The sequence below is a fragment of the Nicotiana tabacum genome, chromosome 10 (genome assembly GCF_000715075.1).
Source record: "Nicotiana tabacum cultivar K326 chromosome 10, ASM71507v2, whole genome shotgun sequence".
NCBI classification, from domain to species: domain Eukaryota; kingdom Viridiplantae; phylum Streptophyta; class Magnoliopsida; order Solanales; family Solanaceae; genus Nicotiana; species Nicotiana tabacum.
Genome location: NC_134089.1, coordinates 158,109,235 through 158,181,323, shown reverse-complemented (window position 1 = coordinate 158,181,323; position 72,089 = coordinate 158,109,235). Strand labels below are relative to the sequence as shown.

Genomic DNA, 72,089 nt, shown 5'->3' with positions numbered 1-72,089 from the left:
GTTTTCTTATTTCATTGACTGGTTGCTTCATACTGTTCTGAGCCTGAGAGGCTGATACTGTTATGAGATACTGAGCCCGAGGGGAAAATTTCTACTTATTATTTTGATACTGAGCCCGAGGGGCAGATTTCTACTTATTATTTTGATACTGAGCCCGAGGGGCAGATTTCTAATTATTATTTTGATACTGAGTCCGAGGGGCAGATTTCTACTTGTCATTTTACTGCCAAATTACTTGTTTTACTGATTTAAAAGAAATTTCACATGATATTTCACTGAATTGTTATTTTAAATGATTTCACTGCTTCTGTATAGAATGTTGTGTGCCTTAACGTGTTTTCTTACCTTCAGTCATTATTTATATTATTACTCACTGGGTCGGAGTACTCACATTACTCCCTGCACCATGTGTGCAGGTACAGGTATTCCTGAGGCATAGAGCGAGTTTTCTGCTGTTCAGTTTTCATTGGAGTTATCGAGGTAGCTGCATGGCGTTCGCAGACCCATTTTCTCCCTTATCTTCTGTTATTTATGATATCTTCAGACTTTGTTCCTAATTCCATACTTTGTAGAATTTTAGTAAACTCTGTAGTAGCTCATGACTTGTGACACCCCCGTTAGGGCTGAGTTGGGTTGGATTTCCGTATTTTATCTATACTTTCCACTATTGGATATTATTAAACCATGTTTATACTATAATTATGTTAATTAATTGTCTTAAAAGGATGAATTGGGTTGAATGATTGGCCTTGTCTTCATGAGAGGCGCCATCACGACCAGGTTCGGGAATTGGGTCGTGACATTCGATCACACTCCTAAGTCCCAAATCACCCAACGGAGCTAACCAAATCATAAAATTTCCGATCCGAGATCATATACATCAAGTCAAATCTTGGTCAAACCTTTCAAATTTCAAGCTACAAACTGAGAATTGTTCTTCCAAATTCGTTCAAATTAACCTGAAAACCAAGACCAATGATTTACATAAGGCATAATACATCACACGGGGCAAGTCATGCCCGAGAACTGGCGAGCAAAGTGCAAAAGCTCAAAACGACCGGTCAGGTCATTACAGTAATACATATAGCGAATGCATATGATCTAATTATGAAGCAAAAAGCCTTCATTTTATATCAACTTGATGAACTTTACAATATTCAAATTCATCAGGAAATCATACTAATTGTTTTAAGAACTGATGATGTACTTCTAGAAAATGAATAAATTAAACATTAAGAACAATAATGGTTACAAATTTTTTTCAAAGTTTCATAAATAGGAAAGCAAGGAGAATTCAACATACCACCACTTCAACGGAAAGTGAATATATTAGAGATTGCACAACTTTTAGATGGATTTGCCTTGCTTTCTCATTCCCCAAAAAAAGAGTATATATACATGAGTTTAAGCTCATACTCCCTAAAATTTCTCCTAAAAATATTCTAAGAATATTATATTCATATAATATCAACAAATATAGATACACAATATATAATTACTATATTTACACACTTACAGATCATGTTTCATAAAAGAAATGGAAAAGGACCAAAACTGCCCCTAACCTATTCACTTAAGTTTAAAAATACCCTCCGTCCACCTATTTTGTAAAAATTGCCCTCACCGTTAAAAATTTGGCCCATTCATGCCCCTAACGTCAACTTTTCGGCCCACTCATACCCTAAAAACTAACGCCCCTATTTTAATTAAGAAAAAACTTTATTATTTATTATGTGTTAATTTCCTATTGGCTTAAATTAAAACCTCACCCCATATCCACTTATTAGCCTACTCCGTCTCAGATTTTCACCCTTCAATACCCACAGATCTCCCTCTCCGTCTCAGATTTTTCGGCCATAGTTTAATTTTTAAATTAACATTTTTTGTTAAATCAATTTTTTGAGTGAAATCGGGTATACTTTGAAATTAAATTAATAATTATAAGATTTTATGGTTTAATAAGTTATCTTTCTGCCAACGTTATATTTGTTGTGCCACCATGTTGGTTGGGAAAGTGTAGGCGATGATTAAGCCGGGGAAGATGAACAGGGAAAGGGACCAAATAATAAATTAATAAAAAGAAAAACATGAAATTTAACTAATGAAACCTAAATAACAATTGGATCATGAGTTGGGTATAGAATCGAGTGGTTGAGGGACAAAAGGAGTTTAATGGGTTGGAACGACTAAGATGGATCGTTGTTGGGTTATATATAGATAAGATATGGGTTAGAATTAGATTTTTAATTTTGACCAATACGCAATTGCCATGTCATATATAATAAAATAATATTTTTATTTCAGCAAATGTCCTTCTGAAATAAGGGCATGAATGAGCCAGATTTTTAATGGTGAGGGCAATTTTTACAAAATAGGTGGACGGAAAGTATTTTTAAACTTAAGTGAATACATTAGGGTCAGTTTTGGCCCTTTTCCGTAAAAGAAAATCCAGCTCTCTGCGGATTCAACAATGAAGCATGAAGGAAAATCAATAAGATCCGCTAATTTTTTTTATAGTATCATAATGCTTCTTTCAATTAAAACTTGATTTTTTAATCTCAATTCAAAAAATAAATTATCTTTCGATTCAAGATTTAAGTTTTCAATTTAAAAACTTTTATCCTTCAAGTTAAATTCAAATTAATTTTTTTTATCTTAATTAAATATATTTTTATCTCAATTCAATATTTTTATTATATTGTTTAATTATTTATTAATTTTTACAGTACTTTAACTTTTTCTTTTGTTACCACTTGACGTGGTTGATTACCTTGTTATATTTAATTAATTACCTGAATGATTTATTTAATTCTCTTTTTTATTAAGAATAATAGTCTAAAAGATACATAAGAGATATGGTAGTTTAGGAGTCATTTTTTTTTCTTCTTAAAAAGCATTTTCCAAAACATTTGCAAGATTCATCTCAATAAATTTAAACTTTATCAGATAAAGTTTGCATTAACAAACATTTGGCATTCAATAATTTAACTAAACCATATGTTTATAAAAAATTATTTAGATCTAAAGTAAAATTCAAAATAAAGATTATTTTAATAGCAAGGGATCGTTGGATATGAACTATCGGTTCTGTCTAGGTTTAATACTATTTTGTTATATTATTTTCTCTAGTTAATGCTTATTTTATTTCCTCTCTTTAAAAGAAACCATGAATATTCATTTCCTTATGTGCTTTTCTCTAATTAATGCTTACTTTATTTTCCCACTTTAAAGGAAACCACGGATATTATTTTTCACATAATATTACTCCAAATATGGTAATGTAAGTCACGTACAGCTCTAACATGCAATTTTTAATAGATATTTTTTTCAATTATTAATTAGATACAAAAGAATATTAATTAATGTTATTTTCCAATGTTATACAAATAGAATCCAACAAATAAATTCCATAAAAGTGTTAAGTGGCTTGTTCTCATTATGCCACTTGACATAACCACATGCTTTGCTACCCTCCTTTTAATCTATACTAGTATCCGTACCCACGCGTTGTATGGAGAATAATAAATATAATTCTTCTTAAGAAAATATATCCTGGAAAAGACGATAGATACAAAAAGCGTGAAAATGCTATTATTTTTTGGAATGTGTTAATGTAATGAATATTCGTATAATAAAGTAGTAAGTAAACACAATAAAGAAACATACAGTTATTTCTTGAAGCCAATAATGTTCTTTATAGCCTTAATAAAGCAAGTCAAGTATTCACAGAGGCGGATCCAGGATTTAAACCCTATAGGTTCAACTTTTAAATATTTTAGTATTGAACCCATTATATTTTTAAAAGTTGTGGGTTCATATTTACTATTTTTGCAATTTTAATGAATTTTTACATATAAACTTTACTTTGCGTCCAAAGTTATGGGTTCAATTGAACCCGTCGAGTATACCCTACATCCGTCCCTATGTATACCAGCTAGATTGCCACAAACAAAGGTCTCCAACGCCTTGCAAATTCAAAAATATGACAAAGTTATAGTATTTCAAGATAGAAAAATCAGACCTCATAACATACAGTTACGGTAAAAGAATTACTCCCATTTGCACAACCTTGACATCTACAATGTACGCACTCTATTACAATAACTTCAATTCTAGTAATACTCATCTTATTGTTTGTTGTGCTAAGTTATGGCCTTACGTTTATTTAATGATTTAAAAGTTAAGGCCAAAGGCAAAATGTTTCATCATTCATACACACAGCAAAATTCTAATTATTCTTATTATTCTAATTTAAAAAAGTTTTGGTACAATAAAATTTTAGTTATTTGGAACTCATTGATATGGAGAGACTCATTCTTCATTTTCTAGCATCGGCGATTATTAGCTCCTTTGTTTTGCATAGAGCTTCGAGATCATTTATTTTCAAATATCATTATACATGTGTGCGTGTGTGGATTTATTTAGCCCAAAGAAAAATAAGTTAGAATGTTGGGAGCTAAATGGTTATGCCATATTTTCCGGTATGGAAAAATAGGGCACTCGATAAGATTTGAACCTGAACCTCCGACACAAATATGAATTTGGTATAATTACCTATTACTCGACTCGACTCGTCTACCTTACTTTACCCACGAGTGTAGTTGCACTTTCAATTGAATTGTAAATATTATTAATTTTATAAAATCCACCATCATGGTTGATTTATAATATTGTTCAAGTTAGAACTCAATAGTTATGCTATATTTTCCCCTGAGAAAACAGGGCACTCTTATGAGGTTTGAACCTGAGCCACCGACATAAAATTTTAAGGATTAAGTTTTTCGCTGACATAACAATATTAATGTGGTATAATTACCTATTACTCGACTCGTCTATATTACTTTAGAACCCATGAGTGTGGTTTTCTTTCTATTGAATTGTAAATGTTGTTAAAGTAATAAAATTCACCATCAAGGTTGATTTATAATGTTGTTAAAGTTACGAAATCCACATAGGGCCACTATATATTCCAATATTTTATGTGCAAATCAGAAATAATAGATTCTAACTAAACAATCAAATTTCTGGTAATTGAGAGAGACTATTTTCTTTATCTTTCGAATTAGCCATCTTTATGGATTTCATATTTACCTATCATTGAAGGTTTTATTGATACTTATAATCAATAATGTGTACATCTCAGATTGGTTAACGTATTAAAAAAATTCGGCGAATATCAGGTATCGGCCAGAAAAAGTTTGTAGTTCAAGCAATGAATTTAAAAGTTTGAATTTAATGTATTTCAAGCTCATTGATATAGAGACGGTCGTTCTTGAATTTTTATCACCAACCTTTATTAATTCCTTATTTTTTGCACAGATCTTCGACATCATATGGCCTTCCAGGGAAATGGTTATAGCTTGGGACTAACTATTCTTCAATCTCTGCTCAAATCACATACAAAATGAAAAATGTAAACTGTCAGGCAGATAATGTCTGACGAACTATCTCAAGAAATAACTAAATTAATCGAGCTAGATGAAAAGATAATAAGTTATGATGCCAGTAATAAACCTGTTATTTCAAGTTGATGGTTAATGATATCGGCATCCTTGGCAAAGGTTTTTAACTTTCCTCTTTAGATGTGATTTCCTATTTATATGTACTTGGCATCATTTCAACAGTATATGTCAATGCCCAATTCAAAGACGAAAAAATTATCTCTTGAATATCCGTATTTTGAAGCGCGAAAGACATTAAATTTCTTATAAGTGGATGGATTTTCATAGTTTAATGGCACATAATTGAGTGTTTGGTGATATCATCAAATTCCAAATAGCTTGATATACTCTTTATGAATAACAGAAGGTAATATCTATAGCTCAAGATGTTGATATTTTACATACAATAGGCTGGAAAAAATAAAATATGTAAAAGACTGAAAGCATGAGTCCAAAGATTGAAACTTTTTCCCTTACTATCATATGCATTAACATTGAAACTTGTCTTTAATATTTGAACGAAATATGTATGTTGTTTACACCAGAGATATTTAGCTCTTTATATAAACTACATTTTTGTGACTTCTTTAGCAGTTGCTCACTTATTTAAAAGTATGTCTTTTACGACCATTCCTTAATATCTTTTGGGTTCTCGAGTGAATTCACAAAATTAATGTAACTGAATTAGAATGGTCAGTATCAACATTCTGACACAATTCATTAGCTGAAAGCCTGAAATAGCTAGGTCAATAACAATACTTTGACACAATTAATAAGCTACCAGCTATAGTATTTCTTCATCATCTGTGTATAGGTCCGGTATTCTTATATGTGAGTTCTTGACTACAGAACAATCTAGTTTATCTGGTTTAATAAGAATTACCCAAAAACAGATGTGATTATGATTTGTAGCAGAGATTATTGATAAAGAAAACTCATAACAACACTCAAAATCAAGTCAAATTCCAACTTTCCCCTGTAAAAGTTAGTGCCTTGATGAATTTCCTTAAAAAGAACCTATTACTATAGTTTTTGTTGATTAATTGAGAGAGTGTTGCCTATTACGATATAGTTGAAAGCCCCTCCCGTAGTTACAGGCATTGGGCCTGATGCGTCCCAAAATTCGAAGTCATTCTACTTAAAATATTTTTTTTTCTTATTAAGTCTTTAACAATACAAATTCTATTTGTTCCTAGTCAAGCCTTTACCATACAATGATACAGTCTTCAAAGCACCATTTTCCTTCTTGCATTGTGAACGACTTATACTTCTGTAAATTTGATTCAAAATAAACTGTAATACTTTTTCAAGCTACCATGGTGCACTTCAAGATCAGAAAATGTCATATACATACCTTTAGATTGCGGGTCTTAGAAAGGATCCAAATGCTAAAGTTATTTGAATGAGCGTTAATTCTCTAGTGACTGGTGCTTTCTCGCTAATGAGGCAGTCCCTTGACTCTTCGCTTCACCTTTCAGAATGCTTAACGAATGAGGCATTGAATGTTCTCGAAAGTTTTTGGGACAAAGCAGGAAAAATGATGAGATTTAGATGAGCAGGAAATAATCAAAATTATCTAATTTTTTTTCTACTAAAAAGAGATATATGGTCAATTAAGAAGAATCCTTATCAAGTCAATATCTATATTTTTTTACTCTACAATTAGTATAATTGATATGCTATTTATATTCAGGTAGCAGTAAAGTTTACATTGCACCCTGTAATCGATGTCCTTAAGTTTTATATTTTTTGAGAATTCATATACAATGTCTTATATTTGAACAACAATTTATTTGTCTGATTCCTTTCAAACTTTTGATGAGAGGTTCCATAGTTTGAAAACAGATATCTAAGGTTCTATGCTTAATTACTTTTTGTATTAAGAAACATGAGTGCATGGTTACAAAATTACTGAAAGTTTTTTAAATTCAAGCTATCAGTTAGTGTTGTATTGTTGAAAGTGAAATGATCCCACATCAATTATCCATTCTACTGCTCTTGCACTGCTCTTCTACATACGCGACATTTTGAACTTCTTACCGATAGAAAGATATGAAGTGAAATCCATGTTCATAAGAATTTGATTTAATCACAGAATTGAATCGGGTCTCATCCCTTCGATTCCTCGCTGCATACTTCAATGAGAAAGGAAAAGAGCTTTGTTGCGTGCTTCTTCGGGTGTGGTTGCAAAGTTTGAAAATTGCATGACAGTGTAAGGGTCGGAGCCATTGTATAGATAAGGTTCAAACTTTTCTTCAAATTCTTTCCCACAAAGTTATTTTTGATTTTGCAAAACAGCCCTGGAAAAAAGATGAAACATAATCTAGTTGAGTAAAAATCTATATGATTCATCCAAAATGTCATATAAAGATATGTGCTTAAACAACTTGAAAACAGAATTAAGGTTAGAATTAATCCCTTTTTTAGGAAGATAACAAACAAAGCATACTTAAAAAGAGATGAGATGCTTACTAATCAGTAACAACTTCGATGTCCCTTTTTTTCACTTATTTCCAACACTCTCCATGTCAGCAATGGCACATAGACAACCAACCACATCGATAATATGAACTGAAAAAAAGTAGTCATTTCATAATTACATTTGAATTAAACAAAATGTAGCAGCAAAGATTGATAATATTTGTAGTAATATTACTTTTCAATAGTAGAGCTGAAAAAATTAATAAGTGAAAGAAATAGAGAAAGAACTTCAGATTTGCAACTTAATCACATTAAAAAACAGAGAAGGTATAATGAATCAGTAACACAGAAAATCCAGATTAACTAATACTAATTTATATTATTGAATACTTGAATTTATAATAATACTACTTATCAATAATAGAGTTTAACGAATTAGTAAGACAAACAAACAGAGCAACAACTCCAAATATTTCATTTTCAATATAGAGTTGAACGAATTAATAAGTCACATAAGCAATTACTCCGTATTTGAAACTTAATTTATACTAATAGTACTTTTATCGAGTAGATTTTTCATTTTCAACATAGAGTTGAACGAATTAATAAGTCATATAAACAGAGCAACTACTCCAGATTTTACTTTTATTGAGTAAACTTGAATGAGTTAGTAACTCAAATACACAAAGCAACAAACTCAAATTTGCAACTTAAGAAACATAAAGATTGTAGCCTTAAATATAAAGACTATAGATATGCAATTTAATTATGTGAAGATGTATATTTACACAAACACAAAATACAAAAATGGATAGAGAGTGAACATTGCTAGCACCATACATAACTTTAATACACAACTGTCTCAAAATCCTTTCTTTTGGTAGTCAAAACACTACCAAAAGACTTACTTAAATATATTAATTTGAAAGAATCTGACAGAAGCTTTGAATGTCTAGCAAAAACAAAACCTCAACAGTTAAAGTTGTCATGTATTGCTTATAGCTTTCGCATAACAGAAAAGTGTAGTGTAACATGAAAATTTATCATTTGATGGTTAATCAGTAAATAAAGATTGATTTAAAAAAGCAAACAGAGATATGTTGGGGTGAAGTTATTGCAGAGAATCATCTGTAATCCTAATTATCTTTCATTTTAAGGAAGAAAAATCAGCGGTCTTTTCCAACCAAATCATGATATTTGTCATTCTTCTTGGCTCTTATTCTCAAGAAAATATTTTACCATACAATATAAAAGGACAATAAATTTGCCAAAAGAAAAGAAAGAATAAGGGTATAATCACAAAGGAAAATTGATACTTCTCAAATCCTTTCAAAGAGTTGCTTCTGAAAGATACAAACGTTCAACAACCACTAAGAGAAAATACTTATGTAGCAAGCTCAACTTCAAGCAAAACCATACCTCTCTCCCCGCCTTTAATAGGGCAATTAAGCCATGTTGTGCAGAGAGGAAAAGAAATAATAATCTCACGATGAAAAAAAAATGTCTACTTGATGAAACTTTAAAATTCAAGATTTATTGGCAAAGATGAAAATCACAAAATTAAAGGTGGTCAAATGAAATGAACATGGCCATACAGATGAAAGTATAAAAAGTTGTTCAGTCATGAAGTAAGTTGTACATTCCTCAAGATGACTGACATAATCACTATTTCTTGCATAAACTATAGCCGCATCATGAGGTTTTGTTATCATATCCTCATCCTCTTCAGAGTCATTGTCCTGAAAGAAGAAGTCCAGCAATGAGCCAAAAAAGAAGAAACGGGGAAAAAGAAAGTGCAAATAACATAGAAGAGGTGTGATTCTGCACATTAAATTAATTGAATTTAGTCAGTACATGCTACAGATACTTTCCTTTTGCTTAAATGATGACTATTATTTTCAACTATCTACAATCTTTAGAACCCAAAGGCAAGTAAAAATCAAGAAAGAAGAAGAACTTTAATCTATGAGAAAGTGATACACTTTAGGAATTGAATAGCACTACTAACGTCACAAATTCTTTTGGAAACTAAATTTCAGGATTGTGGAAAATTAATGCATAAACACAATAGAGAAGAAGAACATTAAAAATAAGTGAAATTAAAGAACGAATATGTTACCCTTGCATCTTGTAAGATCAATTCTATGAAATATGGTATTTTAGGCTTGAAGCAATCCGGAATTTCCCATAACTTTCAAATTTCATTGCCTCGAGTTGCTTGAAATTGTCGGATTTCATGAACTGGTGTAGCCACCTTTACAAACTCAAAATAAGAGAAACCACATACTATTGTTGAATCAACTTGGGAATACTATTGTTAGCAGAAAACATGGAATAGAAAGGGAAAGAAGAAACCACATAAAGCATTAATTACCGTAGATTCAAAGCAGTTATGGTTGCTGTAGATAAAAAACAGTTAGGTTAGGATTGTTGATGAAGCCGACGTTTGGGATCGTGGGTTTTTCTTTTCTTCTTTTTTTCTTTTTTTATTGTACAAATTTAAAAAATCTAACTATTTAGGTATATATTAATAACTTTAAAAAAAGGCCTAATCTAACGTGAAGATAAATAGAAGGCCTAATCCCAACGTGAGAGGAATTAATTATTATTTTTATTACCCAAATTTAATAAATAAATTCAAAAATACCAAACAGATGTACGTGGAGGGAACTATAATTTTGTTTGTTTGTTTTAACTGGCAGATTTTTAAAATAATTTAAATTCCAACAAAGTTGGAGAATTGTCCTAAATTTAGACACTTGTCAATTTAATGTTATGCCGCTTGTCATCATAACCTTTCTTTGCCTCTCCTTTTATATATAAATATATTTTCCCTTTTTATTGTACAAATTAAAAAATCTAACTATTTAGGTATATATTAATAACTTTAAAAAAAGGCCTATTCTAACGTGAAGATAAATAGAAGGGCTAATCCCAACGTGAGAGGAATTAATTATTATTTTTATTACCCAAATTTAATAAATAAATTCAAAAATACCAAACAGATGTACGTGGAGGGAACTATAATTTTTTTGTTTGTTTTAACTGGCAGATTTTTAAAATAATTTAAATTCCAACAAAGTTGGAGAATTGTCCTAAATTTAGATACTTGTCAATTTAATGTTATGCCACTTGTCATCATAACCTTTCTTTGCCTCTCCTTTTATATATAAATATATTTTTCCCTTTTTATTGTACAAATTAAAAAATTTAACTATTTAGGTATATATTAATAACTTTAAAAAAAGGCCTAATCTAACGTGAAGATAAATAGAAGGCCAAATCCCAACGTGAGAGGAATTAATTATTATTTTTATTACCCAAATTTAATAAATAAATTCAGAAATACCAAACAAATGTACGTGGAGGGAACTATAATTTTTTTGTTTGTTTTAACTGGCAAATTTTTAAAATAATTTAAATTCCAACAAAGTTGGAGAATTGTCCTAAATTTAGATACTTGTCAATTTAATGTTATGCCACTTGTCATCATAACCTTTCTTTGCCTCTCCTTTTATATATAAATAGATTATATTAAAAGGAGAGTAGTATGCATTGTAGTTAAGCCAAGTGACAAGCTAAAATGAAGCCACTTGGCAATTGTAGGACAACATTAATTATTAGAAATTATAAATGGAAACATAATTAAAGGAAGTAGTTTAATGAATCTTATACATAATCTAAATATATCTTAGACAAATCTAATCTCTCTCTCTCTTTATATATATATTATATCTTTATACATACATACATATATATATTGATCCACTCATAGATTTTCTTCTAAATTAGCTAGAAATATGGAGGTAAAAAATTAATTAAAAAACTAAAATAGAAAAAAATAAAAAATATAGAAAGACGTAAATTGAGATAACCTATGACTATTTATACTTTGAAGTAAGTTAAAATATAAAATAAAACTTACTTAAGATATTAAAGATTTATTGACTTCAAAAATAAAAAAAAATTCAAGCAGTAAAATAAGATCTTACATAAATTATAAAGTTATTTATAAGATAAGAAAAAACTTAAATATTATATATATATATATTAAAAGGAATGTGGTGAGGCATGACATTAAGCCAATTGGCATATTCAGAAAATGTCACTTAGAAATAGTACATGGAGAAATAATCTAAATAGAAATATTTCTACTTAGTATTTTTAAGACATAATCTAAATAGATTTTTAAACAAATTTAATAAGGATTAAAACAACTTAGATTTGATCAAATTTAATTTATGGTAGAAATCAATTAAAATTGACTCACATTCTTATACTAAATAAATTTTGATAGCTTTCCAAATATAATTATTAACTAACCACTTGATATGCTTTCTTTCATTTCATAGTTTTATTATTTTTAGAAATAGTACATGGAGAAATAAAATGATAGTGAAAATATTATCATTAGATGTAATGTGTTCAAACAAATAAAAAATTAATTTTTATGATTAATAATAAAATGAGTATGGTAGAAATAGACATTAAATTAAACAAGCTAATGAAACCACATAACAATGTAATAATATTATGTATTGAATAATAGAATAGAAAAAATAAGGAATAAATAGAGAGACATTTATCAAAACTTTCATCATAAGAAAAATGATAAAACTTATTTAAATTTGGGATGAGAAAGTTGTTATTTATCTATTATGATAAGAAAGATGATATTGTGGATAATACCACACAACTTATGTCTAACAGATAAAATAAATTAAAAATAGTGTGAGAATATTTATGCTAAGAATTAGTTTAGAAAATAAAATAAAGTAAAATAAAATACTTAAAAATACTATTGATAAATTTAAAAAACTTAAGAATTCAAGCAATATTTTAAAAATAAAATAGATATTTATTTTAAGATTAAAATATTTCTAAATTTATCTATATTATATTAAAGGATAGTAATTGATAATAATACTAAATAAAGTGGCAAATTAATTAAAAGTCGTATAAAACTGTGATAATATCATATATTTGATAACATAATAGCAAAAGTAAAAAAATAATTAAAAATTAAATATTAGAAATGAAAGGAAAAGACTATTTTGCTTAATATTAGAAAGTTCTTAAATTTATGATGAGAATGCTCAAACTATGGATATGGCCACCAAAAATTAAAGTCTTACTAGATGAGAATTAAAATTTAAAAAATATAAAATAAATATCTAATGTAAGTAATTTTATTAACTAAAATTAAAATTCAAATTTTGTATCTTGAAACTAAAAGAGATTTTTTTATTGCATGTAATACAAAAAATAAATATAAAAAAACTTAATAGATTTGGAATATAATAATCAATGAACTTATATATTAATATTTTATACTAATCAAAGTTACAACTTAAAGTCAAATATGATATTATTTTGATTACAGGTAAAATATTAATTAAAAATTTCTTAGTAGGGAAGAGACTGTATAAAGAAAAAAAATAGATATAATGTGAGAATATATTAAATAATTTAAAATAAAATAAAATAAATAATTGAATAATATTCCAAAATATTATTTTTAGATTTAAATAGTAAAATAGTTTTGAGTAAGAGGATAAAAGCGTAAAATATATTAAATTTCAAGAATAAAAAAATAATATTTATCGATAATTATTAAAAGGATAATAAGCAAAATATTAAGTCAATTAGTAAGCTGAAAAACTCACATGAAAGTATAATAATATTAAATAATAAATAATTTAATAATTATAAGCAAGGAATAAAAAAATTGTGTAAAATTTAAAAGAATAAGACTTATTTAAGCTTTAGACAAAAAAAAAACTAATATTGAGAATTTTATTAAAGTAATATAATTTAATATGTTTAAACGAGATAAATCACCACATGACATAGTTAATAATTTTTAATATTGATAACAAAACGAAATTCAAGTACTAAAATTAACCTATTGGATTATATAAATATAAAAAAAGAAAACAGGTTATCCAATATGAGATTTGCGAAATGGTTTCATGTCTTGCTTCTTAATTAATATCTAATGATTATCTATAAATTTTATCTGGAAGGTTTATATTTTAAAGTTATTTATACATAATTTAAATAATCCAAATCACAATCCGACATGATTTGTGTCCGCGCATCGCACGAGTACTAATACTAGTATAATATAGATAGATATATAGATATAGATTTAACTGGAATAGTCAAATATAGAATAAAGTTATCATATACTATTGACATTTATTAGCTTGCCATTTGGCTTAACCATAATGTCAATTATATATAGTAACTTTCCTACTTATATATATATAGATATAGATATAGATATATATGGGGGACATCGAGAACAAATTTAAACCATCAGCTACTGATTAGTATTTGTGGTAGCAGGTCAGCAATCATTTTTAACAAATTATCAATTAATGGTTGTTAAGAGATTTACCTTTATATATTGTGCATAGAGCTTAAACTCGATACTAACATGTGAGGGCATTCTGAAAATGAGAAGTTAAAGTACCAAAAGGCCGAAATGCTGGTACATCTATCACCAAGACTTTTCAAAGTAGTATAGATGAAGTTGACTTCTCAATTTATAACATGTACCGATTATGAGGGTGTTTGTGAATACTGTTTAACTATAAAAGAAACTAAAATAAACATGAAATTGAAAATTACCATCTCAAGAATACATGTGACAAGGTTTATATAAAGCAAGGGTGGTAAAAAAGAACTAAGAAGAAAAAGAAAAAGACAGAGCAACAAGTCTTGGAATTTCCAGCAGAAATGGTCTTCAGTTCAACTGCTGTTGCTGAACTATTTACATTACAAATAGCAGAGGGAAGTTTTTGCGCTGCTAGTTTAGATATGTTTCACCTGTCGGTTTGTTTTTGCTCAATGTCCCACGCTATTCAAATCCTGCTGTAAGTGATTTAGATCATTTTTCTTCAGCCGAAGCTGGGCTTGATGAAACTGGTACCGTTGGAATAGATGGACGTTGGAGAAGGTATAGTGCTGGACCCAGTAAAGGAATCACCGATAGGGGGAGAAGCCAAAATCCTTTGTCATACCTTGAGATATAACCACATGTTATCGATCAATATCATTTTGCATAGGATGGGAAGTGGGAACTACATTTGTGTGAGTATGAGCTTACCACTTTCGAGCAGTCATGTCATTGTAAATCCAGAAGGGTGCAAATGCTGACAGTAGACAGAAATCAATTGACATGGCATGGATCTGCAGATCAATCAAGAATATGTCAGGTTTATATAGGTTTAACACAATGTATTATAAATAAATAAAAAGGGCAGCCCGGTGCACTAAGCTCCCGCTATGCACAGGTCCGGAAAAGTATAATTGACAGAAATCTCTCATTAGCATAAAAATCCAGAAGGTTGTGATCCGGATTTTAAAAAATGTTTTTGCCGTAGTAGGAGCTAGTTAGATTCTTGATCACCTTTTCGCAAGATGAGATTAATATCATATTCATGTACAAGGACAGAATGGGAACTCTAACTTCCACCTTAATATAATTATCAAGAAGTAGACCTCTACTGTTATTTTAACGACTGGCTGAACATATTACTAGCTTTATTTCTTTCAACATATGGTGAAATGCTGAAGCAGATTTCTTAGTTATCACACGGACCAGGTAATGCTCATTTAAATATCAAACCCGCTAACCAGTTTTTGCAGGAAACTAAGATTGTCAACGAAGTAAGATCATTAGTCAACCTTATAGGAAAAAGAAAAAAACTAAGATGAGATCATTACTCCATCAGACAATGAAATATGACCCTAATCCAATAACTAAAATTATGGTAACATGAAAAACTAGTTATACACAGCATATCAAATATAGACAATAAAGTAGAAACTTACGAATCTGCTTTCTCTGAAGTATTGATAGAATTCCTTCCAAACATCTCCATTTGATAAGCCTGCATAAAATATTATCCCTAGCCCTGCAGCCATGGTTACCTGATTTCGCATTAGTTAGAAGACAGAAAAGTAGATCATCTCTCAAGGTATAAAGCACTTGACGATCAACAACAGCAAACCCAGTGTAATTTCCACAAGTGGGGTCTGAGGAGTGTGTACGCAGACCTTACCCCTACCTTGTGAAGGTAGAGAGGTTGTTTCGGATAGAACCTTAGCTAAAGAAACACTGAACAAGAAGCGACCAACAATAACAGCACAAGAAAAAAAAACAAAGACACTATGTAAAACAAAGATCTAAAAATAAGAAATACAAGAATACTACTAAAAATGCTGGTAAGAATGACACAATAATACTAATATTACTGGTACGATTAGGAGAAACTCTCGACTACCTATCAACCTACAATCCTAATTCTCGACCTCCACACCTTCCCATCGAGGGTCATGTTCTCGGTAAGCTGAAGCCTATAAAGCACTTTACGATCAGTTTCCTAAATTTTTTAATCTTCTATTCTTGATCAAAAAGCATACAGAAAAGTGCTACCACTTAAGGTGTCCGATATTACTCCCCTTTCTACTTACTTCAGATACGATGTGGTGCAACAAGATCTTTTACACGCTTATATATAACACAGAATTTCTGTTCCATATTCTTGGTTTAGTGCTAGAAAGAGTCCACTGTAGTCAGACAAAACTATTCCTTACCCCAGCAGTCAATTTCGATTCGAGAAAATTCAGAGGCCACCTTTGAACCTCAGTTTCTTCAACAGGTGGAGGAGGTGGTTTCCAGAGAGCAAAATAAGGAATAAGAGCATATGCACCACCAAAGAATGAAAGTACGAGAAATGGCCAAACAGGAATGCTGTTTTTTGAACTGCAGAAACAAAAATTTAATATCAGATAACTGAATCTTTTGTCTGTCCAAACCAAAAATTTTAGACAAATTTGAAATGTCGTACTTTCAGTTCCTAATTGCTAGTCACAACAGTTATTCCAGAATGTTTGAATTACAATTGATCATTCCAAGCAACTTAATCTCATATTATATATAGAGCTAAAGGAAGGGGAGCGTTGGAGCAACGGTAAAGTTGTCTCCGTGTGACCTATAGGTCACGGATTCGAGCCGTGGAATCAGCCACTGATACTTGCATTAGAGTAGGCTTCCCATATTACACCCCAATGGGGTGCGGTCCTTCCCCGGATCCTGCGAAAACGCAAGATGCTTCGTGCATCGAGTTACCCTTTCTATATATAGAGCTAAACTAGAACATCAAGAACTGTACAACAGAACAGAAAGAGGAAAATGAACTGAAGCAAGACAGCCGAGAAGTTACCTTCTAGCGGTAGGAAGGAGGAGCATACTGTAAACTAATGGCCACAAACCCATGAGGTACCAAAGACTCACCAACACTTGATTCATTTGGAAGCCATCATCTCCTTTCAAATTAAGGAGCTTCTTTAAGAAATACGTGTCTGTCAACTGCAATTTTAAGGTAAAAAAAGGACTAAGAAAAACACAATATAAAGCAGAGAGCTATAGAGTAAAGAGTGAAGCAAATAAGTATCATAAAGGAATACTTGTTGACAAAGCATCTTCTCATACTTCGATATTTCAATTATTTTTAGCACACTCAAGAACTGCTCTCTCCACTTTATTCAACGTGAACATGTTTGATTGAGCACGAAGTTTAACCATTAAAATAGCTAGGGCTTGCCAGTTCTCAGATTGAAAAATAGCCAGCATTTACAAAGTCATTGAAAAATAGCCACTATTTTGCTGAAACACGGAAAGTTCCAGCATAATATGCTGGATTATGGAGCTCCCGCGCATAAACTTGCAGCATATTATGTTGGAACTCCAACACATTATGCTGAAATCTATATGTAAAAAATTTCGAGCTGGAACTTTTTCGGATTTTTAAGGGTGTTTTTGTTCAGATTTTATCTTTACGTGAAAACGAGGTTAAATTTTGATCACTTTTGAAATTGCGACTATTTTCAAGTAAAATTTGGCTATTTCTGAATTTTCCCCCCCCAGTTTAAGAAAGAAAATGATGACTTTTGAAACTTTTAGTCTTAATATCAGTTTGACTATATTACTTTTAAAACTTGTGTATTATTTCTATATTTAAAAAAGTCATTCTTTTTTTAAACGGACTAAAAAGAAATATGATCACATAATTACAGGGGCGACTCAACATTGTTGGTGGCCTAAAGCAAAATTTAATGAGAGGCCTTAATTTTTATTTTTTTAAAAAATTATATATTTTTATTTGAAGTACATTTTTTTAACATTTTTAGATGCAAAATTATTAATAATTTTCTTATAATCGAGTTATCCTAATAATTCTTTTTTCAACTGATAATGCTGCTAATCTAATCCAGTTAGCTTCTCGTGAGACATTGTTGATCCAATACAAGATTTTATCAATTTTAATTTGGAAAAGCTTCTTTCCCCGATGCAATTGTTATAGTATATTTTATTCTATAAGGAATAACATTGAAAAAAAATCAAGTCTTGTTATCTTATTAAGTATGTCGATTAGAGTTTTATCTTCTACTTGTAATATTTTCTTTAATGCTATATAATTTGAAAAATAAGCCTAAACTATCATGCCAGAGTGGCTATTATGTTTTAATCAAGGCTAAGTCAATATTTTTTTCAGATTTTTATCAACTACTAATCTCAGTTTTTACCCACTAAACAAAAAATTAAAAATATTTGCGTATGCTTCAGATTATTCAAACTGAAGGGTCAATATCAATAACAAATTAATATTTTCTTTTCCTGTTTGTAATTTTTTTTTATTTTAACTTTAAGATAATAAATTTTTTATATAAAAAATTAATTTATAAAATATTGTCAATTGGAAATGGCGCCCCCAGAATTTGGGGGCCTAAAGCCACTGCTTGGGTTGCTTTACCCTTCAGCCGGCGTTGCACATAAACTATGACCGCATAATTGTTTATGCACAAATATGCCAAAACGACTTTAAGCTGGAAGAAACAAGAAAAGAGAATATTCTTAGCAGAAAAATAAGATGTGATACCGGGGTCTGGTTAGGTGCAAGGAAGAAGACATAGTACATGAGTCCACCCCACAATCCAAAGAGCAAAAACGACGTGGTCCAATCCCATTGGTCTCCTCCACTTCCTCCATTATTGCTTCCGCCACTTATCTCAGTAGAAACATCTGTATCTTTTTTCATAATTGGGTCTTCTTGATTTTGAAAGTTTAGTGAACTATGGCATATATACAGACGACCCTTTTTCCCGAATACTGAAATTTTGGTATTTATGTAGTTGTTACTGTAGATTGAGTTCTTGAAAAATTGGGTCTTTGGATTCTTGAATTTTGCACTCTTTGGAAATGAAGGTTTAGTGTTGACTTTCTTATTTTTAAGAAATAGTAATGAAGAAAAGTTAGAGGAGATGAGGCTGCTATTGGCTAACATGTTTAGAAAATGCAGCAGATCAGCTAACTACTCGGAAGGACCAAAATAGTCGAGACTATCTCGCCATGTGTGTTCAAAGAAAAAGGAATATTTTTAACTCCCTCAACCTACCCCCCTCCCCAAAACCCCCAAACCCCACCCCGAAAAGATAAAAGGAACAGCGCAAACGGCGTCGTTCGACGGTATATTTAATTAGTTGTCATTTTCACTTTGGACGGCAAATAAGGAGTTTTTTTTCTCCAATTATATATGGAGTCAATACCCTAAAATCCCCTTAAACTATCACGTTTTTGTCAGTTTTATGCTTAGATTCTTCGTGTCCCCAAAACCTCCTAAACTATATTGTCCTTCATATTTAAACCACCTTGTTGCTTACATAGCATAACAACAATAATAATAACCCATTGAAAATCCCACGAGTGGGTCTGGGACGGTAGTATGTACGCAACCTTACCTCTGCCCTTCTAGGGCAGAGATTGTTTCCAATAGACGCTCGGCTAAGTGTGTGTAATAACTCAATTGGGAGCGCGTGATAGCTAAAAAAACCATCAAAATAGCCTAATTGACAAAATATAGTGGCTAATTAACCGAACCCTCTTTCAAATTTTTGTGTTAATATTCTCCTTATTTTCTTTATATTCACCTTTTTTCCTCATTTTTTCTATCATTCTTCCTTATTTTTTCACATTTCTTCTTTATTTTTCATCTTTTATCCATATGGGTTACCTTTGAAAAAAATTCTCCCTCTCTTATTTCCTCTCAAATGATTTATTCTCTTTCTTGTTTTAGTCTTCTTTCATGTCTTACACATATTGTTGAAAGAACACTCATTTAAATCTTCTTATTAAATCCAACACCTTGTAGAGAATAAAGTTGAATCTCTTGAATCTTGTTTGTGTAATTGATCACGCCCAACTATGCCTTATAAAAAGACTAAGTGGTCGTTGCAAATATATTCCGGTTAATAAGTCTGGAGTCGAATTCCACAGGGAATTAACCTATTAAGCATAGCTACTAGACTCGCACAAATTCAGCAATCAATCTTCAGAAATACTTAATTAACGAATTGGATGTTTACTAACTAAATATTACGTAATGAAAATACAATAAATAATAACTAACTACGAACGGGTTGTAGACAAGAAGTTGAATGATCTAAGGTTGTGATTTCCCTTATTGTCGGAATCCTTTCCGCTATGTTTTCTATAAATTTGTCTAAGTCTTCTCTACCGATCATGAGCACTCTGACTGTCGCAACTCTCTCCCGAGTAATTACCACAATATACTAAACATATTCTCCTGAATTACGCTAGCTGGCCTTAAGTACAACTCACTCAAATCGCACCAAGGTTTTGTTATCCCTAATCCCACCTTTAAACCCTTCGTATTGATCCCTCATATACGTTAGGAGTGATGTTGTTCAACAACTACTTACATATGCACTCTCTCCCGAGTAATACATACTAAATAGGCACAGTTAATTGAGGGCCCTTCAATCAACAACAATAATAATATAGTTGAACAGATAGAGAAAATACTACGGCAAATCTATATTAATGTAACAGGAAAATCATCCTCCAATAGGTTCCATCAAAACCCTAGATTAAGAGTTTAGTTACTCATACTCATAGTAACAATATCCAAAATATTTTGCATAATTAAAATACAAAGTAAGTATGAAAGGAAGTAGAAATCAATGATTTTAACTCCCAACGGTTGTTCCATGAGCTATCCTTCCTCAGATTGTAAAAGTCCTTCAAAGTGGAATTTTTAGGTCTATTTATATGTGTAGGAAAAGACCTAAATATGTAGGTCAAATCCTAGTCAAATTGGAAGATGAAATAAGTCTTCAAAACTCGGAATGGACCTCGCCCCAGACCTGGCGTCGCCAGGTATAACGCCTGGTGGACCTCACCCCAGGCCTGGCGTCGCCAGGCATAACGCCTGGTTAAGCCTGCCTCACCATGTCTCTTGCCAACTACAAGCCTAGCGTCACCAGGTATATCGCCAGCTACAAGCCTGGCATTTCCAGCTTTCCTTATTCAACTGCTCCCGTGCACGCTTTAGACTTATAAGTATCCTTTTTTTTTCTCTACTTTCATCTCCAATTCACCTACACATAAAATGGATCCTATTAAGCACAAATAAAGTGTAATTTATCATTAAAGCATATAAAATGCAAGGCGAATAATGTGCTAAACCATGAATTGTAGCTACACATCAATACCCCACACTTAAATATTGCTCGTCCTCGAGCAATCAAACTACACTTATAGACACAACCTATTAAGCAATTCCCTTAACTTATTATACCAAGAATCTTTAACATAGTCTAAGCACCAAGGTATAACATCCTCACCTCAAGATTTGACTCACAAATACCATGCCTTATTCATAATTCACTTACTCTAACATGGAAGTCAACGACATTACCTTTCCTTTATGAATCACGTGCCTCGCTCAATCAAAGAGCTTAGTTCCACACACAATGAATTTTAAGAACATAGGAACTCAAGATAGACAAAATTCACTCGCTCTCATTAATAACCTTCATATGCCACAAATGATGCACTATAGTCTTTCCCGTAGTGTAATACTCGATTAATCGAGTTCATTCAGTCTAAAATCAAGTAGGACTTTTATTGGTTGTAATGTAGGCTGCGGGTCGGGTAGGATACATTTGGATATGAGTGACTACACCTCCCTTAAGAACTTTAATACATATACTTTAACATTCAAGCCAATACTTATGTCAAACCAAAATTCCACCTTAACTTCACTCTATTTTACCCCCTACTTCTTTACGCACCAGTATATCACTAGTCACCACCGTCAAGAATTATTCTTCATACAATACGGCTATTATTTTTTTTCTTTCTTTTTCTTTCTTATCGTCAATCCAAGTGGCTTTTATTGACATAATTTTATTTTCAAACTGTGCACCTTTCTCCTTATTTCAATTGTTCCACTCAAAAGCCAACCCACCACCCCACACTTTAACTTTTTCGTAATTCTTCACAATTCAAGTGCTCATGAGAGGTGACAAGGTTCAAATATATGGTCGATTCAAATAAAGAGGTACGACTTGTAATGCGGTTACCAAATCAACAGGATTATAGGCTCAAATGGGTTAACTACAATATATAACATTTAGGTAGGTACTCTATATATATATCTGGCTTAATAAAGAAACGCCCACATCACTTCTTAGATTGAACAAGACTACTATTTTGGTTTGCACACACACGGGCAAGTTCTAGACATCAAATGCAATGCACAAAATACATATAAACCTCACACAGACATGACACATAACTCATTCAGGATTGGTTTTTATCACGACACTCCAGTCAAAGCAGTTAAGCAAATTTAAGAATCTACGATTTAAGGTACTTATACTAGAGTCAAAAACTGAGTATAAGCGTCACAACCAAAGTACTAATTATTCTCAAGACATCACAAAACTAAGAGATATTGCTGCGATTATATGCATAGCTCCGTGGTTCCTATTCCTAAAAATTAAAATTAACTACACCCCGTTCAACTAAAAATCCTTGGAAAAGAACCGCGGCCCAAAGAAAAACCAAGGGTGAATTACTATACTTCCTAAAAAAATGTTTTTGGTATTTTTCTTTAGACTTACTTCCCTCAAGAAAACTGTCTAGGAGATCCATCATCAGGAAGAGTCCAAATTTTATTTTAATTTTATTTTATATATTTTCTGACTAAAAACAAATAACAAAAAAAAACAAAAATGAAAACAAATTCTTAAAACCAATAACTAAAATAATTAGATAACGAAAACGACACTTACTAAAATAGCATATACAAATAACTAACAAATACTAATTTCTACAAGTCCCCACCCCACACTTAGATCATACATTGTCCTTAGTGCAATTGACAAAACAAGAAAAAGGAGTACGGTGCAAGGCAACTCCCTGATCAAGCGGCGTTCTCATCCTCTGACGATCTCCACTATTCATCATGTTCTTCTTCCTCCTCCTCATCATCTTCCTCATCATGACTGCTCCAGCTCGGCCTAAGACTGCTCGTGTGTGTCGATATCCTCATCATCGAGTAGTCTGTATCCATCACCTATCCCAACCATCTACTGGGCATGAGCATTGAACCAGTACCGCTGCTCCAATAAAGTCATCTCCTCATATGTGGCTGGCTGACCCCTATCCTCAGCTGCAAATCCATCATCCCATAGATATGAGTCATAGAACTATCATCACAAGCATTGCGCTCAGCACCTGTCAATGATGGCATGACAGTCTATTCTTTCAGCCGGAGACTAGTGATGTCCATTTGTTGGAGGGGCTGATTGATGGTGTGGTGAAAGTCGGGATCCTCCTCAACCTCCTCGTGTCTTAAGAACTAAGTTAAAAAATTGGCAAGTGGCATTCAATCGACTTTCTTACTCGTTTTGACTGATGACATCTGGTAGCGGATTAGATGACCCATATTCACCCTTTGACCCGTCATGAGAAAGTATATTATACAGGTCCTTTCACGGCTAATGAGTGTGTCATGATTACACGGTAGAAGCCATGCATTTATCAGTTTAATCCACACTTAAGCCTCTGCCTTCATCTTCTTCTTGGGGAATCTCTTGTGCCGATTTATTATCTTATCCCGGACCCATGCTGCCGTAGAGTCGACACCACAGAGCGTGTGTCGCAGCTCTCTATATGTAGGCCGGCGAATGAAGTGGTCCAATGGCTCCACAGAAACATCTGGTGCACCTAAAAAGTTACATATGGTCGTGGCTGAAAAATCTATCAAACGTCCACGAATCAGCACTAGCTATTCAGTATCATGTGGATCAAACCCTGCATAGAATTCCCGGACTAGATTGAGATTAATGTCCCCTGTGTTCTTGAATACATAGCTCAACCCCAAATCCTATATGCCACTCCAAATTGCCTGATACTTTCTTTCAGGCTGCGTTCCTAGATAGCTGCTTCCAGGTGTACATGTTTAGGCCTACATCGCATGTACCAATCCTTAGTATGTAGGGGTATGCTATTGATGCCAAACTCCCGTTGTCCTTGGGGTTGTGGACACATGGCTGCTACAGCTGCCACGCTTGTTCTCCACTTAGACTAGAGGTAGTTTCTCCCCCTTTTCTCTTATTTTGGGGGGTGGAGGTCGCCTTTGCTTTAACCGGAGCAGTGGAAATAGCCTTTTCTTTGCCTGTGTTTTCTCGGAGGCATCTTCGTTCATACACAAGTAATCAATAATCAGCTAAAACTGTATAAGAAAACATTACACACAAAGTCTTGCCAACTTTTCGAGGTTACTCAGACTGCACCTCGTATTTTCTTAATATTAAAATCAAACAACAACACATAGACTTCCCTTGAGCCACCCCACACTTAAGATTTTAATGTGGTGAACGACTACACAACACTAGTCTATTAATACCGGAGACTCGGGCTCCAATAGAGACAAGGAATGCCATTGAGGCATTATAGAAAACTCTTAATATGAAACTAGTGCCATGGGAGTGCTTATAGGGGTTGCGAGATTGCTCCACCCTCCCAAATTGGCTTGGGAGTTCCGTACTACCACATGTTCATACAATCACAACACCATTCCTATGGGGTTCATGGGTTTGGGACACACAAACACAATACTACAATGAAGAACAACCACCAAATTTTGTGTGTAATTGCATACCTTTACCCAACTCGAAATTGCAAGGGAAAAAGATAAGAATCATACCTTAGAAGCTTTTGAGAGGAAAGATCTGCTTGACAATTCTCTGGTGAGTGTGAACGAAATAGCAGGACTAAGCTTGACTTCAATGAGTATGGGAGAGACAATAATGGCAGTGGGTTGGTGGGGAAATTTTATGCAGTGCATTTGATTGTGAGTAGTGCTGGTGAACAGTATGAGTTTGGGATTTTTCTTTGGAGTTTTATGCGTGTTTGGTTTAGTGTTTTTAATATGTTGGTGCAATGTTTATATGTTGGGCGTTTAAGTGGGGGGAAGGGGGTTAAAAGAAATAAGGGAAAGAAAATTAAAAGAAGTGGAAGAACATACTTACCTGGGGATGCTAGGCCTGGTACCTGGCCTTACCCCAGGCGACTCCAGCTCCAGCGCCAGCTTTACCCCAGGAGACGTCGGCTCAATGCCAGCTTTACCTGGCTTTACCCCAGGCGACGCTAGCTTTACTTGGCTTTACCCCAGGTGATGCCAGGCTTATCGCCTGGTCTCCTTCATGTGATGCTGAAAACCCTGCTCGACTTGCCCAAACTCACCTGCAAACTTGTTAGTACCTAAAAATAAAAAGAAAAATTCTAACTATACTAAAAATTGGGTTACCTCCCAACGAGTGACTTAGTTAATATCGTGGCACAACGTATACAACAGTCCAATGGGTTTCCTCCCATGAAGCGCCTGATTTAACGTCGCGGTACGACGCAGGTAAGCGCATTTAAGGCACGCTCAACATCGGTGGCTCGAGCAAATGAGTCACCGACAATACTTTTTTGTCATCCATGCCCAAATAATATTTTAATCTGTGCCCATTGACTCTTAATGCACGAGAGTTATTTTCCGCAATAATCTCTATGGCACCAGTGGGGTGAATCTCTACCACACGAAATGGTCCTGACCATGTTGAATTTAATTTACCCGGAAATAACCTCAGTCTTGAATTGTATAACAATACCCTATCTCCAGGTTGAAAACTTCGCTAAAGAATATTTTTGTCATGTATTATCTTTATTCTCTCCTTGTATAGTCCTATGCTCTCAAAAGCGTGATATCGAAACTCATCAAGCTCATGCAACTCTGTGACTCTACTCATACCCACAACTTCTATATCGAGATTCAATTGCCTCAATGCCCACAAAGCTCTATGCTCCAACTCCATTGGTAAGTGACACGCCTTCCCAAATACCAACTTGCACGACAACATGCCGATCGGAGCTTGAAAGTGGTACGATAGGCCCAGAGTACATCATCTAAACTTCTCGCCCAATCCATTTTTGTAGCATTCACAATCTTTGTCAACACTCTCTTTATCTCTCTGTTCGAAACTTTCCACTTGCCCACTCGTTTGTGGATGATATGGGGTGGCAACCTTGTGGCGTACATCATACTTTTCTAACAACTTTGCGAAGGCTCGATTATAGAAGTGAGTGCCTCTATTATTGATTATTGCCTTTGGAGTGCCAAATCAGGTGAATATATTCTTTCTCAAAAAATCAATTACCCCCTTTGCATCATTTGTAGGGAGCGATGCAACCTCCACCCATTTGGCCAAGTAGTCCATAGCTATGAGTATGTACTTGTTGCCATATGAGCTGACGAAAGGCCCCATGAAATAGATACCCTATACGTCAAACACTTCTACCTCCTAAATTGGGTTCATAGGCATCTCATGTCTGCGGGAAATATTCTCGGTTCATTGGCATTCATCACAACCCTTCACCAATAAGTGTGCACCTTTGAACAATGTCGGCCAATAGAAGCCCGACTCTAACACTTTCGTTGTTGTCCTTACTCCCCCAAAATGGCCACTATATGGTGACGTATGACACGCCTATAAAATAGAAGATTGGTCTATCTCGGGGATACATCTCCCGATCATGTTATCAACACAAATCCTGAACAGATAAGGCTCATCCCAATAATATATGTGACAATCATGAGAGAATTTTTTCTTTTGGACAGAGGAGAGGTCGTAAGGAACAATACCGCTCACCAGCTAGTTTGCAATGTCTGTATACCATGGCGCTACCTCAAGACTCGTGTCTAATAGTTGTTCGTTCGGGAAAGTCTCGACAATCTCTTCCAACTCAACCTTATTCTCGGCTCCCTCTAGCCTAGACAAGTGATCAGCTACTTGGTTTTTCGTTCCCTTTCAGTCACGGATTACAAAGTCAGATTCTTGCAGCAGTAGCACCCATCGAATCAGGTGCGGCTTTGACTCTTTCTTCTCGATTAAGTACCTGAGAGCAGCATGGTCAGTATAAACAATTACCTTCGAGCCTATCAGGAATGACCTGAATTTGTCAAATACGAACACCACTGCTAGTATCTCCTTCTCAGTCACTGTGTAATTTAGTTGGGCACCACTTAGAGTTCTACTTGCGTAGTATATTGGATGCATGATTTTGTCTTTTCGTTGCCCAAGAACTGCTCCCACAATATAGTCGCTCGCATCACACATCAACTCAAATGGTTGCTCCCAGTCAGGTGCAACTATGATATGTGTTGTTACCAGTCTCTTCTTCAATTCCTCAAAAACTACCCTACAATCATCAAAAAACATAAAGGGTGATTTGTTTCAAGCAATTTACACAAGGGGTTAGCAATTTTGGAAAAATCTTTTATAAATCTCCTATAGAAACCAGCGTGCCTGAGGAAACTTCTTATTACTTTGACAGAAGTGGGTGGTGGAAGCTTTTCGATCACATCAACCTTTGCACGATCTACCTTAATGCCTTTACTCGACACTAGGTGCCCCAAGACTATACCTTCCTGTACCATGAAATGACACTTTTTCCAGTTGAGTACTAGATTAGTCTTGAAACACCTCTTCTATACTCTTCTCAAGTTCATAAGGCAATCATCGAATGAGTTCCCCACCACTGAGAAGTCATCCATAAAAATCTCCATTATTTCCTCTACCATATCTGTGAAGATGACCATCATGCACCTTTGGAATGTGATGGGTGTGTTGCATAGGCTAAACAACATTCTCGGAAAGGCATAGATCATAAGGGCAGGTGAATGACATTTTCTCTCTATCCTCCGGGGCAATAGAGATCTGATTATACCCCAAGTACCCATTTAGAAAGTAGAAGTGGGACCTCCCTACCAATCTATCTAGCATTTGATCTATGAATGGCAGTGTGAAATGATCTTTTTGGAAAGCTATGTTCAACATTCTGTAATCCATACAGATTCGCCAACCCGTGACTGTTCGTGTTAAGATCAACTCCTTCTTCTCATTTTTCACTACTGTAATACCGCCCTTCTTTGGTATACACTGAACTAGGATGACCCAGTTACTGTCAGAGATGGGGAATATGATTCCCGCATCTAACCACTTAATCACTTCTTTCTTCACCACTTCTTTCATGATGGGGTTCAACCTTCTTTGATGTTCTCTGGATAGTTTGTGCACATCTTCTAGTAAAATCTTATGCATACAGAAGGCTGGGCTGATACCCTTAATGTCTGCAATGGTCCAATCAATTGTAGTTTTGCACTCCATCAATACCTGCAAAAGTTGTTCTGCCTGCACATCTAACAAACTAGATGAGATAATAATAGGTAAAGTTGAGTTAGGTCCCAAGAAAGCATACCCGAGATGAGGTGGCAGGGGCTTTAGTTCCAACTTTGATGGCTCTTCTATCGACGACTTAGCTGGAGGAGTTTTCCTTTCTTCTAAGTGCAAAGGCTCAAATTCGAGCTCCCTTCTCCAAAAACTTTGGCCTTCAAGAGCAAGTACCCACTCCGCCAAGTCCTCTCTATTTGCTTCATCTAAGTTCATGAGACAGGCTGCTAGAGGGTCTTTAGTGTTCATTGTCTTATACTCCTCCTCCAAAATTACATCCACGGCTTCTATTAGAGAGCAGTTAGCAAATTTGCTTGGTCGCCGAATAGATTTTTGCATGTTGAATGTTATTTCTTCATCATTTAGTCTCATTATGAGCTCTCCAGTTTCACCGTCAATTAAAGCTCTCCCAATGGCCAAGAATGGTCTTCCCAAAATTATGGGAATCTCCTCGTCAACCCGACAATCTAGAATGACAAAATATGCTGGGAACACAAACTTCCCAACCTGTACTAATACATCATCAAGGATACCAGAGGGCTTCTTCACTGTCCGATCAGTTAGTTGTAGTAACATGGATGTGAATTTAGCACTTCAAATGCCTAACCTTTTGTAGATAGCTAGGGGCATCAAGTTTATGCTTGCCCCCAAATCACAAAGTGCCTTAGAAAACTCATAGTTGCCTATTGTGCACGAGATTGTGAAACTCCCTGGGTCAGACAACTTCTCAACTATGGGTCTCGTCATAACAACACTACATATCTGAGTTAGTGTAACCATGGCCAAGTCTTGAAAGTCGAACTTACGAGACATCAAGTCCTTCATCATTTTTGTATAATCAGGCATTTCCTTTAAGGCGTCAATCAATGGAATGTTCACCTGAATTTGCTTCAACATCTCCAAGAATTTCTTATACTGCTCATCTTTCTGATACTTGGCCAATCTCTATGGGAATGGTGCTGGAGGTCGCTTTTTCTCTGTGATTTGAGTTTTATCTTGCTCATGCACTACTTCTAGTGTCGCTTCTTATGCTACCTCAGTCTCCTTAGCAACCTCTTTTTCTTTGTTGGTGTTCTTTTGTCCATGTTGTACCGTCACCTCAGTTAACCCTGTTGAATCATCCATCTCAATGGGTACTGTCATAAGTGTTTCAGTAGGTCGGCTTTCACGAGCAATTTTTTGCTCCAGATCTAGGTCTTTACCATTTCGTAGACTCACTGCCATATTTCGGGCCCTTATCTTTTGGATTGATTTATGTGTCTGCAAGTAACGTCCCTTGGGGACGATTATTTAGAGCCATCAAAATCCGTCCTAATTGAATCTCAATACCCTTTATCGCTGATTCATGTAAGTCTACTCTCTCAGTTATTTTTCCAGTGGACCCAATCAATTGTTGCAGCATTCCCTTAAGTTCAGCAAACCATCATCTTGTCTCACAATCTGTTGTTGTTAAGGTTGTTGATAAGCCTAATACTGATTTTGGTGGTTGTAACCCTATTGCCTTTGGTAAGGCACCACTTGACCCTATGGTCGCATAGCTCCAGGATTGTTGTTGTTATTGTACTACTGCTGTGCTGGTTTGTATTGTTGATTCTGCTGACCCCAAGTCTGACCACCTTGCCTTTATCCCCCATAGTTGGCCACATAGTTCATATCTTCCTGATATTACTGGTTGTCACCTTCTGCACTCCGCGAGCAAATATATGGTTGGTTAATGCATGGTGTACATAAGCCCCCATTAGTTACGTCAATTATGTGCATTGCTGCTTCTAGCCTGATTCATCTATCTTTTTGGTAAGGATACTTATTTGCGTCATTAGAGTGGCCATATTTTCAGCTATGGAATTGTTTGGGTCCAAAGCCACTGAATGAACTACATGAGTGATTGTTGAGTCTTTTGTCATCCATCTTGAGTTTTGGTCCATCTTATCAAGTAGGATCTTGCTTTCTCTGAATGTTTTGCTCAAAAATGCCCCACCTGTTGAAGCATCAACATTGGCCTTTAAGCTGTCTGTCAATCCCATGTAAAAACTCTACCCTAACATCTGCTCCGGAATTACATTATGTGGACACTTAACCAGCATACCCTTGAGCCTCTCCATGTTTCTTGTAATGTTTCTATTGGTTTCTGCTTGAAGCTCAATATCTCATCAATTTGGATAACAGTCTTATTAGGTGGGTAGAACTTGTTCACAAATTGCTTGACTAATTCCTCCCAAGTAGTGATGGAGTTTATAGGGAGTGAATTAAGCCAAGTCTGAGCCTCTCCCGTCACTGAGAATGGAAACAACAATAGCTTTATTGCTTCCGGTGTCACATTAGGTTGCCTTTGCATGACACATATTGATAGGAAATTCTTCATATGCTGCTGAGGATCTTTAATGTATGACCCTGAGAACAGTCCCTTGTTCTGCAACAAATATAGCATGTTGTTTGTGATATGAAATAATTTTGCTTGTATCTGAGGGACTGTAATTGCGGTTGCTAGGTTTTTGGTGGTGGGTTATGCCTAATCATACAATGCCGCTTCTGGCACAAGAGGCACCACACCCTAATTGTTCGGGTCATTCACATTGTCTACTTTATCTGCCATGTCTGGTTTGATTTGTTCTGTTGAGTTCTGTTGCTATTTGCCCTTCTTGTTTGCACGATTCAGTGCCTTGAAAACTTTCTCAGGATTTGATAGTGCTTCAAACAATTCTCCAGTTCTTGAGGAGTTTCTAGGCATTCACCTGTAACACCCAAGACTACAAACGTTAGAATTTCAATGTATTTAGTTTAACTTGAAGAAAATTGACTACACTAAGAATTTTTAGCACTTCTTTTAGATGCAATTAATAATACCGTGAATTCCCCAGCAACCGCGCCAAGATTTGATCATACCCAATTATGTCTTATAAAAAGGACTAAGTGGTCGTTATAAATATATTCCGGTTAATAAGTCTGGAGTCGAATCCCACAGAGAATTAACCTATTAAGCATAGCTACTAGACTCGCACAAATTCACGCAATCAATCTTCAGAAATATTTAAGTAACGAATTGGATGTTTACTAACTAAATATTAAGTGATGAAAATGTAATAAATAATAACTAACTACGAATGGGTTGTAGACAAGAATTGGAATGATCTAAGGTTGTGATTTCCCCTATTATCGGAATCCTTTCCTTTACGTTTTCTATAAATTTTCCTAAGTCTTCTATACCGATCATGAGCACTCTGATGTCATAACTCTCTCCCAAATAATTACCACAATATACTAGACATATTCTCTTGAGTTACGTTAGCTAGCTTTAAGTACAGCTCACTCAGATCGCACCAAGGTTTCGTTATCCCTAATCCCACTTTTAAACCCTTCGTATTGATCCCTCATATACGTTAGGAGTGATATTGTTCAAGAACTACCTACATATGCACTCACTCTCGAGTAATACATACTAAATATGCATAGTTAATTGAGGGCCCTTCAATCAACAACAATAATAATATAGTTGAACAAATAGAGAAAATACTACGGCAAACTTATATTAACGTAACAAGAAAATCATCCTCCAATAGGTTCCATCAAAACCCTACATTAAGAGTTTAGCTACTCATACTCATAGTAACAATATCCAAAATATTTTGCATAATTAAAATACAAAGTAAGGATGAAAGGATGTAGAAATCAACGATTCTAACTCCCAACGGTTGTTCCACGAGCTATCCTTCCTCCGGTTGCAAAAGTCCTTCAAAGTGGCATTTTTAGGTCTATTTATATGTGTAGGAAAATACCTAAACGTGTAGGTCAAATCCTAGTCAAATCGGGAGACAAAATAAGTCTTCAAAACTCGAAATGGATCTCGCCCCAGACCTGGTGTTGCCAGGTATAACACATGGTGGACCTCATCCCAAGCTTGGTGTCGCTAGGCATAATGCTTGGTTAAGCCTGCCTCTGCATTGCCTCGCCATGTATCTCGCCAACTACAAGCCTGGCGTCGCCAGGTATATCGCCAGCTACAAGCCTGGCATCACCAACTTCCCTTATTCAACTGCTCTCGCGCACGCTTTCGACTTGTAAGTATCTTTTTTTTTCTCTACTTTCATCTTCAATTAACCTACACATAAAATGGACCCTATTACACGCAAATAAAGTATAATTTATCATCAAAGCGTATAAAATTCAAGGCGAATAATGTGCTAAACCACGCAATATAGCCACACATCAGTAATCTAGAATTAGAGAACGTAAGTACTTGTTACAGCCCGTGCGTCCCAAGGTGACGTATAATCAATATGAGATTGTTAATAATGATTTAAATGAGTTTAGATTCATAATATGGCCATATATGATGTTTGTATAGAAAATATAAAGTTTGGAAAAAATCGGATTTATGTTACGGAAAAACCGACTAAGGATTTGCCTTGTACGGAGATTTTTGAGAAATAAATTTCGTGTGCTATATGAGGTCTTTTTGAAACTTATGTAATTAAGTGTCTAAATATCAAGAAAGGTTGATAAATTGGTTTTCTAATAGTTAGAACTCACGGGACGGTGATTGGAAACCGTGAGTTCGATTTTTTCCACTTTTAGTAAACTGTTTTGTAGTCCATTTGTGTTGGCCTATTTTGTTGCTGATATATGGAGATTGGAAGGATAAAAAGGCTTGGAGAAATGCCACATATGGTAGGGTAGTAGGTTTGTTGCTCGTCGTTGCATTTTCAGGCTAATTGATAAGTTGTTGATTGGGTGTGTTATGGTATATTTGGGGTTTTTGTTGTATTGAAGGTTCCAAATTGTAATTAGATTGGTTTTTAGTTGCTGATTGTATTGTGTTTGTATCTCGCTTATAGTAGGCTTGAGGTAGTAGTAAAATCAGGGGAAATACTTCCCGTTTTATTTTAGAATCGAGTTACGTTTGAGATACGTAATACACTAGCGCCATCTATGTCGTACATGTATTTCTTTGTTATAGGGTTGGGCACTAGTTATCATAATCTTATTGTGGATTTTTATTGATGACTTGAGGTATGTTAAGGCTATCACTCCTTTCCTTTTGGCATGATCTATATGATACAACGAAACGAGCAAGCACACAACTTTCACAAATGATTCTATTCTTAGAAGTACTTGAGTTGCCTATGTTCTGGATTCCCCATATATCCTACTATAATATCGTTTGTTCATGGGTCTCATGACGTTCTGAGAGATCTTATTGACTTACTTCATTATGCATTGCATCCATTTATATATGTATATTGATCCATGGCCAAATGGCATTATGCATTGCATTTATTTATACATGTATACTGACCCATGACTAGATGGCGTTATATACGCGTATGGTATATGTATATGGGGTATGGGGAAAGGTTATGGCGTTATATACGCACCACCACCTAATCAGCTGGTATACATTTATGACTTCGCCCACTGAGGCTAAGATGATATGATGGGATGCCCTCAGAGGCTTGATGATATTATCTACGCATATACATATGCATGACATGACATTTATATGCATATGCATGACATTATAAATGTTTCATGATTCACAGAGCTATTCAGACTTACAGGTTGAGTCATTTACTCCATGTTTCTTTCATGTCTTTTATATACTGATTTTTATGCCTTACATACTCATACATTATTCGTACTAACGCCCCTATTACCTAGGGGCATGCGTTTCATGCCCGTAGGTGTAAGTAGACATGTTGACGATCCCCCTTCTTAGGATCCTTGCTCAGCGAGAGTTGGTATGCTCCATTTGATCCGGAGCTGCTATTGAGTTTTGGTATGATAATTTTGTACACATATGGGTATGATGAGGCCCAGTCCCATCCTTTATATAGTGTACTCTATTAGAGGTCTGTAGACATTTATGTGTAGTTAGATAGTATGTGTCCTTGTCGGCTCGCCCTGTCGTATTCCGTATATATATGTATATATGTCTTTTGGGCATGTTTTTCCGCGCATGTTATTCACATGAATCAGTATTTTATTAACATGCGTTATGCATGACCTACACTTATTTCATGTTTATATCTTAGACGTATGCTTAGGGGTGTTCGATAGGTAGAACTCGGGCACTCGTCACGCCCCATCGGTTTGGGTCGTGATAAAAGTGGTATTAGAGCAGTTCCATCCTAGGGTTTTCTACAGATCGTGTCTAGTAGAGTCTTGTTTATGAGTGTGTTGTGCATCACACTTATTAATAAGAGGCTGCGGGACATATAAGATGTTATCCTCCCTTTTTATCTTAGATCGTGCGATATGAGGATTCATTTTCCTAATGATATATTCTGTTTTCAGCAATGCCCAAGAAGGATACAACTACCCAAAAGGGAAATCCCGTGGCTGATGAGACTACAAGTCGAGTGCCATGAGTTACTAGGGCTCGGGGATAGTCTCATAGTGAGACTCCATCTCAGACTTCACATACCCTGCCCTTTCTAGAGGAGATCTGAGGGGCACCAGCTCCAGTACCCGCTCCAATACCCCCAACTCCTCAGCCAGATGTACCGGGTCAGGAGATGAGAGATGTTATTCAGCTATTAACTCGATTAGTGGGTGCACAGGCTCGACGCTAGGAGGTAGGTATTGGCCATGTAGATAGGGACATCTGTGCGAGGATTCATGATTTCATTAATTTGGACCCTCTGATATTTATCGGAGCAGACCCGAATGAGGACCCTCAGATATTTATCAATAGGATGCAGAGGACTTTGAGGGTAATGAAGGCCACTGCGACTGAATCAGTTGAGCTAGCTTCTTATAGACTTTGGGATGTTGCAATTAATTAGTACGAGTCTTGGGAGTTGTCTAGAGGTGAGAATGCCCTTCCAGCAGTATGGCAAGAGTTTACAGAGGCTTTTCTTCGTCATTATTTGCCACCAGAGCTTAGACGAGCTAGAATTGATAGGTTCTTAACCCTTCGACACGGTAATATGAGTGTTCGGGAGTATAGCCTTCAGCTTGATTCTTTGGCTAGGTATGCTCCCACTATTGTAGCTAAGATGGAGGATCGGGTTCACTGGTTTGTGATGGGGTTGGAGCCGCACCTGCTTAATAACTGTATGTCGGTCTCAATTCATCCAGGCATTGATATTTCTCATATTTAGGTATACGCTCAAGGCGTAGAGGAGCATAAGCAGAAGTAGAAGGCCGATCGTGAGCATGATAGGGGCCAGAGTAAGAGAGCGAGATCTTCAGGTCCTTCTGGTGAGTTTCGAGGTGGTCAAAGACAGTAGTACCCGAGGTATCCAGCCCATCCATCGGCTAGTGCACCCTCTGAGTTTGCTGGTAGGAGAGTTGATTGTTCCACCTATCCAGGGCCCAGTCAGAGTTCCAAGGCCTTTAGTTCTTAGTATAGGGGTGAGTCAAGTCAGATGAGGCCACCCTTGCCACTATGTTCTCAGTGTGGTAAGCAGCATGCCAGACAGTGCCTCGTGGGGTTGGGTGTTAGTTATACTTGTGGTTATCCAGGCCATGTTATAAGAGATTGTCCGACGAGAGGTGGTGTAGGTATAGTTCAGCCAGCGGGATCTGTAGCTGGTTTGTCATCATCAGTACGCTTCCCTAGGCAAGGTTCACAGGCACCAACCGGTCGTAGTAGAGGCAGAAGTGGAGCATCTAGCTTGAGCGGTCCTTAGAACCGCATTTATGCATTAGTGGGTCGACAGGATCAGGAGTCATCACCTGATGTTGTTACATGTATATTATCAGTCTCATAATATGATGTATATGCATTAGTTGATCCAGGATCCACCTTATCGTATGTCACTCCGTTTGTTGCTAGCAAGTTTGGGATAGAACTTAAGTTGATTAAACCTTTTGAGGTGTCTACACCTATTGGGGATCCAATGATAGCTAGACGGGTATGTAGAGATTGTACAGTAGTAGACCTGATTGAGCTAGATATGGTAGAATTTGATGTTATAATGGGTATGGATTGGTTGGCTTCTTGTTATGCTAACGCTGATTGTAGATCAAAGATGGTTAGATTTCAATTTCTAGGGGAGAAACTTCTAGAGTGGAAAAGTAACACTGCATCGCCGAAAGGTAGGTTTATTTCCTATCTCAAGGCAAGGAAGATGATCAGAAAGGGCTATATTTATCACTTAGTTCGGGTACAGAACGTGAAAGTAGAGTTACCGACCCTTCAATCTATCTCTGTGGTTAATGAGTTTCCCGATATTTTTCCCAATGAGCTTCCAGGCCTTCTGCCAGAGCGGGATGAGTTTTCTATTGACACATTACCAGATACTCAGTCGATATCTATTCCTCCTTATAGAATGGCACCTGCAGAGCTGAGAGAGTTGAAAGAACAACTGAGGGATTTGCTTGAAAAAGGCTTTATCAGACCCAATACATCACCATAGGGAACACCTATGTTATTTGTGAGAAAGCAAGATGGTTCCTTGCGGATGTGTATTGATTACAGATAGTTGAATAAGGCAAAGATCAAGAATAAGTATCCGCTCTCGAGGATTGATAATTTATTTGATCAGTTGCAGGGTGCCAGGTGTTTCTCAAAGATAGACTTGAGGTCGGGGTACCATCAGGTAAGGGTTAGAGAGAAAGATATTCTGAAGACAACATTCAGGACCAGATACGTGCACTTTGAATTTCATGTTATGTTGTTAGGCTTAACCAATGCCCCAACAATATTCATGGACTTGATGAACCGTGTGTTCAGGACCTTTCTAGATCTGTTCGTGATTGTATTTATAGATGATATTTTGGTTTATTCTCGTTTAGAGGCTGAGCATGCAGATCATTTACGTACTGTGCTTAGAGTTCTACAAGAAAGGCAGTTGTACACAAAATTCTCTAAATGTGAATTCTGGTTGAGTTTTGTAGCTTTTCTTGGACATATTATTTCATATGAGGGTATCCGTGTTGATACACAGAAGATTGAGGCGGTGAAGACTTAGCTTAGACCCACGACACCGACGGACGTTCGCAGATTCCTGGGTTTGACAGGTTATTACAGGAGATTTGTGGATGGCTTTTCTACTCTTTCAGCACCATTAACAAACTTGACTCAGAAGGCAACTAAGTTTCAGTGTACTGATGCTTGTGAGCGGAGTTTCCAGACATTGAAGGACAGATTAACTGTAGCACCGGTTCTGACACTCCTAGAGGGTAGCGATGGTTATGTTATCTATTGTGATGCTTTGAGCATTGGATTGGATTGTGTACTGATGCAACATGGTAAGGTTGTAGCTTATGCTTCTAGATAGCTAAGAAAGCACGGGAAGAATTACCCAACCCATGATTTAGAGTTAGTTGCGGTGATCCATGCACTAAAGATATTGAGGCACTATTTGTATGACATTGTTGATATATATATATATATATATATATATATATATATATATATATATATATATATATATATATATATACGGATCATAAGAGCCTTTAGTATGTATTCAAGCAAAAGGAATTGAATTTACGTCAGAGGCGATGGTTGGAGCTACTGAAAGACTATGATGTTGATATTTTATACCATCCAGGGAAGGCGAATGTAGTAGCCGACACCCTCAGTCGTAGATCTATGGGTAGCCTATCATATTTACAGCCAGAGAAGAGTGAGATAGCCCGTGAGATTCATCAGCTAACTAATCTTAGAGTTCAATTACTAGATTCAGGTGATACCGGAGTTACTATCCAGGACACGACAACATCCTCTTTAGTAACTGAAGTGAAGGAACACTAGTATGAGGATCCTGTGCTAGATCATTATAGAGATACAACCCCTCAAAAGGAGAAGACACCATTTGAGATTACAAGAGACGGAGTCCTCAGATATCAAGGTCGATTATATGTTCCTAATGTGGCAAGGCTGCACCAGCAGGTTATGGGAGAAACATACTATTCTCGTTATTCTGTTCATCCAGGAGAAACAAAAATGTATCATGATATCATGGAAATATATTGGTGGGACGAAATGAAGAAGGATATAGCAGAGTTTGTTGCTCAGGGCCCTAATTGTCAGCAGGTTAAGATTGAGCATCAAAACCCGATGGATTATTGCAGACTATAGAGATTCTGACTTGGAAATGGGAAGTAATTAATATAGATTTCATTATAGGATTACCTCGTACCCAGCATAAGTTTGATTCTATATGGGTTGTTGTTGATAGACTTACAAAATCAGCCCATTTTCTACCTGTCAGGACTACGTATTCAGTAGAGAATTATGCAAGGCTTTACATTAAGGAGATAATACAACTTCATGGTGTCCCTACATCTATTATCTCAGATAGAGGTGCTCAATTTACAACTAATTTCTGGAGGTCCTTCCAAAAAGGATTAAGGACTCAAGTAAGTCTTAGTACACCATTTCATACCCAGATAGACGGTCAGGCTGAACGTACTATTCAGACACTGAAGGATATGCTACGGGCTTATGTGATAGACTTCAGGGGTAACTGGGATGATCGTCTTCTACTTATTGAGTTCACATATAATAATAACTATCATTCCAACATTCAGATGGCTCTATATGAAGCTCTTTACAGAGGTGTGGGTCACCTATCAGATGGTTCGAGGTTGGGGAAACTAAGTTAGTAGGACCAAATTTGGTACAACAGGCAGTTGAGAAGATTAAGCTTATACGGGAAAGGCTATTAGCAGCTCAAAGTCATTAGAAGTCCTATGCAGATAATCGACGACAAGACTTGGAGTTTCAGGTAGATGACTGGGTATTCCTAAAGGTATCACCGATGAAAGGCGTTATGAGATTCGGTAAAAAAGGAAAGCATAGCCCTCAGTACATTGGACTGTATAAGATCATACGCAGAGTAGGCCAGGTAGCATATGAGTTAGACTTGCCTTCCAACTTGGAGTCAGTACATCAAGTCTTTCATGTGTCTATGGTCCGTAAGTGAATCAGAGATCCATCTAGAGTAGTTCCAATTGACGATGTTCAGGTCACAGAGCAGCTATCATATGAGGAAGCTCCCATTGCTATACTAGATAGACAAGTTCAGAGATTGAGAACTAAAGATGTATCTTCGGTTAAAGAACTTTGGAGGAACAATAATATGGAGGAGATGACTTGGGAAGCTGAGGAATACATGAAGTCTAGGTATCCTCACTTGTTTCCTCTTCCGGAGGAGGATCAGACTAAGATATCACAACCTTAGGTACGTATATGGTACTTGATTCTTATGTTAGTTATTGTCATTGGTCATGTGAGGCCATTAGTGTTATTAATGATTGTGGCCTGTGTGGATTTATATTGTTGGGTTTTCTGTATGACAGGTTGGTATCGGTACCATTACAGAGGAGACTTTGCCAAAATTTCTATAGATCCCTAGGGGTTTAACATTCGAGGACGTATGTTTCTAAGGGGGGAAAATTGTTACACCCTTTGCGTCGACGTATAATGAATATGAAACTTGTTAATAATGATTTAAATGAGTTTAAAGTCATAATGTGACTATATATGATGTTTGCATAGAAAATATAAAGTTTGAAAAAAATCAGATTTATGTTACGGAAAAACCGACTAAGGATTTGCCTTGTACAGAGCTTTTTCAGAAATAAATTTCGTGTGCTATATGAGGTCTTTTTGGGATATATTATATACCAAACTGAAGGTCTTGAAATTTAGTTTCCAATGCACTTAACCGTTCGTTCACACGACATTCGAATAAAAAGATATAAGTGTCGGAAGATGGGCCAATGCGAGGGTGCCAAGCTAGCACCTCTTTGACTTTTCAAAAGTTTATATATAGGTTTTAGCTAGTCTCTCTCTTCACTTTTATATATATCCCGACCATAGAACACCATAAAACCATATACTTAAGCTCTCCAAAAGCTTTCAAAGAATACTAACATCCAGGGTAAGAAAATCGAGAAGCGATAACATTAGAACGATCCCTACGACGCAAGTATTATTATACCGTCTCTCTCTTTTCTTTATAGTTCAATTTTTGCAAGATAATTCATAGTTAAGAAACGTGTAACTTCTTTAATTAAGTTTTTAAATATCAAGGAAGGTTGATAAGTTGGTTTCCTAATAGTTAGAACTCACGGGACGGTGATTGGAAGCCGTGAGTTCGATTTTTTTTTCCATTTTTAGTGGACTGTTTTGTAGTCCATTTGTGCCGGCCTATTTTGCTGTTGATTTATGGAGTTTGGAAGGATAAAAATGTGTGGAGAAATGCCACATGTGGTAGGGTAGTAGGTTGTTCGCTCGTCGTTGCATTTTTAGGCTAATTGATAAGTTGTTGATTGGGTGTGTTACGACATATTTGAGGTTTTTGCTGTATTGAAGGCTCCGAATTGCAATTAGGTTGGTTTTGAGTTACTTATTGTATTGTGTTTGTATCTCACCTATAGTAGGCTTAAGGGAGAAGTAAAATCAGGGGAAATGCTGCCTGTTTTATTTTAGAATCGAGTTATCGTTTGAGATACGTAATACACTAGCGCCATCTAAGTCGTACATGTATTTCTTTGTTATAAGGTTGGCGCGCTAGTTATCATAATCTTGTTGTGGAGTTGCATTGACGATTTGAGGTATGCTAAAGCTATCCCTCCTTTCCTTTTGGCATGATCCAAATAATTCTATTCTTAGAAGTACTAGAGTTGCCTATGCTCTGGATTCCCCATATGTCCTACTATCATATCGTCTGTTCATGGGTCTCATGAAGTTCCGAGAGACCTTATTGACTTACTTCATTATGCATTGCATCCATTTATATATATATTGACCATGACTAGATGGCGTTATATATGTGTATAGTATATGTATATGGGGTATGGGGGAAAGATTATGACGTTATATACGCACCACCACCTGATCAGCTGGTATACGTTTATGATTTCACCCACAGAGGCTGAGATGATATGATGGGATGCCCTCAGAGGCTTGATGATGTTATCTACGCATATACCTATGCATGACATGAAATTTATACGCATATGCATGACATTATAAATATTTCATGATTCACAAAGCTATTCAGACTTACAGGTTGAGTCCATTACTCTATGTTTCTTTTATGTCTTTTATATACTGATTTTTATGCCTTACATACTCGGTACATTATTCGTACTGACGCTCTTATTGCCTGGGGCCTGTGTTTTATGCCCACAGGTGCAGGTAGACAGGCTGACGGTCCCCCTTCTTAGGATTCTTGCTCAGTGAGAGTTATTATGCTCCATTTGATCCGGAGCTGCTATTGAGTTTTGGTACGATACTTTTGTATACATATGAGTATGACAGGGCCCAGCCCCGTCATTTATACAGTGTACACTCTATTAGAGGTCTGTAGACAGTCATACGTAGTTAGATAGTATATGTCCTTGTCAGCTTGCCCTGTCGTATTCCGTATATATGTCTTTTGGGCATGTTTTTCCGTGTATGTTATTAACATGAATCAGTATTTTATTGCCAGGCGTTATGCATGACCTACACTTATTTCATGTTTATATCTTAGACGTATGCTTAGGGGTGTTCGATAGGTAAAACTCGAGCACTCGTCACGCATTATCGGTTTGGGTCGTGACAGTACTGACTGATTGGTTTATTATTTGCAAAATTTTATTTTGTGTACTGTTATTTAAGTAATATAAGATGATTTTTCATAAATGTAGCATTATATGCCTTCATTTGTTTGTTTTTTAATTATGTTGCATAATATAGATAAATACGGACTTATTCAATTGGAGTCTAGCATAAAATACAGTCACAATTAAATCTAAAATTAACACATTATATAAGATACTATTTTGGTCAAAACTTCTAGAATTTAGCAGTCATCCAAGAGAAATACATTTTGAGTAAACTACATAAAAAAGTTAGTACAAACCATAAGTTAATATAGTTAGATAGGTGCACCTCTAAGAATTCAACATGTGGTTTTAATATATAGGGGAATATAGTTCAGGAAGGTCTTGGGGACACCAGATAGTTTAAGTAGGTAACTGATAAAAAAATATCAGTCTAAGAGGGTTTTAGGCTTGGGTTAAATAGCCACGTGTAGCCCCACAAGGCACATTCTTTAGATAATTAGGAGTGTGCACTAGACATACCTCCAAAAATGCAATAAGGGGGATTTTAATATGAAGAGGAATATAGTCGAGGAATTTTCAGAAACCACTATTGTTTAGTGGCTATTAACTTCTTATAACTACCATATACATAATTACTTCCTATATCTAGTATTCAGTTGTTACGGTAGTGTATTCGCTATATTCGCATTGTTGTATTCATGAATATAACAGCAAAAAGTGCCTAAAAATCAGGACAGTCCAATTGTACGCGCATGTATTCACATGTATTCGCGCCATGTATTCATGAATACAGGAGCAAAAAGTACATAAAAACAGGACAGTCAAGTTGTACGTGCATGTATTCACATGTATTGCGCTGCTGTATTCAGAATACAGCAGTAAAAAGCGCCTAAAATCAGGGCAGTCCAGCTGTACGCGCATGTATTCACATTGCTGTATTCATGAATACAACAGCAAAAAACGCCTAAAATCAGGGCAGTCCAGCTGTACGCACATGTATTCACATGTATTCATGAATGCGAATGCGTTCATGAAGCTATACGCGAATGCGTTGCTGTATTCATGAATACAACAGTAAAAAAGCCTAAAACTAGGGCAGTCCAGCTGTACGTGCATGTATTCGAAGAGAGAGAGAGAAGAAATAGAGAGAAAAAGAAGAAAAATTCTGAGAGATAATTGTGTGTTAATTGAAAGAAAGAGAGAGGGAAAACATAAATAACGTATTTCATGCCTTATTTCATGCCTCAATGGTAGTATATACCATAAATACTTATTTTGCTATAAAATATAAAAGGTAGCTATAGAAAATAATATTTTAAAATAATTTTGATTTATAATAAATGTCACGACCTAAAATTCCACCCGTCGTGATAACGCTTATCTCAATATTAGGCAAGCCGAAAATCTCAATAACCAAAACTTCTCTTTAAACATGATAGTTTAGGGGGATTTTAGGATATTAACACTTATATATGTATATATATATTATAAATATTATTATACATTTTTGGCCTATTTTTTAGATGAATAATTATTTAAGTTAAGTTTTTCTAGAAAAATATTTACAATTACGCAAGTACTTATAGATTAATCTTTTAATAAAAATGCTAATTAGCTTGATGTAACGGAACAAAATTTTTATATTATTAATATAACTTAATAATTAAATCCTTAAGTTTTATTATCGAAAAAAAAAAAATTCAGATAAAATTTAACTGTCAAAACGACCAATCTTAAAGCTATCTTTACGCCTCACCTTCAACAGATAAGGCAAGAGTTTCATTCCCCCCTTCTTTTTCTCCACTCACTCACACTCTTCCTCTACTTTCACCTCTCTTCTCTAGCCATGGCGGAAGCTTCTAGAATACTCCAATCAGGTTTCCTTCCTCCTTTCTCCCATAATTCTCCATCTCACAGAACCACTCTCCACTTCAACTCCTCCTACACTTTCCACAGAAGAAACAGTACTACTCCTAACACCATTAATATTCGCTGTTCTTCATCAGTTTCCGCAGCTGAAACTACCAAACCGACAAAAGCAGAGAATGTTCCGTGGGGCTGCGACATTGATTCTCTCGAAAATGCATCCACTTTGCAGAAATGGTTGTCGGATTCGGGACTGCCTGACCAGAAAATGGGCATACAAAGAGTGGATGTTGGAGAAAGAGGCCTTGTTGCTCTAAAAAATATTAGGAAAGGGGAAAAGTTGCTCTTTGTTCCTCCCTCACTTGTCATCACTGCTGACTCGGTAAAATTATTACTCCCTCCATTTCAATTTATGTGGGGTAAAATTATTGAGAAAAAAAGTACTAGGACTTTTGAAAATGTGGTTTTAAAAGCTTTGTAGAGTCATAAAATTTGTGTGATTGTAAAAGCTTAATGAACATTAAGGGTAAAAATGATAAAATGAAAAGTTTAAAGTTAATCTGTTTTCAAATATAGAAAGGTGTCATTTTTTTGGTAACGGATTAATAAGGAAAGTGTGTCATATAAATTGAAACAAAAGGAGTAGTCTTTTGTTTGATATTTGAACTTGGCCTGAAGTAAATTAGCGTGGCTATAATTGAACTCGGTGGATAATGGACCCGGCCCTCTACCTTTCTCCACTTAGATAGCCTCATGAGGTGCACCTAATCCACACATCACGTATTGCTCTTACTATTACACGAAAGACCGGGGGCTTAAGAGGGAAATTTTAATTTGTAAATCAGATGTTAATTAAGTTGTTGTGTATCCCTGCAACGAACATAACTGCTCATTAACAAATCCTAATTGCTGTCTGGGTGCCTGAGTAACCAACTGAGGCAAAAAACTTGAGATTGTAACATTGAAGTGTAACAGTCTTAATTTAGAAATGATCCTCTGTAAGAACTAATTTCAATGAACAGAAGTAGAATCATGTTTACAGGCTAAATGGGTAATTTTCCCTGACATATAAAGTACTCTACTTGTATTACTATTACATGTTCCAGATCGCAGAGATTCTGAAGGACTTACGGTTTAATAAGACAGGATGTGGAACAAATGTGAACATGAAACTAATATTTCATTACCTTTCTGGTATAGAAGTCATTAAGGTGAAGGTCAATCGGACTAGAAATTGGATGTTGATGCACTTCAGCTCTAACTTCTTGACATTGCAGTGTATCTCATGCTAGGTTAGCTTAGTTGGACTTTTAGGACATGGAAATAAAGTGTAAACCTTGACTTCCCATGATTGTCAGTTGCTAATACATCAATATTGCCGCGATTGTCTGCCTCAGTTGGCAAATTCTGTCATATATAATTTATATCCCTCAACCACTAGGGGATGGTTGAGTTGTTGATGGCATAGGGTAACAACCTTGAGATCTCACGTTTGAATCCCAGCTACAAAATTTGGTTTATGGACAGATTTACCCTTCTCATGTACTTGTTGGGGTTGTAGTAGCTTCCAATGGATTAGGCGAATATGAGCAAGTTAGTACGAATACCAACATATATGTACATATGTAGGCTCGCATACAAACACAAAAATAGCCCTCTCCAGGTAGAAGGAGTGCAATAACAAGATGACATCTTTCTTTTCCTCTGAATTTCCTTTCGTCCAAACAATTGTACTAGCCACACATCTGCATTGCATTTCTTAAGTAGTAAAGTTGATTCTTTTCTAAACAGATATTTCTCATACCTCATACTTGAAATAGCACTGGAATGTTTACCATTGTTCTTATTCTTAGAATCATACTAGTCATTAGTGCAGCTTGGAGGCAGAATGGCTACAAATGGATCTCAAGTGTTACTTATATATTTGTATATCAGTAGAGATAATGGAAGAATTAGGTATCCTTAAAGCTTTTAATTAGTTACTGGTTTAAATGCCATGCTATACATGTGTAAGTATAGATTCTACAGCATACTGAAGTGTTTTGTTTCTCCTTGTCTAGTTGTGGATTAGTTGGTTTACTAAAGGGGAAAAATGAGGAAAGGGGAAATGGTCTTCCATGTGTTTAAAAGATGGTTAATGTTAATCACTATGGCAAATAGCAACCTGTGATCACCGGTTCAGGTTTCACATGTTCAATGCTGTGAGATTTAAGACACGAGCCCTTCCTAATTCAAGCAAATCAGATGGGAGGGGCATAACGAAAGTATCTAGAATACAACAGATACAGTTACCATTATTTGAATCTAAGTACTTTTTGGATTTAAAATATTATGAATTCTGGTACCAACAGAGGCTTTTTTTTTTTCTTTTTCCGTCTTGCTATGTGCTGGTGATGCCAGAAATGGAGCAACCCTGAGGCTGGTGCTGTGTTAAAACAATACAATGTTCCAGATTGGCCTTTTCTTGCTACATATTTAATAAGCGAGGCAAGCCTCATGAAATCTTCAAGATGGAGTAACTATATTTCTGCCTTGCCTAGACAGCCTTACTCTCTCTTGTACTGGTAAGCCTCTTATTAGTTTTGGTGTCTACCAAAACTTGTCAAGACCTGAGCATTCTTCCTTTACTACGTAAAAGGGTACATGCTCAATAAGTTCCCCTACAGCTTTTCCATGTCATTTCAGGACTCGTTCTGAGCTAGACAGGTATTTGGAAGCATCACAAATAAGAGAACGGGCAATTGAAAGGATAAATAACGTCACTGGAACGTAAGGCTTCTTTCCTTAATTTCTCAGAATTTATCATTTGAAGCTAATTTTTTCCTTACTTTTATTCGGAAAAAATCTACTACTTTGATCACTCAATTATTATCTTGGGTTCTCGTTACACCTGACTAAGCACACTTTACCCTAATTAATTGTACTGATTCATTGGACACTCCACTACTGATTCCTGGATTCCTGCATAATCGCACTATTACAGCATCTAGCTATTACATGTCACGGTGAGGGTGGGCTATTTTATTGAAGAGGAAAATAAAAAATTGATATCAGAAGAACAAATAACATGTCGAAAAACTTCTGTCATCATAGTACAAAGAAAAAGTACCGAAAATACCACTCATTTAGCATATTACGTTACAATCGCATAGTCTAATAGTTAAGTATTCATTGCATTTGCAAGAATCTGTTGCTAGGGGGGAACCAGAAGTGCACATTTGAATTAATTGAAAGTTAAACCTGCTTAGTCGGATATCTCTAGGATTAAAGCTGAATTTTTCAAGGAATAAAGAAAAGAAATGTTTTATAATTCATTTATTTTTTATTGTTGTGCTTGCTGACTAGTGTTTGCTTCATCATCTCGACTGCAGGTACAATGATTTAAAACTCAGAATATTTTCCAAACATCCTGATTTATTTCCTGAAGAGGTACACAATCTTAATGACTTGCTAATATTTGAGGCCAGCTAAATGTTATCTGTTTGTCATTATATTGTTTCTTGATGATGTGGTAAAGATTCTTGGGAGGAAATGGTTGCCTATGTGAAGTGAGAAGATATGATGGAGCTGCTACATTTCCTAGAGGCCATTTTAATTTATCAATGTAACATAGTCAATTTTGACTTCAAATTATAAGACCGTATAGTCCTGAGGTAATGATGATTCTGCGTCATGACCAAGTGGAGCAATCAAAAGCGAAGTTTCTTTTGAATGAACCACTTGTTTCACTATAGATCCATCTACATATTGCAGCCTTAGACAAGAGTCTTACAAATGACAAGTACATTAATATAGATCATTGGACTTGTTCTTCTATTAACCAGGATCAACCTTTTTGATATAACTTATTGAACATGTCCTGAAAAGAAAGTGCCCAGCAATGAATTATGGTCTTCAGGGGAAGTCTAGAGATGCATTATTCTTTTACAATTAACTAGAAAGGGGATACTTTTTTCTGCCTACTGCTATTTTTCTTTTAATGTGTGTCCTGAGCGTGTTCAAATTTCTGCTGCATGTTATTGCAGATATTCAACATAGAGACTTTCAACTGGTCATTTGGAATTCTCTTCTCACGTTTGGTGAGTTTCATACATGGGAACACAAATTTTTTTTGTTTATGAAATAAGTGGCAAGTCATTAACAAGAAGCATTCAGAGGATGCATAGGTTACAAAAGAAAGGGCTCACAAAATTTATTTCTACTGTGATTTCTACTGTCATTCATGTTTAGACTCACAAAAGGGGGAACAAGTAAACAATTTGGATGTGAAAACTGGTAGAAGTTGAATGCAGAAATCAAGCTGTGGTGTCTTCAGTGAAATGATATACTAAAAAAGAAAAAGAGATTTTGTAATCGCTCTTTTACTCGATGCTAAATATCTACTTCATGGGAAACTTTGATATGCTTTCTAAATTGGTTATGCATTCACAGGTCAGATTACCCTCTATGGATGGAAGAGTTGCCTTGGTTCCTTGGGCAGATATGCTGAATCATAATTGTGAGGTTGTGAATAGCACTTTTGTGAAAATGTTTGAACTTGACATATATGGCATAATTCTGAGTCTGATTCTTTCAGCTGTTTTAATTGTACAAGGTGGAAACTTTTCTTGACTATGATAAATCATCGCAAGGAATTGTCTTTACAACGGACAGGGCATATCAGCCAGGTGAGCAGGTATACAATATTCTGATTTTTTAAAAGCGATTAGCTAAATTATTGTATCGTCAAAACAACTGGATCCCCCATCTTGAATATTAATAGTTAACTCAAATTAGAAAATTACTGCACTGTGGCTTAGAAAGGGGCCACAGACTAACATATTCTTATTAACCTCCTTGCTGAACAGAATTCACCCTTATTTATTGTTTATATTTATAAGCCTAGCAAGTATTCAACATAAAATCTTTTATCTTAATGTAATTACTTTCATGATGCACGCATCCCCGTAGAACCACTTTTCATATTAGACAATGCCTTCATGCCTTGTGTAAGTAACTTGTAAGCTTGTGATTTTACAGGTTTTTATATCATATGGAAGGAAATCTAATGGAGAGCTTTTGCTTTCATATGGATTTGTTCCTAGAGAAGGCACCAATCCTAGTGATTCAGTTGAGTTGTCATTTTCACTTAAGAAATCTGATAAATGTTACAAGGAGAAGGTGGAGGCTCTGAAGAAGCATGGGTTATCAGCGTGAGTGCTTCGTTTATATAGACTGGTCCATAATACTGTGAGCTAAATATTTTCAGATATTTTATTTCTCTAATTTGAATCAGTTCTGACAAAATGTAGAAACCTTCTGGCTGTGGTTCCTTGCTATCAGAAAAATCCTAGGTTTCCTAGAAATTGGTGTCCTTTTGTTGTTTATGTTTAAAAACACTAACTTTTAAATTCTCATGTACCTTGAACAGGTCGGAATGCTTTCCTATACAAGTCACTGGTTGGCCATTGGAATTGATGGCGTTTGCTTATCTAGTAGTCAGTCCACCTAGCATGAGCAGACAGTTTGGAGAGGTAAGATAAATCTCAATTTTTGCGAGGTGGACTACATTTTTGGATTGGAAAAATAATAATCTAAAACTTAGTTTATTCCAGATGGCTGCTGCAGCATCGAATAAGTCAACATCAAAGAAGGATATGAAGTACCCGGAGATAGAAGAAGAAGCATTGCAATTTATTCTGGATAGTTGTGAATCCAGCATATCAAAGTATTCCAAGTTCCTTCAGGTAGTAAATTACTTCCCTAAGTAATACAGCTCTATAATCACACTACATGGGTGCCGAGCGCATGGGATGTTGCTTCCCTAGCCGGCATGTGGGCCCCGTGGAAAGAGAGAAATGGGAGAGCTTGTAACGGGATCAAAAGTGATTTTGTGTATTTGAGGAATAACCTTTTATTTTTAATTAGCTTTTGGTGCACCTATGAAGTTCTTGTACGTATAGAAGATTAGGTATCATCTTGGGATCTTTGCACAAATAGTCGGCCAAGATAATATACTGATTATACACGGTTATACACATAGTACATATGAATTGTATAATATATTATACATCCACCGGCTATTTTTAGTTTAAGCGGTTGGGTGGAGACAACTGCTTAGGTTAATTCTTCTATCATTTTTAAAGGACCATATTTTCATATAGGTATTATACTTATTGACATATGGCTTGTATACAGGAGTCTTCCCACTGATCACACTAACATGGGTTCTAGCGATGATTTAGAGAAGTATAAATTTGTAGGTCTGCAACTTTGCATGCATGTACAAATATGTTCCATTGCATTTACCCATGCTCAATAACTATCATATCTTCTAACAGGCAAGTGGAGAAATGGATCTCGACGTAACGAATCCAAAGCAGCTAAACAGAAGAGTGTTTCTGAAACAGCTAGCAGTTGATCTCTGCACAAGTGAGCGGAGGATACTCTTCCGTAGCCAATATGTAAGTACAGACTGTTTCACATTCCAGCAACTCTATCCAAAATATGTACTTAGTTAATTAAACTACCATTCCCCGTGCTCCATGTTATACTTATATTACAAGTCCACATTGGCCTAAGAATTTCATGACAATCTCCTGACCAAATGTAGAAGGGGAGCCTTGGCGTAACCCGTAAAGTTGTTGGCATGTGACCAGGAGGTCACGGGTTCGAGCCGTGGGAACAGCCTCTTGCATAAATGCAGGATAAGGCTGCGTACAATAGACTCTTGTGGTCCGGCCCTTCCCCGGACCCCGCGCATAGCGGGAGATTAGTGCACCGAACTGCCCTTTTTTTTTTCTTTTTCTCCTGACCAAACGTAATGGGATAGATATATGACTTGCAACATATGTTTGTGTTTACAGTTAAATGAAGAAAAGAAAATGAAACTTTGTGAAATTGATCGATCTTCTTGATTTCCTTCAATTAATCGATGTTTTCAACCATTAACCTTAATTCAAAATGTTTTTGACATGGTACCAGATACTGAGGAGAAGATTGAGGGATATTAGGAGCGGCGAACTGAAAGCTCTCAACTTATTTGATGGACTTAGGAACCTTTTCAAATAACTTGTTGAATGACTCTTCCCCCATTTTGATATCAACCCTTCTGCTTTCGGGCGAAGTTATCCACTGTCTCAATGTTGAATTGCTAAGAAGTCATTGTTTTACAATTTGAGACAGCACAAAGGAGTGGAGTCTCTTCTCTTTATAATTTTAATCACTGTGTCATGTATGTATAATACATGTTGTATCTTTCAACTTAACTTCGATAACTTTGTAATTTGTAAACGCTTTTGAGGTTATTCAGACTTCTGCTTACAGAGCTGTGTCTTTGTTTTGTATTTCGTGAACTTTACTTTATAGTCAGTTTTTAAATGGAAAACTTTCTCTTTTGGAAATTTTTTATTTGTTGCATTCTCATCTTATTAACAACATGACTTGTTGAGATTCACTTAATATAAAAGTTCATTCTTTTTTCAGGAGAAAGAAAACAAGAAATATGTATGAAACTCTTACCGCGTTACTCCTTTAAAATGACAATTTGATGCTTTTAATATAGTTAATGTACCTGCCAAAAGTCTTTTTAATTCTTTAAAACTCCCTTTCTAGTCAAACACTAATCACATACAAATGGGACGAAAAAAGTGGATTTTTTTTTCTTTTCAAAAATATGCAATTTTTGGCTCAACAATTTTAGTTGTATGTTGTTTTTAAGAGAATAATATAAATAAGCAAAACATACTAAGAGAATGCGACTTAAGGCTAAAGTATAACGGAAAGAATAGATGAAAGTCGTTACATACATGCAATAAGTCAGATATAATTAGATTTATAAATTGTATGCAAATGCAATTTACTGAATCTGCTTTATATTTGACAGACCTAAATTTTTTCACATTCTCGGTTTCCAGTTGAAATCTCATTCATTGCATCTAAGTTTTCTTCTTAAAATTGTAGCTCTTCATTTATATTTGTCCAGCGACTTTTTTTTATATACATTAAGAAAAAGAGGTTTCTTCTATACAGAATAATGCGTATATTTTTAATGTAGCAAAACACATATTTACCAAGGGCCTAAAAGAATTCAACTAATAAATCAAAAAAAAAGAAGAGAGTATATATATATATATGCACCAATCAATTACTATATTTATTAAAGAAAATATTATTGATTATACAGGGACTACTATTAGAGGAGAAACCTTTTTATTTAATAAGTATCTATTGGAGAAGAAGAGCTAATTTTTTGAAGAAGAAATAATCTATGCAACTAATAAGGAAGTCAAAAATGAGAATATAGAAGAGTAGCAAAAAGAAAAGGACTCATAAATAAAGGAAAAATGCATAAGTACTGTCATGGGCGACTTTCCAGCCATGCCCCATGACCCCTTAGGTGCGTCCAGTGGCGTCCTAGCAAGCCTCCCAACGCCTAGCGCCACGAACGACCCCATGGTCTTGGCTGCGCCAAGTGACAAGCGTGCATGTGTCTCTGTCGCCCCACCGATATCCCTCGCCAGCGCCCAGCCGCAGGCAGATACTAACTGCGCCGTGCGCAGACCGTAATGCCAAAGACAAGGTTGCTGACAACGGACCTGTTTCTACCTTGTAGAAAACTAAGTCCTTTTCATTGTAAATATAGAGTAGTTTTATTTCATGCACTTCCATTATGTTTCTCTAGTTTAGTTAGGTCTAGTCTTGTAACTTTGTTTTATTTTTTTAAGCACTATTAGGGGGGATCAAACAATCAAACTTTCTAGCAAGCAAACAATTCCCTGTACTGGTGTCTCTCCCCCTCGACACCGTGTTGCTTTTCTATAATAGCTTTCATTAATGCAATCAAGATTTCTTTCATTCTCAATTCTCATTTCTGTTCTCTCAATTGCTCTTGACATTGGTTTTCCCGTACGACACTGACAATCTCGTCTAGCGTACGGAGGAGACCTCAGTTGGCGTATAGTAACTGCACTGACATTAGTTGCTTAGCCTTACGTCACCCTTCCAAGGAATCTCAGGAAGGCGTCGCGTAACAATTGGTATCAGAGCCTAGGCTCGACATCGGACGAGAGAACATATCGCCATTACCACCATTTCTGACCATGGTGAATCATGGGGACCACATTGCAGCCCTCGAAGAGACGATTGACGTATTACGACCCATCATGAATACGGTGCCTGAAATAAGAACCAGCCTAGTGCAAAGGTTGGATGACCTGGACCGCAGAATGCTCTAAGCTGAAGTTGACATAAAACATCAGTCGCAACTCTGAGGGAGACAGGGAAACGGCAGCCACAGAGGTAGCCGAATTTTTTGGCAAATTCAAAGGCCTCCAATAGGAGCGTGCCGAGGATTTAGCCTACATGTCACAAGAGGTAGACAGGGTGACTGTCATGCAACAAACTAAAGACAACTTGTCAGGCCAGCTCAATGTTGTCAATGCTGTTTTACAAGGCCTGCTTCGAGGAGGCGGAAACCAAATCAGGGGTGCTGTGAACCTCGCCCCCGCGACACAAAAACTAATAATTCCTGAGCCAAAGCCATATAGTGGAGCTAGGAATGCCAAAGAAGTGGAAAACTTCATCTTTGACATCGAACAGTTCTTCGATGCCGTTTGGGGCCTAGAAGAAGCTAAGAAGGTAGCAACTGCTGCCATGTATCTTCAAGGTGATGCAAAACTCTGGTGGCGGGTGAAGTACGAAGCCATCAGGGCCGGGGAAGATGCTCTCGAGACATGGACAGAACTGAAGGTATCCGTATGCCTATAGTTCTTCCCCAAAAATGTTGAATATAATGCAAGGAGAAAGCTACAAGAGCTTCGTCAAACCAAATTAGTGTGGGACTACGTGCGGTAATTCTTCGCGCTCATGATAAACATACGCAACATGGGGGACAAAGACAAAATCTTCACCTTCTTAGAAGGGTTGAAACTTTATGCTCGTATAGAGCTGCAAAGACCAAGGGTAGATACCCTACCCAAGGCGATCCAAGCAGCTGAATGCATTGGGGACTATCAAGTGGAAGCTCAAAAGGATATGCCTCAACCGCCTTCCCGAGCGGGATACAAAGGAGGCCAGCCTAGCAATGGTGGCCCTAGTAGAAGTGGGGGAGATCGGAGTGCAACCAAATCTAAGTCTCCTTCCTCAGGTAGCAATAGTGCTGCGCCAAACAACAATGATCAGGGGAGAAAGCCCCCTTCAGGATGTCGTCATTGCGGTGGACCACATTGGTATAATGAATGTCCACATGCATAGATGAACACCCATCAAGTTTTTGATGATGGGACGGATGACGACACAGACGATGCGGACCAGACCGAACCAATAGGTGCTTTCAATGTAGCTGTTGGCTCTATTTCTGAGGCCTTAGTGAGAATCGGTGCTGGTACCCGTAAGAAGAAACTATCCAAGCACCAAGAAAGGGAAAAATAAGGCGGATGAGAGGACTTCTTCTAAACAAAAGAGGACCTTAAAGTTTGTCGGGATTAAGGTAAATGGCAAGCCCATTCAGGCGATGATAAACACGAGTGCTACCCACAACTACTTAGCCTCGACTCAGGTGGAACGCCTTGGTTTAGTTGTAGGAAAGGGAAGAGGTAGTGTCAAGGATATCAACTCACCTCCTCAGCCAGTGGGTGGTATCCGCCAAAGAGGTACCAGTGAAGCTTGACCCTTATGAAGGAAAATTCAACATGCGCATGGTGATCATAGATGACTTCGAGTTGATAGTTGGATTGGAATTCCTGAGGCAAACCAACACCATGCCCGTACCGTATGCTGACATGTTACTAATGATGGGAGCAAACGGGGCCAAACCCTGCATTATCCCGTACATGCCTATGAAGATGTCCGCTGAGAACATCTCGGCCTTGCAGTTGAAGAAAAGGGTTAAAAGACATGAACCTACATTCCTGGCAACCCTTTGCATTGAAGATATAAAACGCTCATCGGGTCCCATTCCTGCACCCATGAAGGAGCTGCTACTGGAGTTTGAAAATGTCATGCCATAGGACATGCCAAATTGACTCCCGCCTAGGCGCTCTGTGTACCATGAGATTGAGTTGGTGCCGGGCGCGAAGCCACCTGCCCGGGCGCCTTACAGAATCACAACCCGAACTCACTGAGCTTCAGAGACAATTGACGGAAATGCTAGACACATGGATTATTGTTCCCTCCAAGTCCCCATACGAGTCCTCTATGCTATTCCAAAAGAAACATGATGGCAGCCTGCGACTCTATGTGGATTATCGGGCTCTAAACAAAATTACTGTGAAGAACAAGTACCCTATTTCGCTAATGGCAGACTTGTTCGATAGACTGGGTGGTGTGATGGTGTTCACCAAGATAGATCTAAAGACATGTTATTGGAAAGTTCGGATTGTAGAGGGTGATGAACACAAGACGACCTATGTGATAAGATACGGGTCATATGAATTCCTTGTTATACTGTTCGACTTAACTAACGCCCTAGCCACATTTTGCACCCTGATGAACCAAGTCTTCCGAGAGTACATCGACAAATTCATGGTGGTATACTTGGATGACATTGTGGTATATAGTCATACACTGGAAGAACACCTGGAGCACTTGCGGAAGGTCCTAGACCGATTGCGGGAGCACGAACTATATGCGAAGCTATCCAAGTGCTCCTTTGCTCAAAAGAAGATTTACTTCCTCGGACATGTCATCGAGGAAGGGCGGATCAAGATGGACCAACAAAAGATTCAAGCTATCACAGATTGTCCACCGCCTAAGGATATCCACTCCTTGAGAACGTTCCTTGGCCTATGCAACTTCTATCAGCGATTTGTGAAAAACTACTACCTCATCGCAATGTCATTGACAAAACTCCTCAAGAAGGTCACCCCCTGGTATTGGGGACCCAGGCGAGCGGAGGCCTTCAACACATTGAAAGCGGCTATGTCTAGTAGCCCCGTCTTTGCCCTCTCTAATTTGGCCAAGCCATTCGAGGTACAAATGGATGCATTCGACTATGCCCTCGGTGGAGTCTTGCTGCAAGAAGCACATCCTGTAGCATATGAGAGTTGGAAGCTGAAGGGATGCAGAGCAGTGCTATGCCGCCCATGAGAAAGAATTATTGGCTGTCGTCCACTGCTTGCGCCTCTGGAGGCACTATCTGCTGGGAACCCCGTTCGTGGTCAAGACAGACAACACAGCTGTTAGCCATTTCATGACCCAGCCGAAGTTGAATGGTCGACAGGCCAGGTGGCAGGAACTCCTAGCTGAATTCCACTTCAACCTGGAGTACCGAAGTGGGAAGACCAATCATGTTGCTGATGCGCTCAGTCGGAGAGCTGATCTAGCATCAGTGTGCCTACTCGCCACCCTAAGGGGGAGCGAAGTAGCCACCTCCATCAAAGACCAGATACAGAATCTACTCATCAAGGATCCTGCTGTAGAATATTTGGTTGATCTGGTAGGACATGGCAAGACTCGCCAGTTTTACATGGAAGATAGTTTCCTGAGTGAAAGGGAACCGACTTTATGTTCCCAAATGAGGAGAACTGCGAAGGACTCTTCTGGCGGAATGTCATGATACTTTGTGGGCCAACCATCCCGGTGAAGAACGCACCATGGCATTACTTCACCATGCATATTATTGGCCTCAAATGGCTGATGACGTCGCTCAGTATATGAAGACTTGTCTAGTATGCCAGAAGGACAAGTAGGACTACTTGACACAAACGGGACTCTTGGAACCACTAGCTCTCCAAAGAGACCTTGGGAAAGTGTTTCTCTGGATTTCATCACCGGATTGCCCAAGGTCGGAAATCTCACAACTATCTTGGTTGTGGTGGATCGGTTTTCCAAGTATGCTACCTTTATAGCAGTCCCACAATACATCTTAGTAGAGGATACAACTCGACTCTTCTTCTCTCATGTCGTCAAATATTGGGGCCTACCTAAAAGACATCGTTAGTGATCGCGACTCACGCTTCACCAACAACTTTTGGACCCAAATCTTTAAGTGTCTTGGGTCAAAACTGAGTCACAGATCAAGTTTTCATCCACAATCTGATGGCCAGACGGAGTGGTTCAATGGCATGCTGGAGGAATATCTCTGCCACTCTATAACCGGATCGCAGAAGAACTGGGTGAAGCTTCTGGATGCTGCTCAACTGTGTTTCAATTTACAAAAAGAGCTCTAGTACAAACAAAAGCGCTTTTGAAATTGTTACAAGACAACAACCGCTACTCCCACACACTGTGAATGCACCAAACATGTCAAAATCTCCTCAATCTTCTAGCTTCTCAAAAGAATGGAAGCAAATTTGGAGATAGTGTGGAGCTATCTTGTCAAAGGCCAAAAGCGGATGAAGAGGCATGCTGATCAAAATCATCGTTTTGTTGAATACCAAGTAGGAGATAAAGTGATGGTCGAAATTACAAAGCGGTACTTGTTTGAAGGGGTCCATGACCCTCGCCGACTATAAAAATACATTAGACCCTTGTTCATTTAAAGGCGCATTGGGAAAGTTACATACTGGTTGGATACCCCAGCTTGGTGGAAAATCCATCGTGTCTTCCATGTTAGTCTTTTGAAACCTTTCCGGGAAGACATGGAGGATCCTTCATGGATCCAACTCACAATACCAAGTATTCGAGGCCCCAATTTAATCGGGAAAGGGCGTGCTAAAGCTATTCTTGATGATCGAGTGATTCACGCCTCAAGGAAAGATCACCAAGAGTTCTTGGTAAAATGGCAGGGCTGTGATGCAGAGGAGAATACTTGGGAGAGGGTATCAAACCTCAAAGCCTATAAAAGCCTAATTGATGATTATCTTGCAAGTATGGCTCCGAGGACGTCACAAGCTCAGGTGGGGGAGAATGTCATGGGTGGATTTCCAGCCATGCCCCATGACCTCTTGGGCGCGACCCGTGGCGTCCTAGCAAGCCTCCTAACGCCTAGCGCCACGGACGAGCCCGTGGTCTTGGCTGCGACAAGTGACAAGCACGCATGTGCCTCTATCGCCCTACCGATATCCCTCGCCAGCGCCCAGCCGCAGGCGGATGCTAACAGCGCCGCATGCGCAGAATGTGATGCCAAAGACAAGGTTGCAGACAATGGACCTGTTTCTTCCTTGCAGAAAACTAAGTCCTTTTCATTATAAATATAGAGTAGTTTAATTTCATGTAATTCCATTATGTTTCTCTAGCTTAGTTAGGTCTAGTCTTGTAACTTTGGTTTATTTTTTTAAGCACTATTAGGAGGGATCAAGCAATCAAACTTTCTAGCAAGCAAACAATTCTCTGTACTGGTGTCTCTCCCCCTCGACACCGTGTTGCTTTTTTGTAATAGCTTTCAATAATGCAATCAAGATTTCTTTCATTCTTAATTCTCATTTCTATTCTCTCAATTTCTCTTGACATTGGTTTTCCCATACGACACTAACAATCTCGTCTAGTGTACGGAGGGGACCTCAGTTGGCGGATAGTGACTGCACTGACATCAGTTGGTTAGCCTTACGTCGCCCTTCCAAGGAATTTCAGGAAGGCGCTACGTAACAGTACCCTTGACCTATATCCGGATTTCAAACTACACACCTTACTTTTGCGGGAGTTTTATTACCCCTTAGACTATTTTAAAGTACAATTATTTGTACCCTTAAAGCTTACGTGGCAGATGTGTGTACTTCGCTCTCCTTGGGAGAGTGAGAAGCAAGAAAAAATGTTTTTCAATTTTTTTGTTGCTTTTTTACATTTTTAGTGAGATATATAATTTCTTACTTTTTTCCTTTTCCTTTTTCTTTGTCTTTTCCTTCTTCGCATCCACTTCGTCATTCCCTTCAATAACATACAACACTCGCCGATGACTTTTATGGCATTCTTCTCTAATTATTATTTTGAAAGGGAGCCTTGGCATAGTTGGTAAAGTTGCTGCCATGTGATCGGGAGATCACGTGTTCGAGTCGTGGAAACAGCCTCTCGCAGAAATGCAGGGTAAGGTTGTGTACAATAGACCCTTGTGGTCCGGCCCTTTCCGGAACCCCACGCATAGCGTAAGCTTAGTGCACCAGGCTTCTTTAATTATTTTGGTTAGTCTTCTTTCTCTTTCTCTCCCTCTCAAACACACAAATCACACTTTTATAAATAAAAAAAATTATACATATTGTTGATACCCAATTTTTCCTCATATATATACACACACACACACACACACACACATTCACAATAGCTCATATGCAGTTATAAGCATGCAAAAGCATTTTTATAATTTTTCTATAATTTTTAAAAGCTCCAAATTAATTTATTTCTTCTCTTTCTTATTTATAGGATTTCCAATAATTATCTTTCAAATTATTTTTATGGTGATTTAGTCATCTAAATTCTTTATTTATGCCAAAATAGTGTTTAAACATTTTTAGTGTATTTTTTATAATTGCATTTATATTGTTTTAGCTAAATTGCATATCTTTGCAATAATAGCCCTACTAATGCATAATTACATTATTTTTGCATAAAATGATATTTTATATTTTTATAATGTTAAACAACTATTTTAAATCATTTTTAGTACACGAAAAATATTTTTGGAAATTATTTATTATTTTTATAAATTATATAACTATTGAAAGTGGTTATTTAAAATCTAGCCTATTTGTTTTCCAATTTCAGACCCAATTCCGCCCAATTACTAGCCCAATCCCCAATTAAATTACCCAGCCCAAACTCTAAAGACCCGATCCGGCCCCCAATACCCTTTAATCTCGGCCGTTGATCATAAAGATCAACGGCCACAAACGACCCTTCCTAAAATAAACCCAAAAGACCCCCCAAACCTTACCATTCTACACTACCCGCCGCCCTGAAACCCCTCTCTGCTCTCAAATGCTCCCAAACCTAACCCTAATCAAACCTCACTGACCCTCGTCCATGGCTGTCTACGATGATCTCGCTACCCCCAGGCCTCCAATGGCGTCCCTCACGTTAATCTTGCTATCTCCAGGGCCTTCAAGGGACCAGGGCTAGTTGACTTGCATCTATGGTTCCTCTCTCGCCTGTTTCAGGCCATTCCAGTGTGATTCTGAGTAAGATCGTCCTATATTGACTACGATCTATGGATTTCTAAGCATGTTTCTTCACCTCTGTATGGTTCTCTTCGAAACCCTAATTTCTTTTTCTGAACCTCTTAGATCTGTGCAGATTTGAGATGATTTGGACTTTTTCATGTGAGTTTTACAACCTTGAGGTTCTTTACAAGAATCTTATGATTTTATTTTTCATCTTTTTCTAAACTAGGGTTTCCGAAATTTCTTTTTACAAAATATTTGATGATCTTTTGTGTTTAATCTTTTGCTTCTCATATGATTTGACTGATTTTGTAAGTCTGCTACAACCTTAGCTCGCTCGTACTAAAAGCCCTAATTTTCTGGGGTCCTTCATTTGGTTTCTGAGTACTGGTACATCTGATTGTGTTCTTGCTTTGGGTTCTTGTGATTTCTCGTGATTTTCTTGTCCTAATATGCTTCTACTAAATTTCTTAGTTCAACCCTTTCACTGATTCTATATGCTTGTGTTCATCCTGACCATTCATGTTAAAAACCTGTATCTTTCTCCTTGAATCAGTGTCGTTTAACCTTCTGTTTTGTTAAAGTCATGTGTCGATTTCTGACTATTCATGTCTTGCCTTATTTTATATGCTAAAATTGCTGACTCTTTCACGACTTTCTCTTTGATTTAACCCTTGATTATTTTGAATTCCTTATTTCCTGGTTTAATTTGAATACTTCCCCTTACACTTTCGATTCTTACCTCTTTACTCGATTTGATTGAATTGCCTGCCTTAATTAATTTTCCCTTGCCTTGTTTGTGTTTTGCCGATTCTTACTGATTTGTTTCCTTAATTGAAACTTCCGTTCATTTACCCCTAATTACCTACTCTATACCTAAACCTTACTTGATTCTTTTCCTTAAATACCTAGCATGCTTTTACCATTGATTTGATTGTCCCTTGAGTAAGGGAAAGACTTGCTGATTTATATGTGACTTCCCTGATTTGCTACTTAATTGATCACTTACCTTATTTGTTAAGCTTTTGATTACTATATAAACCCCCTCTTATTTTTAGTTCTGGACAACGAACACTAGTTCATCTACACTCTCAAAAGTCCTCTATTCTCTTCTGTTCCTTGTAATTCTTATTAGTCCAGCCGGTTGTAAGCCAAGGCTAGCCACTTGCACCATTTCTTCTCTATACTCTGTATTCTCTCCTTAACTAGTATGTTCTGATTCAATTCACATTCCAAACTATATGTTTTCTTATTGATTCAGTTCATCAGTTTGTGATTTCCAGTTCTATGTGCTATTCTACTTAATATGCAATCAGCATGCCTAGATTACTGTATCACAAAAGCATACTTAAGCTTACTCTGTCAAAGGATATAGTTATTATACTGTTTAGCATTGTCAATCCTGCTTAAATAATTGGTTCACTAACATGTCCCAAGCTGCATTGTGTGTTTATGATTTCACCCAGCATGACCAAATCCTGTCTGTTCTGTATATGACCAATATTTCTAAAACCTTGAATGTTTCATGAAGTATTTGTCTAGTTTGTTCATCTAAGTCCAGTTTGTTCTATTTCACTAATGAGATCCTATTTGTGTCTAAAATCTATGTGTTCTCAACTTAACTTTGCAACTACAATCTGTGTATTTGATTGCCATCACTAAGGTGCATTCTAGGTGTCCCCCTACCCCTTTCCCTTGTGTGAGGTCTGTGCTGAAACTGTGTGTTCTTTGACTTACTTTCTGATTTTTAAAAAAAATGTTCTTCATGTTTTCTCAAACTATTTCTACTCTAACCATGTTCTTATTTTCATAAAATTCTTTCTATTACTAAGACCTTCTTACTAAACTTTTTCAAAGTCATCATGCACTCTTACATTACTCTTAGAATATTAGATTCTGCCCCTTTGACATGTGTACTGCCTTAAGATCCTTGAGATCTCTCTGAACTCTGGCATGTCAGAGCTGGACTTTCCATACTGCACCTAAATCAGTTATCATTTGAGAAAAGGTCTAGGTGTGAGCACTGCCCGGGATCTTTGAGGTCCTTAGGGAACTCTGACACACCTGGACATGATATTGTCTATGGAACTTTGGCATTTGAGTCTATTAGAGGCTTGGAAAGTCATTTGGGCCTACTGCAGGCTCCCTATAGATTAACTCCTATTTATTTATGTATTTTTATTTAATTCATTGGTCTGTTATAATAATTGTAAACAACATTGGGGTGATTACTGAAAAGGGGTGGGTAGTTATATATATGTTGGGTAAATTGGGTAGATATCATGCCTATAGGGTTGTGTTAATTCAAATGTGTTTGCCATGTTTGCATTACTGCCACAATATTAGAAACCATGCCTATAAGATCTAAATGACTTTTAATAATAGAAATCACACCTAACAGTTAAAATCAGCTCTAATAGAAATTATGCCTATAGAACTTAAAACCAGTTTAGTTAAATAAATCAGTTTAATTCATATTTGTTCATTCTAAATTGGTTTAATTAATCTGTCCGTTTCTTTAATAAGTTTTCAAACGCTGCCTTAAACTAATACTGCTAGAAAGCATGCCTATATGATCCCAAATTGTCCTTTAAAAATCATTTTATTGTTTTACTACATTCCTAATCAATATAGATACCATGCTTTTAAGACGTCATTGTTATGCATTTAGGCAAGCCTCTAGGGTGATTAAAATTCTGCAATTATGAAACTGCACTTTGTTATTTCAAATTGCTCACATTCTCAGGTCTAAAATCAGTATGCAAGTTAATAGGTCTTTGACACTTAATGCTGTATAATCCCTACTCACCTAGATATCATGTTCTAGGATTTTCTCTTAAATACTTGACTGTTGTTTGAAGACGTGCACTTACTTGTTATATTTGTGGAGGTGACTGTGAGCCTATAATTTGATCTCTTTAAATACAGTCCTAATTGTTTTTGATTGACGCCTAGATTTTTATCCTTTAAAACCTTAGGAAGTTCTAGAACTACCTAAAAGTAGAGGTCCTAAAATACCTACAGGGCCACGAGGAAGGGACAGGTAGTGCACGCATAGGACATTTTTCAAGCTACTAGAATGCTTTAGGCTATGACCAAGGGGAGGGAATTGCGTAGTAAGGATATGATGACTACGCGCTAATGTCACGTGTAGCCCCTCATTGAGGAATGATTACCGAGCATTGTTTGGGGTAATCCTGTAGGCGAACCAATCTAGGACCCCTCTTTCCCAATTCCTGATGTTTAAACTTTACTTTTCTCTATATATGTGCAACTTGTTCAAAGTCTTTTCCTTTTGTCTCATTTGTTGATTCATACAATGTCCAAAAATATGTCTTTATTTGCAAGTATGTGTTTAAATTATTTATTTGTTAAAAGGACTAATTCATAAGTATAAGTTCGGCCGGGACCCACCGTTCTGGACCGCGAGGGGTGCCTAACACCTTTCCCTCAAGGTTATTTCGAGCCCTTACCCTAAATCTCTGGTAATGCAAACTAGTCTAGGAGTTAATCGCTCTAGGTGCCCTAACGCACTATAATCCGTTAGGTGGCGACTCTTCAAATACCCAATTCCCAAAAGGAAACGAGTTATTACCCCCATGAACGTTGAAACCCGGACCTTCTCTCTGCGGAGGAAAAAAGGGGGCGCGACAGCATGGCGACTCTGCTGGGGATACCTTTAAGCTCTTACCATAATGAACTTATCTTTTGTGAATTAGTCCAAGTATGCTCTATCCCATGTACCCTTTCCCTTATTTGAATTTAACCGTCTATTTTCAAGTATTTATGATTTCTTTATTCCTGAAACTGACTTGTCTCCTTGTTTTCTTTTTCTGTAACAGTCTTTCAATTATTTAAATATTGCATTTAATATTCTCTTACGTGCAAATACTTGACTACATGCTATTTATTGCTGTGTAAATCATGCTCCATATCATATTCCACTTATGCGTATCAAATCCTATAGCAACGCTTGATGAGTAGTTGCGCTCTTCCTATTTATTACCCTTAAATTCATAAAGGCTTATTTGCGATAAAAATAGTCGATCAACGGTGCAGTCGACGGTTCCGTGCCTTTCCCCCTCAAGTTGTCTGATTGAGGGTACCAGTCTAGACCCCCATAGTAACCTTACTCTGATTGAAATTATTCATGCATCATGGTCAAACCTAGTCGAGTTAATATGTTGTCCATATAGTAATCCTTTAAGATGAGCCTTATCCAAAAGTACATCAGGGTTTCCATAATCCCAACGGACACAACCACGTTCTATGCATTAATTTGGAGAACTAAATGCCAATATGCTAATCATGAATGTATAAATAGTCGAGTCTGGTGGGGGAGAAGGGCCTAACCCTTTTGTTTTGCAGAAAATAAGGCACGAGCCCCAGATTCGGTATGGTTAGCAACATCCCACCATTGCTGCTAGATTGGTGGGAGGACCTTTTCTCAAGCGACAAGAAATATATAAGAAAGTACCTGTGTGACTTGCCTTCTCTACTAGACATTGAGCCAAACAAAATGATGATCGAGGCTGCCACTTTATTCTGGGATAGTGAAAGGGCTGTGTTCTGTTTCGGTGACATATAAATGACACCACTTCTGGAAGAAATTGAAGGGCTTGCAGGACTGACTTGGGATAGCCCCGGGTTATTGGTGTCGGAAAACCGTACTAGTAAAGGGTTTTTAAAGATGATGGGGCTGAAGAAAAATGCTGACCTGGTATGCCTGAAGGAATCTTACATACCCTTTGAATATTTGTATGAGAGGTATGGCCATAGCAAGTCCTACCGTACCTACCATGATGAGCTCTCTCTCACTTCTTTGGGCCACATCCACCGCAGAGTGTTCGTGTTCATTGTATGCTTCTTAGGCCTGATAGTATTCCCAATTACAAGGAAAAGAATCCATATTAGGTTGGCCATGGTCGCCAAGACTTTGATGGAAGGGATCAATAGACAGACATACGCCATATTAATAACTCATTTCCTTTTGGGAATTGGGTATTCTGAAGAGTCACCACCTAACGGATTATGGTGTGTTAGGGCACCTATAGCGATTAACTCTTGGATTGGTTTGCATTACCAGAGATTTCCTTTTGGGAATTGGGTATTCTGAAGAGTCACCACCTAACGGATTATGGTGTGTTAGGGCACCTATTACCAACATCCCCTGTCACGCCCCTTTTTTCCCTCCCTTTTTTACGGGGAAGAAAGGTCCGGGTTTCGACATTTATGGGGGTAATAACTCATTTCCTTTTGGGAATTGGGTATTCTGAAGAGTCACCACCTAACGGATTATGGTGTGTTAGGGCACCTATAGCGATTAACTCTTGGATTGGTTTGCATTACCAGAGATTTCCTTTTGGGAATTGGGTATTCTTGAGGGGAAGGTGTTAGGCACCCCTCTCGGTCCACAACTGTGGGTCTCGACCGAACTTATACTTATGAATTAGTCCTTTAACGAATAAGTACTTGAAACAAATAATTAAAAATAAAGCATGTTGGACATTGTGTGACTCAGACAATAAGACAGAATTTGAACAAGTTATACAGAAAAGTAAAGTTTTAGGCAAATGGATTTAGGGAAGGATGTGTCCTAGGTTAGTTAGCCTACAGGATCCCCCCACGCAATGCCCGGTAAACACTCTTCAACGAGGGGCTACACGTAACATTAGCGCGTAGTTATCATATCCATATCTACCCATTCCCACCTCTTAATGGTTATTAAAGCGAGTGTTGTTTAACAATCTCTATGCGTGCTGTTACCCGTCCCTTCTTAATGGACCTGGGGGAAATTGCGACAGGCAAGAACAAATAAGACCTTAACAAATAAAGTAGGAAAGAGAAAATAAGAGGCTCAGTTTTACCTCCACAGATAAGGCATATAAACAACACGACTCAAACACAAATAAGGGCAATATTATTAAATAGGATCCTAATACATGATGTCTAGGTGAGTATCAAAACACAAGAGACATGTAGTTTGGTTTATAACTTAGAAACAGGGGCCCTAATCATTTTTCCTACTAATTTTGAAGCATGTTAATCATTAATCAGTAAATACAAAGAAGCAATTTCCAGTTTATAAGGGTTGATTGCCTAAGGCTTGCCTAGGCGTGGGATAGTGCACAATTGTTACCAGAACCAATAGAAGTTCAGAAGTCATTTTTGCCTAAGAGCATGCTATTCTAGGTGTTACGAAATACATGGATTATTACCAGTTTTATTTAAAACAGGATAAAATAAATGTGAGACTGTTTTTACCTCTTTCATAATCAGTAGTTTATACTAGGTGTGACTGGGCAAGTACGAACGAGATCCTAAACATGGTATCTAATATGCACATATAAGGTTCAGAATGGTTTATATGCAGAATTCCTAAAGCAGGATTTCTAAATGCACAACAGGTTACAACATGATTTCAAATTATGCATAAGTAACAGTTTATTTTAGTGTTGTCGTTTATCCTTGAAATAGGATTTCTAAGCGATAATAAGGATGTCAAAATGAGATGCTGAAAACAGTATACATGAAACCTAGGAGCATGGTATCTAATGAATGATACCATGTATACATGGTATCTAATGATACCAGTATACATGGTATCTAATGATATGCTTTGCATGTATTGATCCTAAACACGAATTCTAATGTACATATAAAAAATGTGAACCTAAAGCATGGTTCCTACCCTTGATATTTATAGCATGTATAACTACTGTCGCGTCCCCCTTTTCCCTCGCGGGATCGGGTTTATGAATTTTTTTGCTAGGACAACTCTTTCCTTTTGGGAAAGGGGGTTTGCAATTTTGAAGAGTCGCCACCTAACAATTTAAGGTGTGTTAGGGCACCTATAGTGTTCATTTGTAACTACGTTTGGTAACCACAAATAGGGTAAGGGCTTGAAATTATCCTAAGGGGAAGGTGTTAGGCACCCCTCAGGATCCACTAGTGTGGTTCCATGCCAAACAATTTTTGTGAATTTGTAGAATTAGCAAATAAACAAGTAGGGCTCAAATAATAGAGGATTTATGTTTTAAATACACAAGTGTAAGAGAAAAAAAGCGAGGTTTTGAAAAGAATTACAATCTAAGCATGTAAAGGTGGTTTGTTTATAATATAGATCACATTAATGCAATACCCGGTGTCACACTCCTCAAAGAGGGGCTACACGTGGTATTAACACACCGGTCATCATGTTCATATCTACCCTTTCCCGCCCCATGAAGGTAATTAAAGCGAGGGTTGGTCTCGCCCCTTATTGCATGTTGTTTCCCGTCCTTTCCTATCAGTCCTGGAGGAATTTAGGACTCCTATCCTATAAGGGAGGGGGGACTAGGCATACCCTCAAGTTTAAAGCCAAAATACTAAGCGACAAACAAGAACATATAGGACTGCATTTAAGGGGGAAAAACACAAAAAATAGATAGAAGGCTCAAATATACCTCCACAAGTAATGCACATAGACAACCGTTATTTAGAGTTATTAAAACAGCGGAGATTGTTTTTCTTTAGATCCTAAGCATGGTATTTAAGTGATAACAACACAACCAGATTTATTAGAGGACTCAAAAAAGAAGACCGAATCAGGCTTGCCTACTGATTTTAACATGCTGATAGTTAAACAAAGGTAGTTCTGGTTTTTATTTAAGTCATTACCTAAGGCTTGCCTAGGCGTAAAGTAACATGCAACAGTTATTAAGAGTTATTAAAACAGTAGAGATTGTTTTTCTTCTAAAACATGCTATTCTAAATATTGCAAAAACATGCATGGATTATTACCAGCTTGTTTAAAGCAGGATGAGACTGTTGATACTCCTTTTCATACATTAGTAGTTAACAAAGCGTAGATGAATGAGGATGAACGAGAACCTATTCATGGTATCTAATGATTTATATGTAGGATTTCTAAATGCACAACATGATTGCAGAATTTTCTAAGAGCAGGATTTCTAAATGAAATTTCAGAACATGTTTACGTGGGCAGAATCATAAAATAGCAGCTTATTTTATTATTATTATCTACCCTATAGACAGGATTTCTAAGTGTGGAGTACATATAAATCCTAAATAGCATGATATCTAATGCATGGAATGCTTGGCATGTTGTACCTAAACATGGCTGATATTGTGCATAGAGAAAAGTAAACCTAGGAACATGATTTCTACCCTGGATTAGACTACATCATGCATATTACCCACCCCTTTTCACTATTCAATCCCAATACTTGTTTACAAATTATTATAGATCAATACTGAAATGAATTACATAAGCAAGAAAGAAAGATAAAAGTTACACTATAAAGAGCCTGAAAACATGCCCAAACTTTCTGCACCTGATTAGGACTTCCTCACTGAGTTATATAATAAATCACCTCAAGTGCCAAGATTGTTCCATAGTCTTTCTCATACCAGGGTGTGTCAGAATTCCCTAAGGACCTCGAGGGATCCCGGGCAGTGCTCACACCCAGGTTTCATAGCGAAGACAGAGTAAGTGCAGTGTATAAAGGCTAGCTTTTATGTGTCCAAGTTCAGAGGGAACTCAAGGATCCCCAAGCAAGACTCACACAAAAGGGGTAGAACCTAGTGGTCTAAGAGTATGTGTGAGAGTTCTTGATATAGACTTAAAAGAGTTGAGTTGAAAACAGTTTGAAAATAATGTTTGAAATAAGTTTGCAAAAACAACAGAAGAGTTGCTTAGGGAAAAACAGTTTTGGAAGGATAAGGGGATAGGAACAACACAAACTTGGAACAAGCCAGCACGCACAGAACAAGTTCAAAAAATAGTACAGTTTCAAAAATCACAAACAGGGAAGTAAGGGGCTGGGGCCAATTATGAAACACATAATCATGGATAAGAGGAAAAGCACATAGACCAGCAAGTACAAAGAACAATTAGCAACTGATTGGCCTCCAGACCACAAACTACTACTTCGAAGTGTTAACAAAGGGATCATGCTTGAAATTAGAATAGTAATAGGCATTAAGACATATAGACAGGGTATAAGAGTAGTTATGCTGAGGACATGAGTCTATTACACACAATTAGTCATGCCACTTAGTGTTAATCAAGTACATTTGGAGTCTGTGATACTAACATGGAATACTAGTTGAGGGAAATAAACAAGGACTCAAGTAAACATGCTGATCTCACTTGAACAAGAGAGGACAAAACTTAAGCATGATGAATAAAGCAGTAAACAAGAAGGGCAATTAAACACATAAGCCATTAAATTAGTTAGAAGGAGACATGCATTAATAGACAGGGAGCACATAAAGTTGAGTTTCAGAATTGAACTGGGAACATACCAGTTAAGAAAGCAAAAGTGTAGAAAGTAAAGCAAGTAAAGTTCCATAGTTTAGCCTTGGCTTTCAGCCGGCTAGACAAGCAGTTAGCACAAGTAGTAAAGAAAGAAGAGAGAGTTTGAGTGTGTGTGTGTGTATTCTGAACTAATTGTTCGTGTCCTAAGACTGTAGAAGAAAGTCCTTTATATAGTAGTTTGAAAACTGGTTAAAATAAGGCAAGAATCAATTCTCTAATAATTATAGAAGTCGTATAATAATTGGTTCGAATCTCCCTTTAATTAAGGGAGTCAGTGTAAACGGTAAAGAGCAGGTGGCAAGTAAGGAAGTAAATCATACACAGATAGAGTATAACAAATAAGGAAAGATTTCAAAATAGTACCAGTATAGAGCAGGTAATTAAGGACAGGTTCAGAAAGCTTTTAAGCTAAGGAAACAAACAACAATGCAGACAAGGCAAGAGAAAATTAATTAAGGCAAGAAACTATCAAATTAAGTGGAAGGGTAGGGGTCGAGATTTAGTAGAAATAAGTATCATAGCAAATATGGTAAGGAAATCAGTCATCTTAACAGACGGGCAAAGCTCTTAGGGTTTTGAAAGAATTTTTTTCAATCACAACCAATTATGGAAAACATAATTGATCATAAGGGAGTCATGACTCTGCACTTTCAACGTATAAATAGAGGAGGTCCACAGATGTAGCAAGAACACATATTCGAAGCATAGTCACAGGACATCAAGTAAGCACGTTAACACACAGAAACGAAGTAAAGAAAACATGCTAACCCCCATAGAAGCAAAGTGAGAAAAATCATGCTAACACTCATAGAAACAAAGTAAAGAAAATCTTAAAAAATAGGGATTTTAACAGAGTCAAGTTAAAAGCGGTAAGAGCACAAAATCGTTCAAAACAAATAGGGGAAAAGGTTTAATCACAACGAAATCAGTTGGAACATGCGTAAAAGAACTCCGAGAAACCCTAGTTTTAGAAAAGAATGACTAAAGTCGGAATAGTTAGTTAAAACTAGAGATTTTTAAAGAAAAACACTTAATAATACTCGAATAACCTCAGATCTATAAAGATCTGAGGAGAATCAAACAGTAGCTAATTAGGATTTTCAGAAAATAGTAGAGGTGAAGAAGATCGGTTAAAACAAACTCATGGATTCAAACGAAAAATAAGAGGAAATCCTTAATAGAAATCAATCAGTATGTTGGGTTGACAGAAATAAACAAATAACGAAGAAACAATTAAAGAAAATTAGTGCAACAAACCGAACATCCAGGTTTCAAGTACATACACAAGAATCAGTCAAGATAGTAAAGAAACGAAGCACTGAAAAGTTAGAAAAACCCTTTTGATAACACTTAGGGCGAACCCTAATTTCAGAAGAAAGTGTATGGAGTCGAAATAGTTAATCAGAATAGGAGATCTTTGAGAGAAAGTGACAGATAATACTCGAACCCTTTCAGATCTACAAAGATCTGAATAGATTCGAGTAGTTGTAAAACTAGGGTATTCAAAAACAGCTGAGATGAAAGAAACTCGATTAAAAGCCATAGATTCGAACTAAAACGGAAGGAAATCAAGACTCACAAACAAGGATGGCCCTAGACAGGCATGTAAACAAACTTCGAACGAAGGAACATGTTGAATCTCCTTGAGATTCTTTTAGGGACCCATGTAATCAATAACCAGAGGGTATAGAAGGCCGGTAGTGGCCGAAGAATACTCGAAATCTCCATGGACGAGAGTTTCTCGCCGATGACGGCGACTAGGGTTAGGCTTGGGATTTGAGAGCAGTTGAGAGAAGAGGGATCAGATGTCAGCATGAGAGAGGAGTGAATGAGAGGGTTTTGGGGGGGGGGGGGGTTAGGTATAGGTTTAATTAAGGAAATAGGAATGGGGACCGTTGATCTGAATGATCAACGCCCAGGATTGAATGAGGTAGGTGGGTTCCAGGTGGACTTAGGGATTAGGTCGAATTGGGCCTGGGTTTTGGGTTGTTTTAATTTAATTGGGTTGGGGCTGGTTATAATTTAAATAAGGGTGGCTAGTTGTTAAATACCCAATTAACATTAAATAAATAATTAATAAAAAATAGCTAATAATTAGATAAAATGAAATTGAAGCTACATAGGTGAAATTTAGGTAATTAACTAATGTTAAAAAATATAAAATGATTGATTATTGAATTAAAATAGCATAAAGTGTACAATTAGGCTATAATTGCAAAATTATTGTAATTATAGCCAAACAATGCCAAATTGGCTAATTTGTGAAATAATTGAATCCTAATAGGATAAAAAATGATATATTGAGCTAATAAATACTTTGAAATTACTTGTAATGTAATATATGAATAATTATTGGAAATAAAATACTGAATAAATTTGAAAATAAATATGGAAAATTATGGAAAAATATCAATTATTATAAAAAGTGATTTTGAAGGTATTTATGCAAATATAAAAATAGTTTGAGAAAAAATTGGGTATCAACAACTGCCCCTCTTTACCCAGGAAGGATGAAAGAGTTTTCGGGTAAAGAAATGATGGCCAATTTTGACCGAGCGAAATGGTTTGGGAAGATTTAGGCCGCACCCTAGCTTCTCAGTTGCCTACATATCCCTGGTTTTACAGGAATCAGGCCGTATATAGTTCAGGATCCAACGGCGGAGCATACTGATGAAGCGATTTCAAGAACGAACGTAATATCTAGGGCTGGGTGAGTGGACAGTTTTCGGGAATGGTTATATTTGATATGGCTACGGGAACTGGAGTGGGATTGCTCCTGCTGGAATAGCCGTTGCTCGCTGGCTTACCTGCAAATAGAAGCAATACAAGCGTATACTATGCATAAATTTAAACATG

At 36.6% G+C, this 72,089-nt stretch overlaps 2 protein-coding genes and 1 long non-coding RNA gene across 8 annotated transcripts; 1 reads left to right on the top strand and 2 right to left on the bottom strand.

Moving 5' to 3' along the window:
• Positions 1 to 5,086: 5,086 nt before the first annotated feature.
• LOC107827429 (uncharacterized) lies at positions 5,087 to 10,357 on the bottom strand. 6 transcript variants are annotated; one of them, XR_001657517.2, is made up of 5 exons: positions 10,237 to 10,357; positions 9,982 to 10,116; positions 7,914 to 9,601; positions 6,796 to 7,741; positions 5,087 to 5,384 (listed from the first exon to the last, which is right to left on the bottom strand). It is a non-coding gene; the product is annotated as an uncharacterized LOC107827429 (long non-coding RNA). The 6 variants fall into 6 exon arrangements; XR_012695846.1 differs by lacking the exon at positions 10,237 to 10,357 and having other exon boundaries at positions 6,796 to 6,912; positions 7,482 to 7,741; positions 9,982 to 10,230; XR_001657516.2 differs by lacking the exon at positions 10,237 to 10,357 and having other exon boundaries at positions 7,914 to 8,012; positions 9,458 to 9,601; positions 9,982 to 10,230.
• Positions 10,358 to 14,461: 4,104 nt separating this feature from the next.
• LOC107787485 (uncharacterized) lies at positions 14,462 to 19,361 on the bottom strand. Its single transcript, XM_075223448.1, has 6 exons — positions 18,815 to 19,361; positions 17,099 to 17,244; positions 16,470 to 16,638; positions 15,705 to 15,803; positions 14,977 to 15,059; positions 14,462 to 14,890 (listed from the first exon to the last, which is right to left on the bottom strand). Exons 1-6 carry the CDS (start codon positions 19,217 to 19,219, stop codon positions 14,758 to 14,760), a joined length of 1,035 nt encoding a protein of 344 aa, XP_075079549.1. The 5' UTR covers positions 19,220 to 19,361; the 3' UTR covers positions 14,462 to 14,757.
• A 24,426-nt stretch (positions 19,362 to 43,787) lies between these two features.
• Positions 43,788 to 51,203, top strand: LOC107787484 (ribulose-1,5 bisphosphate carboxylase/oxygenase large subunit N-methyltransferase, chloroplastic-like). The gene is made up of 12 exons (XM_016609065.2): positions 43,788 to 44,283; positions 46,302 to 46,465; positions 46,587 to 46,670; positions 47,273 to 47,330; positions 47,927 to 47,980; positions 48,333 to 48,404; positions 48,496 to 48,576; positions 48,921 to 49,093; positions 49,312 to 49,414; positions 49,496 to 49,627; positions 50,222 to 50,344; positions 50,865 to 51,203. The coding sequence occupies exons 1-12, from the start codon at positions 43,882 to 43,884 to the stop codon at positions 50,949 to 50,951; spliced, it is 1,533 nt and encodes a 510-aa protein (XP_016464551.1). The 5' UTR covers positions 43,788 to 43,881; the 3' UTR covers positions 50,952 to 51,203.
• The last annotated feature ends 20,886 nt before the right edge of the window (positions 51,204 to 72,089 follow it).

What these genes read in the sequence shown, in the direction of transcription:
- LOC107787484 (XM_016609065.2), top strand. Translation starts at nt 43,882, where the DNA reads ATGGCGGAAGCTTCTAGAATACTCCAATCAGGTTTCCTTCCTCCTTTC. An exon ending in ATAAATAACGTCACTGGAAC is followed by an intron (nt 46,671 to 47,272) that starts GTAAGGCTTCTT and finishes TCTCGACTGCAG; the next exon opens with GTACAATGATTTAAAACTCA. An exon ending in AAGAAGCATGGGTTATCAGC is followed by an intron (nt 49,094 to 49,311) that starts GTGAGTGCTTCG and finishes TACCTTGAACAG; the next exon opens with GTCGGAATGCTTTCCTATAC.
- LOC107787485 (XM_075223448.1), bottom strand. Translation starts at nt 19,219, where the DNA reads ATGTTAGCCAATAGCAGCCTCATCTCCTCTAACTTTTCTTCATTACTA. An exon ending in TTGCACCTAACCAGACCCCG is followed by an intron (nt 17,245 to 18,814) that starts GTATCACATCTT and finishes TTAAAATTGCAG; the next exon opens with TTGACAGACACGTATTTCTT. An exon ending in GACATGACTGCTCGAAAGTG is followed by an intron (nt 14,891 to 14,976) that starts GTAAGCTCATAC and finishes TTATATCTCAAG; the next exon opens with GTATGACAAAGGATTTTGGC.